Here is a 72089-nt window from a genome sequence, read left to right on the forward strand (position 1 = left end):
AGGAACTCATAAATAGCCAACACCACCGCCAACATCACAATACTATTGAACCCCTTATAATTATAATAGTATGACCCCGAGTTGAGTGGTGGGACGATGCGGACGTGTTTCCCATCAATTGCCCCTCCGCAGTTAAGAAAGTCCCACCGCTGGGCAAAGTGGGAGGCCACAGTCTGCCATTCCTGTGGGTTGGAAGGAACACAAACATTCTTGGCCAACATCAGTATAACATTTATTTTAGGGAGTATTTAAAGACAAAGGTATAAGGTCCACCTATCAGATTCCTTCCCCCCCATGGGCCATTTGTAAAATTTTATGGGGGGGAGATGTTTTGGACAGGTAACCAACTCCACTTTCCACTTCATTGAGAGATGAATGCCTAAATAATGTGTATTACTTTGGCCAGCCCCTCCTTACTTTACACTATTGGCAGCCCACTGGACAGGTAAGAAGTGTCATAATACAAAGAGATAAATACACACTGTACACATTTTAGCACATTTTTACATTCTGCTATTACCTATCAAGATAATAATAGGATACAAAAACTTTAAACAGTACCATTTGAAAGTATTCAGGCAGGCCCTTGCACTACATGCTTTGGGGAATTCATCCATAAATCTGACCACAAAAGAGGTGGGTATAGTGTGTATGGGTTTGGCAAAGTCAGCAGATAGAGGATTGTTATCAGCTGAGTTAGCAGTTGGGGGGGAGGGAGGGTTCCAAATGGTTTTGGGACACCAAAAAAAGCCTCTGCCACTATGCCTGAATTTAAAGCACAAATCACATTTTTACACATTTTAGGGGGTGTTTGGGGTAAAGCACTACTATGGAGCTGACAAAATACATTGTTAAGTGACTACACGAGGTGAATATAGGCCCAGGAGAGCATGCTGGGGAGGTAAGTGAAGGCAAATATGTATGAAGGACAAACATTTTTTTTTACAAAAACCAGTATGCATGAGGACAAAGGGGACATTCACAGCATATTACAATCATGGTAATTAGGGAATGAGGAAAGAAATACAATATATTATCAAACATTAAATACAATAAAATGTGATGTTAAAGGATAAAAATCTTACCTTAATATAGTCCTTCTGCAGGACCTGTATGATGGCAAAACAGGTCTCTGGGATAATGATCGCCAGAGCCTGGGGGGAGAGAACTTGAGGTCCTGCAGGCTTCTCCCCGTCGCCAAGTACCGCAGGGTGGCAACGAGCCTCTGCTCCGGAGTGATGGCTTGCCTCATGCAGGTATCCTGCCTGCTAATATAAGGGGTCAGCAAAGCCAACAAACAGTGAAATACGGGGTCCGTCTTCCGGAGAAAGTTCCTGAAATCATCAGGATTATTCTCACGGATCTCACGGAGCAAAGGCATGTGACAGAACTGGTCACGCTGGAGCAACCAATTCTTGGTCCATGAACTCCTCCCCACCCTGTTCATGGACTGGACTTGTGTCAAGGTAAGGACCCCAACACCAAGCCCTTGCACAGCACAAACTCTATGAAGAGTACGTATACGCAACATGGCTAGAAAACGGTCGGCTGCTCAGAACGAAGTAACAGAACGCACTGAAGAACAGCAAGGCCTGTGAAGAGCGACCTGAAAATCAGTAACAAACAAACACGAACACAACGACAAGTCAATTGTACTCGCTGCATGCACTGAAGACCAGATACAAACCCACAAGCACAAACTGAACAGCAGAAAACGATCTGAAAACCACGAGTCTGAAAAAGCACGAATCGTCTCTCACCAAACTTTTACTAACACAAGATTAGCAAAAGGAGCCCAAAGGGTGCCACGCTTGGTTCAGAACTGCCCTTTTCTAGTCTCGTCGTACGTGGTGTACGTCACCGCGTTCTTGGCGATCGGAAATTCCGACAACTTTGTGCGACCGTGTGTATGCAAAACAAGTTTGAGCCAACATCCGTCAGAAAAAATCCATGGATTTTGTTGTCGGAATGTCCGATCAATGTCCAATCGTGTGTACAGGGCATTAGTCTGCAGGGTTCAATATTGAGTTGGTCCACCTTTTGCAGCTATAACAGCTGCAACTCTTCTGGGAAGGCTGCCAAAAGGTTTAGGAGTGTGTCTATGGGAATGTTTGACCATTCTTCCAGAAAGCGCATTTGTGAGGTCAGGCACTGATGTTGGACGAGGAGACCTGGCTCGCAGTCAGGACTCTGTGCAGACTAGTCAAGTTCCTCCACCCCAAACTTGCATATCCATGTCTTTATGGCCCTTGCTTTATGCACTGGTGCACAGTCATGCTGGAACAGGACAGGGCCATCCCCAAACTGTTCCCACAAAGTTGGGAGCATAAAATTGTCCAAAATTTTTAGGTATGCTGACGCTTCAAGAGTTCTCTTCCCTGGAACTAAGGGGCCAAGCCCAACCCCTGAAAGACAACCTGGCACCTTAATCCCCCCCAACAAATGATTTGAACCAGTGCACAAAACAAGGTCTTTAAAGACATGGACCTCAACCCAATAGAACACCTTTGGGATAAATTAGAGCAGAGACTGTGAGCCAGGCCTTCTTGTCCACATCAGTGCCTGACCTCACAATGGTGCTTCTGGGAGAATGGTCAAACATTCCCACAGACACATTCCCAAACCATGTGGATAGCCTTCCCAGAAGAGTTAAAGTTGTTATAGCTGCAAAGGGTGGGCCAACTCAATATTGAACCCTACGGACTAAGACTAGGATGCCATTAAAGTTCATGTGCGTGTAAAGGCAGGTGTCCCAATACTTTTGATAATATAGTGTAAATTCACATCAGTCCCTGTCCTCAAGGAGCTTACAATCTAAGGTCCCTAACTCACATTCATACTAACATGTACTGAGGCTAATTCAGACAGGAGCCAAATAATGTCTTTGGACTGTCTTTGGAGTGTCTTTGGAGTGTGGGAGGAAGCTGGAGTACCCGGAGGAAACCCACACAGGCACAAGGAGAACATGCAAACTCCAGGCAGGTAGTGCCATGGTTGGGATTCGAGTTTATGTTATATTTCAGGTTGTCAGAAATAACTGCACTCTGTCAGTAAATTTTCCATGTTTTGTTAGTAAAAAAAAAGTGGTATAAGTATTGAGAGGGTGCAGCTGGACACATGAGGTATGTAAAATGTAAAAGCTGGAGGAAAATTGTGGCCCTGTATTTCCAACAACCTCTAACCATACTTCCTTTGTTCACAGCTTACCTAAATGCTTATTTACTGCACATACTCTGTCTGTTCTAAAAAAGCAAGCTCTGGAAGATATTTTTGCCTCTAATATATTCTGTTCTGTATAAAATATCTGCAAATGTACAACACTGCAAAACTACAGCAGAGAAATGCTAGATGTTTGAAAAATGTTTAGAATGAACTAGGGCTACACAGAAAGAAAAGGGAAAAAGAATGTCGCGGTGAAATACATTTTCCATTTTCTCAGCTGAATGGGTGCTTTATACCTTTTTGCTTCCACTACCAGTTCGGCTCTGACAAATAATTTAGATGAGGACAGAAAAGGTTTGTTTCCTATCACACTCTTCAAAGAATTATGTTCTTTCTCCGCGGGATAGAGTGTATAGAAAAAGTTCTTCTGGTACTTCGTCATATAGATCCCAAGTCTAGCGCTGGCCTCTTTCTTTTGCGTTTTTTAGCATTGCATTCTGTATTTATTAATGCTGTCACTATTGATGAGAGATACTAGGAGGTATTCTGCGATAGCACGTCGCCTTGTCCACCATCCTGTTCACTGTTTTTTTTTTTTTTCTTCTTGATCCTTTTATGTGTCTCTTTATAATGAATTAACCGCTTCCCTCCCACCGGCCGTTATATGACATCCTTGACTTTGAGCGGTGATATCTGAAAGATTCCTGCAGCTACAGGCATTATTCAGATATCGGCTGATTCCCTACACCATAAGAATGATCATAGCGACTGTTCCGCCGCTTGGTTGTTTTTATGGGTGACGAGAGGGGACGTCCCCACCTCCCGGCGCCCTCCGGTGCTTCTACGGACTCACCACTTCCATCGGTAAGTCGGAGACAGGATTTACCATAGAGATTTCCAGCGGACCAAATGGTCACTGGAGTCTCTATGATCGTTTGGAGGCCAGGCGCGATGTTATGACGTCACGCCCGGCCTCTGCATTCAAACAAACAGAGCCTCCTCGGCTGGGAAGCTGAGATCTTTTTTTTTTAGTTTTTTTTGTTTTTTAAGATTTCCCAGCCTAGAGGTGAGATGTGGGGTCTTATTGACCCCATATCTCACTGTAAAGAGGGCCGATCATGCCATATTCCTATTACAAGGGATGTTTACATAGGAATAAAAGTGATCAAAAAAAAAAAATTTTTTTTTTAAAAAGTGTTAAACTAAAAAAAAAAAGTCAAATTAACAATAGAAAAAAAAATGTAAAGCACCCCTGTCCCCGTGTGCTCGCACGCAGAAGCAAACGCATACGTAAGTCCCGCCCACATATGAAAATGGTGTTCAAACTACACGTGAGGTATTGCCCCGAATGTTAGAGCGAGAACAATTATTCTAGCCCTAGACCTCCTCTATAACTCAAAACATGTAACCAGTAAAAAAATTTAAAGTGTCACCTATGGGGATTTTAAAGTAGAGAAGTTTGGCGCCATTCCACGAGTGTGTGCAATGTTGCAAGCCTGACATATTAGGTATCTAATTACTCGGCGTAACTTCATCTTTCACATTATGCAAAAAAACTGGGCTAACTTTACTGTTTTGTTTTTTTTTTTAAAGCACAAAACTGTTTTTTTTTTCCAAAAAAAAGCGCTCGAAAAATTGCTGCGCAAACACCATGCGAGATAAAAAGTTGCAATGACCACCATTGTATTCTCTAGGGTCTTTGCTAAAAAAACATATATAATGTTTGTGGGTTCTCTGTAATTTTTTAATAAAAATAATGATGATTTTTACATGTAGGAGAGAAATGTCAGAATTGGCCTGGGTGGCAAGTGGAACATGAGAGCCGATATGCCAGTCTATCAGCAGGAATACAGACTGGCATACACTGTTAATCTTATGAGAGAGAGGGCTCATCAGTCTTTCCTGGGCTCCAATTGGGTAATTTTCTCATACACTAAATGAAGCATAAAACATTTGTTGCAAATAATGATTTTAAAAAGATGAACTCCAGGGAGATAGAAAGACACACCTTAACACAGCTCTGCTTTTATATTTATTACATCATTAAAGAGGAGTTCCACCGAAAAGTGGAAGGTCCGCTTATCTGTCTCCTTGCCCCCTCTGGTACCACATTTGGCACATTTCGGTGGGGGGGCCAGTAACTGTTTTTGACAGGTACCCGTCCCCACTTCCAAGAGATCTCGCCGCGGCGAGATCCCTTGGAAGTTTGGCCTCCCTCCTCCCAGCTGCCGGGCCATTCAGAAAGCGCGCATGCGCAGTAGGGAACTGGCTGTGAAGTGGCTTCACTGCCAGTTTCTCTTACAGGTAATGGTGGCAGCAGCGCCCGAGAGCCAATGGAGACATCAGCTGGGGTGCCGACATTGCTAGATTCTAGGACAGGTAAGTGTCCTAATATTAAAAGTCAGCAGCTACAGTAGCTGTTGTAGCTGCTGACTTTAATTTTTTGCTGGGTGGGCAAAACTCCGCTTTAAATTGCACTTTTTAATGCAGTTAGTGCAAGTACCTGAATTTGACATAGTATCTGCCCCTTGTAGTCCCCTATCCAGCAGAGCTCAGACTGGGAAAGAGAAAAGCAGTACAAAGAGCCAATCAATGGTGCTGCATGCACATTAGTTAAAGTGTTACTAAACCCATAACAGTAAAATCAGTCTGTATATGCAGTAAAGCATGCTTGTTATACTCACTGTGGAACCTAAGGAATTAATCCTCTGCATTGTGTAAAAAAAGGCTGTTTGATCTTTTCTTCTCTGGCCCTCCCCTTCTTCCACTGTCCCCAATCCATCTCCTGATAAGCCATAGCCTTTGGATTCACTCTGCACATGCTCAGTTTGATTTGTATTGCTAGATATTTTTTTTCTCTTGGGAGGGTGCATGTGATCAGCACAGGGCCAATCAGCACTGTCCAGACAGAGGGTCAGGTGTACTGCAGCCTCATAAGACAGTCAGAGGAGAATGAAACCACCTCCTACAAGCTTTAACCAGACACTGATAGAAGTCACAAGACTGCTTTATACTGCTGATGAGAAAAGGTATTTAGCAGTTTATATTTATTAAAATATTTGCATTTCCATGTTTTGTGTACTGTGGGAGACCAGATATAGTGAATGCAGGGTCCTGGGTTTAGTAACACTTTAATAAAAAACATGTTAATAGGGGAAGGGAACAGATTTGCAGAGACCTAAACTTATCAGTCTACTGCTTTTTCTTTCACTGTACAGTCACAGACTACAGGGGGCAATACCTGTGAGTTCTTCTTAACTGCAGCAGAAAAAGTTTTCTTTCCTGCCAGACAGATCTGTATACACCTAAAGACTGGGTGGACATACAGTACATAACTTTTTGACCACCCACCTATTATTGAGTAGTTCCCCTTTTTTCTACCAAAACAACCCTGATCTATGGATGCATGGACATCACCACACCTCTGAAGGTATGCTGTGGTATCTGGCCATCAGTAGCAGACCCTTTAAGCCCTGTAAGCTACGAGGTACGACCTCTATAGACTGGACTTGTTTTTCCAACACATTTCACAGACTGTATTGAGACCAGGAGAATTTTGAGGTCTAGTCAGCACCACAAACTCATTGCAGTGTTCCTAAAAGCATCTTGAACAAATTTTGCAGTGTGGCATCCTGCTGATAGAGGCCACTGCCATCAGGGATATCATTTCCATGAAGGGATGTACTTGGTCAGAAACAATGTTTAGGTAGGTGGTACGCGTCAAAGGAACACCTACATGATGGCAGATCCCAATGTTTCCCAGCAGAACATTGCCCAAAGCATCCCACTGCCTCTGCCGGCTTGGCTTCTTACCATACTGCATCCTGTTGCCATCTCTTCCCCAGGTAAGTGATGGACACGCATCCAGCCATCCAGATGATGTAAAAGAAAACATGATTCATCAGATCAGACCAAATTCTTCCATTGCTCTGTGGTCCAGTTCTGATGCTCATGTGCCCAATGTAGGCACATTTGGCTGTGAACACAGGTCAGCATGGGCACAATGACCAGTCTGCAGCCACACTGCCCCATATAAAACAAACTGAAAAGCCCATTTTTTCTACATTTAAAACATCAACTTCAGGGACAACATGTTTAATTGCTGCTTAAAGTGGAGGGCCACCCGAAAATAAAAAAATAGCATTAATATTCTTGAAAAAAAAAAAAAAAAACATTTGAAAAAAAAAAAATTTAACTTACCAGAAACCCCTGTTGCTAGGCAGTCTTCCTAATTTGCCTCTTACTACTCCGCGGCACTTCCTCCTCTTCGGCGAGTGGCCCCGTTGCCTTCTGGGACATGTGTGTGTCCCAGAAAACAATGGGGCCATTCACAAATCGCCACGCGACTTGCGCATGCGCAGTAGGAAACGAGCAGTGAAGCCGCAAGGCTCCACTGCCTGTTTCCCTTCGTTAAGATGGCGGCACCATCGGATCGGCCTCGGGGGGGGGGGTGTGACATCGCGGGCTCGCTGTACAGGTAAGTGTCCTTATTAAAAGTGTTTGTAGCTGCTGACTTTAAAGAAAAAAAAAACGCGGCCGGAGCGCCCCTTTAATATATTCCACCGACTTACAGATGCCATTTCAAAGTTAATCAATATTATTAACTTAATCTGTCAGTGGTCATAAAGTCATAGTGTAAATACTGTACAAATCTTTTGGCAGGTAAAGCAGCTCCCAGCTATTTCCCCTGTGCATTTAGCTGCTGTTCTAGATTTTAACTAGTCATTTTATCAGATTATCAGAAAACACTTGGTGTTTCGTTCATGCTGTAAATGTTAAAGTAGAATTCCACTTTTGTAGAATAATAAAAATATTAATATACCAAATAAAATTGTTACACAAACCATTTTTTGATCCAACGGTAAAAATGACCTTTCCATTTCAGTCTGAACTCAGTGTAATTTAAAAAAAAAAAAAAAAAAAATTGAAATGTCAATACAATATGGCAACCTGGAGGCATTCTGTGATTGCCTCACTCATTTTCTCAGATGTCTGTGTCAAGATACAAGTAAACTTTTAGGGATCACCTGCAATAGAAAACATCAGCACTGGAGTCCATACATAATCTGCAGAATGTATTTATTAGAAATCAAGTGCTCCAGTATAGAGCAGAAAGTGTTGCGGCTTACAAAGCCTTAATTATAGCTGATCTATGCTCGGTAAGGCTTTTTAAGCCAAAACACGTTAACCTTCTGCTGTATACTGGAATACTTGTTTTTTAATAAATAAACTCTGAGGATTTTGTATGGACACCAGTGCTGACTTTTTGAAGTATCAAGTGGATGGGGCTGACACAAGCCCAGCTGGAAGACCGACACTTGCTGCATGAAGCCAGAAGAATGGTCCCCATGATTAAGCTCCAAGGGGTGAAGCGAAATGTGTTAGGGGCGTGGCCTGGCTGGAGTCCGGGCTGTGGCTGCCATTCATCTCACTTCATATATATAGAAGAAACCCTCATGATGGGACTTTAATGGCACTAGGTTATTGTGTGAGAAAGTAAAAAAAGGTTGAAGAGGTTTTAAAAGTTTACAAATTCTTTATTATTACAAAACTGTGCAAAAAATGACAATACATATTAAAAATGGGTTGGATAATTTGTCTAGATACAGTGTACTCAAGAAGAGAATCACCAAACAGAGAGTGACGATGGAAGACATCCAACGCGTTTTGAAAATAGATTTTCTTCTTCAGGGGTGTATAAACATTAAAAAGAGCAGATTGCCTTCTATAACAGAGAGATCACATTTAGAATGATATACAAAGTATAATACTATGTTTTTACTCAACATGATTTTCCATGTATATCCATACCTTTAAAGTAGTGAGTACATCTAGAAATAATACCCAAAATTAAACATAGGCTTCATAATGTCCTCTGAGCATCACCAGATGGTGTCAACGTCAATGCCCAGCCAGTGATCCACTGGGGTCAGATGATTCAAAACGAGGAGAGTATTGATGCATATGCTGTTGGAAGGGAAGAGACAGGAATTCACAGTATTTGATCATGTGGATGGCACACTATCATGAAGTGAGATAAAAGAATAAGAGGATGGATACCTAGATCTGATGTGTCCATGCAGAGTTAGCAGCATTTAAGATCATTTGCACGGTCACCAGAGGTAAAGGGGTGCTGTATTGGATAACATTCAAATTTTTTGCATCATCTATAAATTATGCAGCCTATTTTACATTTTGGGTAGTATTTCTAGATGTACTCACCACTTTAAAGGTATGGATATACATAGAAAATCATGTTAAGTGAAAACACAATATTATACTTTGTATATAATTTTAAATGTGATATCTCTGTTATAAAAGTCATTCTGCTCTTTTTAATGTTTATGCACCCCTGAAAAAGAAAATCTATTTTCAAAAGGCGTTGGGTATCTTCCATCGTCACTCTCTGTTTGGTGATTCCCTTCTTGAGTACACTGTATCTAGACAAATTATCCAACCCATTTTTAATATTTATTGTAAGTTTTTGTACAGTTTTGTAATAAAGAATTTGTAAACTTTTAAAACCTTTTCAGCCTTTTTCTACTTACTCACACAATAACCTAGTTTCGTTAAAGTCCCACCATGAGGGTTTCATATATATACATAAATATATATATATATATATATATATATATATATATATATATATATCTTAGGGATGTTGGCACATTAGCAGCTACTTTCACTATTTTCAAGTTCATCTCACTTCATGCACATGGGTCTGCTTCATGATGTGCAAACTAATAAGAATGTATTAATTCCCCCAAGGGTTTATTACTTCTAAAGGGATGCAAACATTGCAGCTTTCTTCATTAAACACTAAAAGTACACCAGGTGGTTATAGTGAACACAGACTGACCCTTTCATTCAGAAGTCATTATGGAAAGGACTTGGTGAAACAAAGCTTTTTATTCAGATGAGGCAACAATATGGAACCTGACCTCAAGCCACAATGTCTCAATTCAGTATATAATTCTTCTTTGTAGGATAAATTATGCCACAGTTAATATAGTGTTATATAGGTTCTTACCCTCCTGGTTATATGATGTTATTGTAAAAGCACCCATTTCCTTTTTTGTTTTCTCTATCTTCTACTTTTCTCCCTCCCTTTGTCTCTCAATGTTTTGTCTATCTGCCAGTGTCTCTCTCCCTTGAGCATTGTTCATTCCCAGGTTACAAACTTTCTGCCTTCTATCTGGCCTACAGTAAAAATAACGGAAAACTCTAAAGCACTTTCTGGCCTACACTAAAGGGAGCACACAGAGATGTCTTTGTGTCTGTTAAACAAAAGGATACATATGGTTAGCACCCTCTGACCCTCTACAGCAGCGTTTCTTAACCGGGGTTTCTCCAGAGGTTGCTGGGTGTTCCTTGAGCAATGAGGAGTTTCTGCCTCTCAGAAGAGTAACCACTGACAACAATAAAGTATTTAAATAAAAATTTAAAGCAGCCAGATCAGAAATAACACCACATCCAATATATGTGCAACAAAAAGGAGGGAAGAAGGGGTAACAAGCCCCGAGACTTTATTGGTGTTCAGTATAAGGACAAGATAAGGATACAATAGCATCAATAAAAGTTGAATACTTTATTAAACAAGTAAAAGACATGAGGAAATTTAAACATCCATGACAAGGTTATGAATTCCACTTTGTGGCATAAATAACACCAGTACCACTCAACATGTTTCGCTTTTGAAGCTTCTTCAGCAGTTTCTGGTAGGAAGTAAATTATGCTAGGAATAACAAAAAGACAAGGATGAGTTCTCATGTTGATTTGTTTGGTTAAGATAAGCAAACAAAATTAATCAATTTGGGGTGGGTACATGACACAATTGCCAATCAATACATAGTCAATACAAATACATAATCATGTAAATAAAAAAACAGCACACATACAGACATATGGACGTGGGAAGAAAGCAAATCTCACCTAGGCTGCCAAAAAGTAGGATATGAACCTAGTTCAAAAATAGAAAAATTTTACGTCCCATATATATTCAGAGTACCCCATCTGTGTTTCTTATTCAAAGTGATCGCAGGAGGACAAGAATTATATGTCCCTAGAAAAGGGAAAGTAGTACATTAACCATTTCAGCCCCGGAAGGATTTACACCCTTCCTGACCAGAGCACTTTTTACAATTTGGCACTGCGTCGCTTTAACTGCTAATTGCGCGGTCATGCAATGCTGTACCCAAACGAAATTTGCGTCCTTTTCTTCCCACAAATAGAGCTTTCTTTTGATGGTATTTGATCACCTCATCGGTTTTTATTTTTTGCGCTATAAACAGAAAAAGACCGAAAATTTTGAAAAAAAATTATATTTTCTACTTTTTGTTATAAAAAAAATCCAATAAACTCAATTTTAGTCATACATTTAGGCCAAAATGTATTCGGCCACATGTCTTTGGTAAAAAAAATGGCAATAAGCGTATATTTATTGGTTTGCACAAAAGTTATAGCGTCTACAAACTAGGGTACATTTTCTGGAATTTACACAGCTTTTAGTTTATGACTGCCTATGTCATTTCTTGAGGTGCTAAAATGGCAGGGCAGTAAACCCCCCCCCCCCAAATGACCCCATTTTGGAAAGTAGACACCCCAAGGAAATTGCTGAGAGGCATGTTGAGCCCATTGAATATTCATTTTTTTTGTCCCAAGTGATTGAATAATGACAAAAAAAAAAAACATTACAAAAAGTTGTCACTAAATGATATATTGCTCACACAGGCCATGGGCATATGTGGAATTGCACCCCAAAATACATTCAGCTGCTTCTCCTGAGTATGGGGATACCACATGTGTGAGACTTTTTGGGAGCCTAGCCGCGTACGGGGCCCCGAAAACCAATCACCGCCTTCAGGATTTCTAAGGGCGTAAATTTTTGATTTCACTCCTCACTACCTATCACAGTTTTGAAGGCCATAAAATGCCCAGATGGCACAAACCCCCCAAAATGACCCCATTTTGGAAAGTAGACACCCCAAGCTATTTGCTGAGAGGCATGTTGAGTCCATGGAATATTTTATATTTTGACACAAGTTGTGGGAAAGTGACAATTTTTTTTTTTTTTTTTGCACAAAGTTGTCACTAAATGATATATTGCTCACACAGGCCATGGGCATATGTGGAATTGCACCCCAAAATACATTTAGCTGCTTCTCCTGAGTATGGGGATACTACATGTGTGGGACTTTTTGGGAGCCTAGCCGCGTATGGGGCCCCGAAAACCAATCACCGCCTTCAGGATTTCTAAGGGTGTAAATTTTTGATTCCACTCTTCACTGCTTATCACAGTTTCGGAGGCCATGGAATGCCCTGGTGGCACAAAACCCCCCCAAATGACCCCATTTTGGAAAGTAGACACCCCAAGCTATTTGCTGAGAGGCATGGTGAGTATTTTGCAGCTCTTATTTGTTTTTGAAAATGAAGAAAGACAAGAAAAAACATTTTTTTTTCTTTTTTCGATTTTCAAAACTTTGTGACAAAAAGTGAGGTCTACAAAATACTCACTATAGCTCTCAGCAAATAGCTTGGGGTGTCTACTTTCCACAATTGGGTCATTTGGGGGGGGTTTGTGCCACCTGGGCATTTCATGGCCTCTGAAACTGTGATAGGCAGTGAAGAGTGAAATCAAAAATTTACGCCCTTAGAAAGCCTGAAGGCAGTGCTTGGTTTTCGGGGTCCCGTACGCAGCTAGGCTCCCAAAAAATCCCACACATGTGGTATCCCCGTACTCAGGAGAAGAAACAGAATGTATTTTGGGGTGTAATTTCACATATTCCCATGGCATGTTTGAGCAATATATCATTTAGTGACAACTTTGTGCCAAAAAAAAAAAAAAATGTGTCTCTTTCCCGCAACTTGTGTCACAATATAAAATATTCCATGGACTCGAAATGCCTCTCAGCAAATAGCTTGGGGTGTCTACTTTCCAAAATGGGGTCATTTGGGGGGGTTTTGAACTGTCCTGGCATTTTATGCACAACATTTAGAAGCTTGTCACACATCACCCACTCTTCTAACCACTTGAAGACAAAGCCCTTTCTGACACTTTTTGTTTACATGAAAAAATTATTTTTTTTTGCAAGAAAATTACTTTGAACCCCCAAACATTATATATTTTTTAAAGCAAATGCCCTACAGATTAAAATGGTGGGTGTTTCATTTTTTTTTTTCACACAGTATTTGCGCAGCGATTTTTCAAACGCATTTTTTGTGGAAAAAACACACTTTTTAAGATTTTAATGCACTAAAACACACTATATTGCCCAAATGTTTGATGAAATAAAAAAGATGATCTAAAGGGCCGTACACACGATCAGACTTTTTGACAACAAAAATGCAAATTAGCTGTTTTGGAGCAACATCCAACCGTGTGTACGCTCCATCGGACAAACTTTTTCAGTTTCCATCGGACTTTTGTTGGCTGTGCGAACGGACAAACTTTCCGGCAACAAAAGTCCGATGGAGCAAAGTCCGATCGTGTGTACACAAAGCCATCGGACTTTTGTACAAACTACAGTACGCAGCCGCGAGAATGTTTCCCGGCGGCAGGGTACTGTACATCTCGCGCTAGCTGCAATAGGAAAAACACATTTTCCTACTGCGGCGAGCGCGAGAGGGAATTCCCCTCTGGGGAATACCAAGCCCTTCGGTCTGGTATGGATTTTAAGGGGAACCCCCTACGCCGAAAAAACGGCGTGTGGGTCCCCCCAAAATCCATACCAGACCCTTATCCGAGCACACAGCCTGGCCGGTCAGGAAAGGGAGAGCGTGATGAGCATGATGACATGACCACGCCCCCTTATGACCTCACAGTCCCAGCATGCCCCGGGACTGTGATGTCATAGGGGGCAGGGTCACCGCCTATATAAGTCTGTTGCGGAGCGCACAGAGACCATTCCGGCTGGAGAGAGCGTCGTATCAACATCTCTGGAAGAGAAGAGGGCAGAAGACGATCCAGAAGTCCAGACCACCGCTGGCAAAAGAGCGCCAGAAGATAGCGGTGGAGCCGGCAGAAGATGCGGACACCGGGAGAAGACAACGGAGAGACCCCCGATGTCGGAAGAGGACCCCCGAAGTCAGAAGAAGACCCCCGAAGTCGGAAAAAGACCCCGGAGCTGCCTAATAAATTACTTTAAAAACCTGTGTACTGTGTTTTTTATTGACGCTTTTCCCTAGATGAATGGGTAGGGGTACGATGTACCCCATGCTCATTCACATAGGGTGGGGGGCCGGGATCTGGTGGCCCCCTTATTAAAGGGGGCTCCCGGATTTCGATAAGCGCCCCGCCCGCAGACCCCGACAACCAACGACCAGGGTTGTCGGGAAGAGGCCCTTGTCCTCATCAACATGGGGAAAAGGTACTTTGGGGTGGGGGGCCCGCAGGGCGCCCCCTTCCCCCAAAGCACCCACCCCCCATGTTGAGGGCATGCGGCCTGGTACGGCTCAGGAGGGGGGGTCGCTCGCTCGTCCCCACCCCCTTTCCTGACCGGCCAGGCTGCGTGCTCGGATAAGGGTCTGGTATGAACTTGACGGGGACCCCCACGCCGTTTTTTCGGCGTAGGGGGTTCCTCTTAATATCCATACCAGACCTAAGGGCCTGGTATGCCCCTGGAGGGGAACCCATGCCAGTTTTTTATTTAAAATTTGGCGTGGAGTTCCCCCTCAAGATTCATACCAAACACAGTGCCTGGCATTGGCGGGGATCCAAGTCAGATCCCCGCACCAGTGTCAACTCGGCTCGCAAGGTGTCAATCTCGCCAAAAAAAAGTGGTGAGATTGACACAATATCAGACAACAATACACAAGTTGACCAAAGGGTGGTGGTAAAGAGCTGAAAAACCATGTGATATGGTGAAAGTTGGCTGGAAAAGTCCTGTCGTCTGTATGCAAGACAAACTTTTGGGCAACGCCCTTTGTACAAAAATCCAAGGGAAAGTTTGTACAAAGTCCTATCGTGTGTATGGGGCTTTAGGCCGAGTACATGGATACCAAACATGACATACTTTACAATTGCGCACAAACGTGCAGTGGCAAGAAAAAAATACATTTTTAAAAGCCTTTAAAAGCCTTTACAGGTTACCACTTTAGATTTACAGAGGAGGTCTACTGCTAAAATTACTGCCCTCGATCTGACCTTCGCGGTGATACCTCACATGCATGGTGCAATTGCTGTTTTTTGTTTTTTTTTTTTCTTTATTATTTTTTTGCTTTTTTATCTTATTTTTAAACTGTTCCTTTCATTTTTTTTTTTTAATCATTTTTATTGTTATCTCAGGGAATGTAAATATCCCCTATGATAGCAATAGGTAGTGACCGGTACTCTTTTTTGAAAAAATTGGGGTCTATTAGACCCTACATCTCTCCTCTGCACTCAAAGCATCTGACCACACCAAGATCGGTGTGATAAAATGCTTTCCCAATTTCCCAATGGCGCTGTTTACATCCAGCGAAATCTAAGCCATGAAATGCTCGTAGCTTCCGGTTTCTTAGGCCATAGAGATGTTTGGAGCCACTCTGGTCTCTGATCAGCTCTATGGTCAGCTGGCTGAATCACCGGCTGCATTCTCAGGTTCCCTGTTGAGACAGGAGAGCCAGAGAAAAACACAGAAGACGGTGGGGGGGGGGGGCATTCCCTCCCACTGCTTGTAAAAGCAGTCTAGAGGCTAATTAGCTTGATCGATCGATACTGCACTTGGGTGGGCTGGGCCGGGCGGAGGGGCAAAACGCAGGTGCTAGCAGGTATCTGGGCTGATTCCGCTAACACTGCATTTTTGGGAACCCTAAACTGCTGGGGACGCTAGTATAGATCTGATCAGATTAGATATTGATCCGATCAGATACTATACCACTAAGGGAGGTGTACGGTGCGTGCGTGGGTGTTAGCGGTACTGGCGCTAACCTGACGCTGCCTGGGGCTGGTGCTTGCCAGTTCACCAAAACGCTACCAAAAAAACTGTTAGCGATCGCAGGGATCAGGCCTGACTCTGCGAACACTGCAGTTATGCGTTTAGTGTTTTGTAAGTGACAGTGATCGATCAATACTGCACTTGGGTGGGCTGGGCTGGGCGGAGGGGCAAAACGCAGGTGCTAGCAGGTATCTGGGCTGATCCCGCTAACACTGCGTTTTTGGGAACCCTAAACTGCTGGGGACGCTAGTATAGATCTGATCGGATCAGATATTGATCCGTTCAGATACTATACCACTAAGGGAGGCGTATGCTGCGTGCGTGGGTGTTAGCGGTACTGGCGCTAATCTGACGCTGCCTGGGGCGACGCATATCACCGCCTTGCAATTAGGGGGCTAAACTTTTATTCGGTAATAAACGGCGGGTGCCCTGACACTATAAAAAATAAACGAACTAACCAGCGTCACCTGTAACATTTATACGGTGACCAGTGGTGCAAGGGTTAACTAGGGGGCAATCAAGGGGTTAAAACCTTTATTCGGTAGTATATGGGGGTCCCTGACGCTATAAAACGCTGACGGTGAACCTAAATATTTACCTCCCTAACTAGCGTCACCAGCGACACTAATACAGCGATCAGAAAAATGATCGCTTAGTGACACTGGCGACGGGGGGTGATCAAGGGGTTAAAACTTTATTAGGGGGGGTTAGTGGGGTACCCTAGACCTAAAGGGGGCTAACCCTAACTGCCCTAACACACTAACTGTCACAAACTGACACCATGCAGTAATCAGAAAAAAAAACTGCTTGGTGTCAGTGTGACAGGGGGGGAGGGGTGATTGGGGGGTGATCGGGGGGGGTTGGGGGTGTTTTGTGTGCCTGGCGTGTTCTACTGTGTGTGTGTGTTTTCACTCACATTACAGTCTTCTCTCCTCGGCGCCGGAACGTAAACTGCCGAGCCGAGGAGAGATGACATCATTTCCTTTGCTGCTGTTTACCATACAGCAGCATAGGAATGATTTCATTGGCCGGTGGCAATCGTGAGGGGGGGCCACGAATGGATGGCCTCCCCCTCACCTCCGATCGCCGCTGGACAAAAGCCGACCGCCCCGGGCACCGGAGGGGGGTCCGATAGGACCCCCCGCCCGTGGGAGGCAGATCAAGTACGGGTACGTGATTCTGCCTGCCCGTGCCATTCTGCCGACGTATATCGTCGTGAGGCGGTCGGCAAGTGGTTAAAGGGTACAAATAAATCCAGGCCGCCAGTATCAAATTGAGCAACCAGAGCCAAACACAACTAATGGAAGAGTAGCACGATTCTTACCTGGTAAATATCAAAAGGTGGAATCAATGAATATCCAGCTGGTTTTGAAAATAAATCCGGGAAGAGACTGGACACAGGGAAACATGATATCCCGCTTAAACGTGAGAAATTACATGCAGGGTAGAATTGGCTTTTCTGGCCAGTACCATCAGGTGCGTGACATCCTGCAAAAACATTGGTACCTCCTAATGAGAGATGACAATGTTTCCAAACATCTCAAAAAACATCCTGAAATTACCTTTAGGAGATCATGATCTTTGTTTCGTACATTGTTTAGTACATAGTCACTACATCCCGCAATCAGACGTTTCCAGGGACGCTAATGGCACTAGGCCCTGTGATAAATGTAATTTTTGTCAGTACATCTATGCCGCACATAGTATCACCCTTCCAAATGGGCTTATACACAAACCCAAGTTTGGGGTAATGTACCAGTCAATTGAAGTGGTTTATATAATGCTATATGAGTGCCACGCATTTTATGTGGGCAAAACTAAGCAACCGTTCTTTCACTGCATCAGGGACCATGTTTCCCTGGTTTCAAAAAAACTAATGGAAACACCCATAAGCTGCCAATATGGGTTTGTTCCATAACTTTGAATGCTCAAATATGCATTTTTTTGCCCTAGAGCATTTCCCTCCAGGAGACAGAGGTGGTGACTACGATAAACTGCTTTTACAGCGTGAGGCACGATGGATACACAAATTACCAGCCCTAAAGCACCCTGGTTTGAATGACACCTTTAGCTTTAAACCTTTTCTATAACAACTTAAATATTTGCACATAAATATTTGCACACAAAATCTCTCAGCCTCATTTTTATTTGTTTTTTTTTTTTTTAATTATTTTTCATTATTATCTTTTTTACTTTTTTCTTATGTAGTATTTTATTTTTTCATTCTTATTCTTTACATTATATTTATAATTTATTTTATTCTATTCCATTATCATTATTATTATTTTTCTTTTTATTCTTTCTTCTTTCATTCTATTTTTTCTGAATTCTGAACGATCAAACTTTATATTCTATTGCTGTTACTGTATTCAATTTTGGATCAATTTTTGTCATGATCTTTATTGTCATGTACACATGTAATGCTCTTATGTACTTTTTTCCTTTTTCCTTATTTATGTGGGTGGCTCGCTAGTCTCCCCTAGGCTGTAAATTCAAGTGCGTATTTATAATATGTTTTACCATCAATATATTCGTAGCCGTATGCTACAGATTTGACTATTCAAATCTTCCATAACGTTCCCGTTTAGGTAGCCCCTATCTGTTCAGTCTGTTTCTTTAGTGGCCGTACGGACGCCCCGGGCACAAATATAGCCTCATGTTGAATCAATCATTTGGCATATTTGAGCCCTAGAGCACTAAGTACCTGTTGCATCCAGTCTCTTTTTCAATTAATATACTACCTTATTCCTCTCATTATGCTGGATATTGATGTGTTCTGGCAGTTTCAGCTGCCATCACACTCAATATGTGCGGTGTTCAAATCCCAAATGGGATTAAATCTACTTCCAATAAGGGTTTCCCTTAATCAAAATGGTGCTGTAAGTTGTGACGTCACCCGGAATCCTGCCTATGCACGCCGCTCTCCATCTTGGCACCTGAGCACTGTTTGAGGTGACGCAATCGACGTCCCACAACACGCGCCCTGTTGTTTTCTTTGACTTTGCACATGCGCATGGGCATTCTCGCTATGCATCTGCTTCCCGTTAGTGACGTCAGACGCTTCCGGGATGGGAGGACTATTGGAAAGCGGTAATTTGCCGCGATCTTCTGTCAGAGGCCTCCACAGAGAGAGAGAGTGAACATCTCTCCAATCACTCTCTGCACTCCTGATGTGTTCCTCATTGTGGTGAGTCCCTTGTTCGCCTGTGTGCTGAACAGTGAGCAGTACCAATTTATGACCATATTGACCTAGACCATTTTTTGTTTGTTGCATTATTACAGATTTTACTCTCTGAGAGTGCACATTGTGAATTCAATATCACATAAATACTAAGCCAATTCTACCCTGCATGTAATTTCTCACATTTAAGTGGAATATCATGTTTCTCTGTGTCCAGTCTCTTCCCAGATTTATTTTCGAAATCAGCTGGATATTCATTGACTCCACCTTTTGATATTTACCAGGTAAAAATCGTGCTACTCTTCCATTAGTTGTGTTTGGCTCTGGTTGCTCAATTTGACACTGGTGGCCTGCATTTAATTGTATCCTTTACTATGTACTACTTTCCCTTTTCTAGGGACATATAATTCTTGTCCTCCTGCGATCACTTTGAATAAGACACACAGATGGGGTACTCTGAATATATGGGACGTAAAATTTTTCTATTTTTGAACCTGGTTCATATCCTACTTTTTGGCAGCCTAGGTGAGATTTGCTTTCTTCCCACGTCCATATGTCTGTATTTGTACTGTTTTTTTATTTACATGATTATGTATTTGTATAGACCATGTATTGATTGGCGATTGTGCCAACATGTACCCACCCCAAATTGATTAGTTTTGTTTGCTTATCTTAACCAAACAAATCAACATGAGAACTCATCCTTGTCTTTTTGTTATTCCTAGCATAATTTATCTCCTACCAGAAACTCCTAAAGAATCTTCAAAAGCGAAATATGTTGAGTGTTACTGGTGTTATTTATGCCACAAAGTGGAATTCATAACCTTGTCATGGATGGTTAAATTTCCTCATGTCTTTTATTTGTTTAATAAAATATTCAACTTTTATTGATGCTATTGTATCCTTATCTTGTCCTTATGCTGAACAATGTTAAAGGCCCGGGGCTTGTTACCCTTTCTTCCCTCCTTTTTGTTGCAACAATAAAGTATTTAGCTATCTGTAAGGAGAGACTCTTCACAATGATGACAAATGTAAGGAGCATTCTTCCCACTGATCATCACATTAATGTACCATGGGCTGTAGATATAATAATTATATATATAGCAGGGGTTCCTTGGTCTGGAGATTTGCAGTCTGAAAAGTTGGAGAGTTAGGACCAAAGTATATACAGAGGTTCCTTGGCGTGGGCACTGTGGCTTACGCATATATTTGCAAATGTGTGCAAATAAAACATTCTGGATGGCTGGTAAGTGTGTTGGGAAATCTTTTGTTTGTTTGTGATGTACATTGCACTTCCATGTGCACCTTGCTACAAAGGCCAGTAATAGGTTGGGGTGGTTGGCACTTTTTTATGCATGTAGGAAGCTGGGCTGAACAGAGGGTTGCAGGGAGACAAGCTGCTGCCTGGACCTTGGAAGTGGAATCCTACTACTTACAAAGTGACAGAAGTAAAATTTAGGCGCAAGGAAACACTGTTACTGCACTGAAAGGGTCACAGTTTTATCTGGTTGTCCTCTCTTCATCAGCATCTATTATAAAAGTCGCTCTAATAGGGTCTACTGCCAATTCAGTATACCTGCTCTCCTATTTTGAGCTTATTTAGGTAACCTGCACCCCTAGACCCTTCAGTTTTGAGTACTGCAATAAATGGAATAGAGACCAAAGGGACTGGGACCTGAGTTTTTTCAGTGAGTTGTTGAATCCAGATTCAGAGCAGGTAACTATGGGGCGGGTAGGAAAATCCAATTTCCACTCACTCCCTAAGAAGTCATTGCTACATTTATTTAAAAAAAAATGTAAAAGGGAGTAATGATTACAGATCAGGATACCCCAAAATTTCAGTAGACAATCTAGGCTCACCTACTGCTGAATATCAAAGGTCCCGCTGTATTCTTTTGCTTTAGGTCAATAGAACAATAAGCAGTGAAGGTTTAATTGTACTCCCAGGCCATTCATCCTCACAGATTCACAGGTAGACAGCTGGAAGTGCTTTTTTCCTCATATCTCTAGATCCAATCTTACACTCCTACCATGTAACTCTCCAATATCCCAGAGCCCCAAATATTTATCATCTGTACAGCCCAAACTACTGGGCAAACATTCAAATGATTGTTGGCCTAAAGATATTCAATAGCAGTATTCTTCTGAAACAATCTACTAAACCAACAAGTGAACAAATGTATTCTCATTAGTTCAGGGAATACATAACTTGGTTAGCTATAACTAAAGCAGATCAAAATACAAAATGTATCATGCATAAATTCTGGGATGAAACAATAGATGCCAGCATCAGCAGTGTGACACAGGGGTGTTTCATTGTGGAGGGATTCATCTTTGGCCAAGAGGATCTTGATACATGAGGGGTGAGTATGCAACCAGTGGGTTAATAGGCAACTGTATTTTTAGTACAGTTGTCCTTTAAGTAATCATCATAGATTGCTATAAATTAGTCATACTTGTTGCCTACAGCCAGCAGAGTTTCACTCACTTCCTATCTCTTAAAATTGTTGTTGCTGTGATAGAAAATCTCTCTAACAGAGCCCTGGGTAGCAGTAGAAATCTGACAGGTATTCTAATCCTTCCCCACTCTACCTAATACTAAAAAAAAAACATGTAGTTTGGCATTACCTGCATGTACTGCACCCAGCACTGAAACCTGCAGCATCCAAACACAAGCTCAGGTGTGCACAGTGACACATGCAGCATGGGCTTCAGCAACCAAACACCAACTCAGGTGCACAACATGAGCTTCTGACATCTCTAGTTAGAGAACTCCTCAGCCCCAAAAGACCCCTAGAAGGGGCTCCCCACCTTGTTAGTACATTTAGCAACCTAAGATGTGGGCCTGCGCCTGGGAGAGGCTGAACCCAGACGGACATTGACACAGTCGTCAGGTAGGGACTTATTGCAACATAACGGTTTTGCGGGTGTAGATCTTTAGAACAAAAATGAGAATTGGGAAGCTTGCTCTCAGTCAGACTTTTATAAATCTAAACAGGCCCTGTGGGTGGATATAGGGGCGGAGCTATATCATATGTATGCTGCCATGTTGGCGCCAGGAAAGAAGAATATCCGAGAAGGATAGATAAGTTGCAAGCCACCTTCCCCTGCATACTTGTTCTTCATCCTTGGCAATAGAAGAGAGGGGTGCCATTCAGAAGCATGCAGGTGCTTTAAGAGCAGAGGGCTCAAAATTTTTGTGCCTTTGTCCCCATTCAAAACACTTAAATGAGTCCGGCATTCGGCGGCTATGGACGCCAAATGGTGGACTTGGGAGCGCACCCGCAAGGTAACCCCCTCGGGGAAGCCCTTCCCCGAGGGGGTTATCTGATGTGGGGAGGAGCCGAGAGAGCCGAGAGGTGGACCCCAGAAGAGCAGGTTTGGGGCCACTCTGTGCAAAGCGAGCTGCACAGTGGAGGCAAGTATTATATGTTTTTTATTTTAAATTAAAAAAAAAAAACGAACCCTTACAATCACTTTAATGCTTTATAATTGGTAATACTATAGTAGATGGTTGCAATCTTGTTTTTACCTGTAAGGATAAAAGTCTTTATCCCTGGTGTGCCAGTCATGTACCTCTAGGGATGATGGGAAAAGATGCATTTTTTTTTGTTAAATAAGAAAAAGTTTGAAGAGTTGAATGCGCCTGGCAGATGATTGAGCATTTATAGTTACCTGCTTTGCAATAATTATCCTAATCTTGCTCCTTAATCCACAGGCACCAGTTCGCTCTTCTCTAGCTCCCAGCATAAAAACAGTGTTTGCCCTGGCACTTCAATAAAGAATATTTACCTGATTAGCTTACAATTGAACACAACATTGATCCAAGCCATCCTTCTGACAAACATAAATTCTACTTACTCGTAAGAATATAAAGCTTCTCTTCCTTCTGGCAATACTGTTATTAGTTGCTGTTCTAAAAAAAAAACTATTGACAATATTCATTTGCTAGGACAGTGAAGTATTGTGGTGAGAACAATGTATTGACTGGTCACCTTCATCTAAACTATTTTAAACTTTAGTTTCATAGTTCTGCTTGCTGCCTTGATTATTAAAAAGTCTCTCCACCCAAACCATACAAATACCCTGAAACTGCTTAAATCTGCTAGGGATCCAAAGAGGACCTCTGCACAGCTTACAAACCAACAGTTTGCCACTACTATTTCAAGTTTTTTTCATTTTCTTTACTTTAATACAGTTATACTTTAACATACAACCCCTCTCGTCCCCCTTCAGCTCCCACTGAAAACCTTATACTAACATGTCCATGCCACTGCAAGATCACCAGGGAGCCACATAGCCTCCAACATCAATGTGATGAGGTGCAGTGTGAGGGACGTCACACAGCATTGAAAATTTGAGCTGTACTGAACTGCCACTAAGTGGCAGTGTCTAATGAGGGGACGGGGTAATACATTCCCCACTTGCCCTCACCACTGGCTATGGGCAGCTGGCAGGTGAGGCAAACTAAAACTCCCACAGCATGCGCAGCGTTTGGGAACAAAAGCCTGTTATTTAAAAAAATCCAAACACCCAACAAGTGCCTAAGGATTTGGATTTTAACCACTTGAGCTCTGGAAGATTTTACCCCCATTGACCAGGCCATTTTTTGCTATTCAGCACTGCACTACCTTAACTGACAATTGCGCCGTCATGCAACACTGTACCCAAATTAAATTTATATAATTTTATTGACACATAGAGCTTTCTTTTGGTGGTATTTGGTCCCCACTGGATTTTTCTTTTTTTGCAATATAAATAAAAAATGACCCACATTTTCTGTTATGAAACATATCAAATAAAATCTGATTTTTTCATTAATTTAGGCCAAAATGTGTTCTGTTACATGTCTTTGGTAAAAAAAAAAAAATCACAATAAGTGTATATTAATTGGTTTATGTGAGAGTTGTAGAGTCTACAAACTATAGGAGATATACTGGAATTGTATTAATATTTTTTATACTAGGAATGGCGGCAATCAGTAACTTATAGTGGGACTGTGATAGTGCGGCGTGAAATCTGACACTAACTGACACTGAGTGAGAACTGACTGACTGATACTGATATCACCAGTGATACTAATAATACTAATAATATGCACTAACACTGTACTAATGACACTGGCTGGGAAGGGATTGATATCTAGGGCAATCAAAGAGTTAACTGTGTGCTTAGGAAGTGTTAATGTATGTACAGTGTGGTGATTTTACTAATGAATCCTGTTGTTTTTTCCCCTGCTTAGCAGGGAATGAAAAACAACAAGCTCACCTGTCACAATATAGAGCTCTGTGATATTTACTAGATACACCCCACTCTGCTCTGTGGGTATTTGGATGTAAACGGACCGCATGCTCATTTATACCTGAATGCCATCCGATCTGCCAGACGGATGGTCATGGGGAACAGATCTGTTTTTAGTGGATAGGATTGAATGTAGGTGGACGTCCAAACCACACCCCCTGAGGACTCTGATTTTACCGCCCCCTCATCTTGATGCCCTAAGGCGGTTGCTTGAGCTGCCTTATGCTTGTGCCAGCCCTCCATTGATGAGTGATCCACTGCATGGTGCACCAGGTGGAGATATTATCCTCACAAAATATATCTTAAAATGTTTAATTATAATGTATAGTTGTCCTTTGTATGATATGGGCAATTTTAACAAACCATGCCAAGCCACCTCTGTACACCACAGTTGAAGGACCTGACATGGAAATATTGATCCATTCATCTTTTCCTTAAATGAAAAAAAGTGGTTTAGGGTCAGTTTTACTTTAACTTTTTAAGCTTATAAGTATTTATACTAATATTTTAGATCTGTTTTACAATATATGTTTGTAAGCGGGTGTAGGGTGTAGCGACTTCACAGAGGGAATCACACGTACTGACTTTATAAACCAGGCAACGTTTATTAGCGGAGAGACGGTAGTAGAAAGAGTATTTACAGTAGTAATGCAAGTAGTTTCACTACAAGCAGGAGGCAAATATACACAGCACAGTCACTTCTGATGGAAGCGGTAGTTGTATTCATCAGCACTATAGGCACTTTCCACTGATTGACACAGTATAAACCCAAGCACACAATACGTATCTGTAGAGGCTGATATTCACACACATTACCCGGTAACAGCGGTATTCCTTCAGCAGATGGATATAGGCATCTGATACACTTGTCCCTCCCTCACAGCGAGGACACCAGATTTATTATCCACAACTGCCTACCCCCCCCCCCCCCCCCCCTTTAAGAATTGCAATACCTAGCATGCACCTAGGGAGAAGTAATTAACACCGTGCAATAATAGATCAAGCAAGAAAACAAGCAATGCATAACAGTTCAAGTCACATAGTCAGAATACTTGACAGGTTTCAGTCTCCAGGTAATACGCTTGGGCAAGCGAAGCTCCGGGTCTTCCAAATGTCTATCTCCATCTGAGGCAACAGGATCAGTAGGTGCTATTTCTTCCACAAGAGGCTCATCCTCCCCCAGAGTGGGGGCATTGTGCACATCTGGCGCCTTCACATATAAGTCCCATTCAATAGCAGCAGCCTGGTTCTCTGTATCTCCCCCAGCTAGGGATAAGGTCTCTACCGCCGGCAGAGGGGGCAGGTACCAGGTTGCACAGTCACTGTGGAGGGTATCCTGGCTGTTGTCCCATTTAGCAGATGGGGAAAGACAGGAATAGGATTATCCATTTGTGAATCAGCACTGAACACACAGGGACGAAGGAGATTACGATGCAGTCTCTTGTGAGGTCCATCCGGCTTCTCTGAAACCAGATCATACACAGGCCGCCCAGGGAAAGGTTGTTGCTTGACTCGATATGGACAGGGCTCCCACTTGAGCTCCAGCTTGCTGCCCTTACGTTTTTAGGATTTATCACCAAGACTCTCTCCCCCGGTGTAAGTGGCAACAATTGAACAGTACTTTCCTCGGCTAAATCCTGGTGCTTTCCCAGTACTATCTGTTTGGCTTGATCCAGGCGGTGCCAGTGATCTTGGACCCATCCCTCTGGGGTCCTTGACGTAATAGGCTCTGGAGTTTCCAAGAGTAAATCCACTGGTAAACGGCCACAACACCCAAACATCAGTAAATGGTGAGTATAACCAGTGGCTCGATGCACAGTCTGATTGCAAGCCCAAACAACATCTCCTACATACTGCGGCCAACGTTCTCGATGCTCTTGCTCTAATGTGCGAATCAATCCCAACAATGTGCGATTAAAGTGTTCACAGGCCCCATTTCCCTGGGGGTGGTAAGGAATAGTATGAGACTTCCAAATACCACTAAGACGGCAGAGTTCAGAAAACACCCTAAACTCAAAGTTCGGCCCTTTGTCGGACAGAATCCGTTTTGGGCACCCGTAGGGCTGGACTACATGGGTCCAGAACAGTTTAGCCGTGGTGGCGGCAGTCTGATCTTTAGTTGGCACCACGATGGCGAACTTAGAGAAGTGGTCCACAAACACCAAGGCGTAACGATACCATGAAGAGGTGTCAGCCACTGTCACAAAGTCCATGGTCAGTAATTCAAAGGGTTCTCCTGTGCTCACCACCAAAGGGGTAGTTTTCTCTGTTCTCCCTTTGTTGATGACACAACTCTTACACCCCTGACATGCCTTCTGCACCCACTTGGATAACTCTGGACAAAATATTTACTTACGAATAAAGGCCTCCGTCCGTAATGCACAGAAGTGTCCTCCAATATGGTGAAAGACTTGACAAACCTCTAAGGCCTCCGATTGAGGGATAATCAGTTGATGAATAACTCGCGGCTCCCCTGGAATCTGTGCCTTTCGGTATAAGAGTGCATTATATCTTTCCAGCCTATCCCACTGTTTTAGAAGCTGACACAACGTTGGCGAGAGCCTCCTTCGCTCCCGCGAATCTGGTTTCCGAATTCTTGTCCCAGTATCTCATGAGCTAATCAATGGGTCTTGCTGCTGGAGTTGCAGCCACTCTCAAGGAGTATGAATCTCTGGCCCTCTTAGCATAACTTGGTTGCTCTGCAGAGCCGTTGAAGCCAGTTGCTCTTGCCGGTGGATCCCGAAGGGAACAAATTCATTCTCTTCAAGTTGTTGATCTAGATCATCCTGAGGCCCATCGAGAGGAAATCAGGAGAGAGCATCAGCATTACCATTGGAGCGTCCTGGCTTGTAGTGAATGGTATAGTTGAAGTGGGCCAGTCGGGCCACCCAACGTTGCTCCAAGGCCCTCAGTTTAGCAATCTCTTTATCAGGATACTCACCGAAGCCGAAATGCTGGGAGTGGCTTCCCTTGCAGCTAAGTGCACTCTACCTCTGGAAGTGGTACAGAGGGTATAGGGCACAGGGAGGCACGGGTCGCCAGCAGGTAGATGGTTCTTGAGAAGAGGACTCCTGCAGCATGGAGATGTGGAGCAGCGGTGAATCCAAGACCCGGCTGGGGCTCTAACCCACAAGACCCAGTTGGGGCTGGACAGATTGCTGGAGGTCAGGCACGGAGAACTCAGTAAGAGAAAGTCTGTGGTGCAGGCCGGGGTCATACACTGGAAGCAGGTGGATGAGGAAGTCCTTAAAACAGGCTGGGGGTCAAACACAGCAGACAGTCATCAGAGAAATCCTAAAGGCGAACCAGGGATCGTGCACTGGAGGTGGATGGCAGAGGAGTCCGTTTAGACAAGCCGGGGTCATACACATGAAGGCAGGAGAATCCTTAAGCCGGGCCGAGGGTCAAACACAGCAGGCAGAAGATAGAGAAGTCGGGGTCAAACACTGGAGGGAAGCAGAGTAGGTCAAGACAATCCGGGTCACAACAGGTAAATACAGGTAGCAGAACTCAGGAACAGAACACAGGAAGCTGAAAGACAAACCAGCAGTTATACAAGGAACAGTTCAGTCTTTATATAGGCCAGCATGGGGGTGTAACGCTAACGTGTGTACGTTTGTTCACCATTACACCGTGTCATGAACCTGTGTGCGCCGTTCCGCTACATCACGGACCCGCATGCGCCGAAGCGTGATTCTGCCTCGCAGATGCACAGGAACATTCCGATACTGGCAAGTTCTGTTTCCATTATTTCTCTGACAGTGGAATTTTTTGTGGAATGTTTGTATTAAACGTGGGGCGTGTATATTGGAAGAAGGTTCCCAAGAGTTATCTTCTGGGGGGTACCCCTTCCATTTGACCAGGTACTGGACACGACCACCCCTCCTTCTACAGTCCATTATAGCCTCCACCTCAAATTCATCTTCGCCTTCAATATTGATCAGAGGAGGTGGCAATTCTTCCCTTCCTGAAAAGGGCTGGGAGTTACTGGTTTCAAAAGGGAAGTATGAAAAACAGGGTGAATCCTGTAAGAACTAGGCAGAGCAAGTTCAAAAGCCACGGGGTTCACTACTCTTTTCACCTTGAAGGGACCAGTGAATTTTGGGCCCAATTTACGTGAGGGGCAAGGAAGTTTGAGGTTCATTGCAGATAGCCAGACTTCATCTCCAATCTTAAAGGTTGGATTGCTCCTCCTTCCCCGTCATAGTATTTTTTGTAGCTGTCCTGAGCCTTCTTCATAGCTTCCTGAATTAGTTGCAAATTAGTTTGGATAAAACTTATTCGGTCTTGTACCGCAGGAACTGACACTTCTAGAAAAGAATTAGGCAAAAAGGAAGGGTGAAATCCATAACTGGCCCAGAAAGGAGTTAAGTTGGTGGCTGTGTGTATGGAATTATTGTAGGCAAATTCCACGCAGGGGAGGAGAGAAACCCAGTTGTCTTGGGAGCACGAGCAGAAGCAGCGGAGATACTGTTCCAGACTTTGGTTCGTCCTTTCTGTTTGGCCAATACTTTGGGGGTGATAGGCTGAGGACAGACATACCTTGATTTCTAGGGATTTGCAAAGGTTTTTCCCAAATTTTGAGGTAAACTGAACTCAGATACGATGTTATCGGGTACTCCATTTGGCCTAACCCTTTCTTTAATGAATATATCTGCGGTATCTGAGGCAGAGGGCGTGCCTTTCATAGGTAAGAAGTGAGCCATATTTGAAAGGCGATCAACTACTACCAGAATGGTGGAGAACCCCTCAGCGGGCGGTAGGTCAATGATAAAGTCCATAGACACTTCATTCCAGGGTTGCTCTGGTATGGGTAATGGTCTTAGCAGACCCCAGGCTTTCATGTTGGACCCATTGCTGCGTTGGCAGACAATACAAGATTTGACATATTTCTTACAATCCTGTCTCCACCTCGGCTACCAGAAGGAACGATGAATGAGTTCAGAGGTCTTTTGTACCCCAAAATGTCCTGCGAACTTGTTATCATGAAAAGTTTTTAATATCAAGGGCCTTACTTGTACTGGGACAAATATTTTGTTTTGAGCCCACAGCAGACCATCCTGTTTCCTCAACGAAGGTACTTCAAGGTCTAAACATTGGCTGGAGGCCTGTTCAATGGCAGTCCTTAGATCCGGCTGGATTAAACAAAGAAAATTTTGCGAAGACAGAATAGTACCAGGCTTTGCTGTTTGGGGGGGTCTCCGGGAACATCCGGGAGAGAGCGTCCGCTTTCCCATTTTTGGAGCCTGGCCGATAGGAAATGTGAAAGTTGAACCTGGACAAAAACAAAGCTCAGCGGGCTTGCCGGGGTCTGAGACATTTTGCTGCCTTGAGGTACTCCAGGTTCTTGTGATCTGTGAAGATCATAATGGGGTGAGATGCACCCTCCAAATGATATCTCCACTCTTCTAGAGCAAATTTGATGGCTAGTAGTTCACGCTCCCCAATGTCATAGTTCCTTTCTGGCGGGGTTAATTTCCGGGAGGTGAAAGCCACAGGGTGAAGAAGAGCTTTATGACCTTGCCTTTGAGACAGAATTGCTCCTGTAGCTGACTCTGAGGCGTCCACTTCCAACACATAGGGCAAAGCAGGGTCTGGGTGTAGGGTATAGTAGTACCGGGACAGAAGTGAATAGATCCTTCAGTTTATTGAAAGCTTCCTGAGCTTCTTGGGACCACTGGAATCGGCTTTGCTGGCGAGTCAATTGGGTGATGGGTGAAATGATTGATGAGAATCCTTTTTATGAACCTGCGGTAAAAGTTGGCAAAGCCCACAAATCATTGAACCCCCTTTTTATCTACAGGAGCTGGCCATTCCTGGATAGATTTCACCTTCTGAGGGTCCATTGCGACCCCTTCAGTGGAGTTGATGAACCCTAAGAATTGGACTACCGTTTTTTCAAACTCACATTTTTCCCCCTTTAGGTAAAGTCCGTGTCTCCTGAGAATCGTGAGTACCTTCTTTACATGAACTTGGTGCAGCTCAATGGTGGTAGAAAAGATCAAAATATCATCAAGGTAAACGATCACAAAGTTGTCCAAGTAGTCTCGAAAAATATCATTCACTAGATGTTGGAATGTAGCTGGAGCGTTACACAGCCCGAATGGCATCACTAGATACTGGAAATGTCCGAATCTAGACCTAAAAGCCGTCTTCCACTCATCCCCCGGGCGTATCCGAACAAGGTTATAAGCGCCCTATAGGTCAAGTTTAGAAAAGATTTGTGCGGTTCGGAACCGTTGGAACAGCTCTGGGGTAAGGGGGAGCGGATAGCGGTTTTTGATGGTGATCTTGTTGAGCTCCCTATAGTCCACACAGGGTCTTAGGGTGCCATCCTTTTTTTCAACAAAGAAAATTCCCGCTCCGGCTGGAGAGGAGGAAGGACAGATGAACCCTTTTTCAAGGTTTTCGTTGATGTAGGACCGAAGGGCCTCCAACTCATTTTCTGATAGCGGGAATATATGACTAAAGGGGATCTCAGAGCCAGGTAAAAGATCAATGGGACAGTCATATGGTCAGTGAGGAGGCAAACTGTCGGCTTTCTTTTAATCAAAAATGTCCATAAATCCATGGTAGGCTGAAAGGACGTGCTGTAGATGATCGGGTACTGGCTGGATGGTCAAGCAGGAGGCAGTGCTGATGGGACCAGAGGTAAAGCAATGCTGGGAGCAGTAGGCTGAGGAAAAGAAGATTTCCTTCTTACTCCAATTAATGTGGGGATCATGAGCTTGTAACCATGGAAGACCCAGCATGATAGGGTACATGGGGGAGCATATGATGTCAAAGCAAAGAAATTCTTGATGGCCTGAGTCTGTAATGGTAAGAATGGGTTTAGTCTCCTGGGTAACGGGTCCTGAACAAGGACGAAGATCCATCGGCCAGATGTATTTGGAGACTTTGTCTTTTGTTTTGCAGAGGGATATGCAGGCTTCGGGCCTGAAAGCAGCTGCAGGCGCCAGAATCAATAATGGCCAGGAGCCGGATCTCCTCGCCTGCCACCTGTAGGGAGACAGGAAGGACAAGGTGAGTTGAGGTTGGACCAGCTACCTGAAAGTTCATAATCCTTTGTGAGACTTACTGGGTCTTATAGGACAATTGCACAAGAAGTGGCCTGCCCCTCCACAGTATAGGCATAGGTTGGCTTCCCGCTGGCGTTGCTTTTCATCAGGCATAAGTGGAGCCCGGACTAGGCCCAGTTGCATTGGCTCACTTTTCGGAGTAGAGGAAGGAGGGACTGATGGAGAAGGGTGAGCTGGAGGGAGCCTGGGTAGGGGGACTGGAAACGTTCGGAGCGTTGTTCCCGTAAACGTCTGTCTAACTTTATGGCTAGCTGGATTAACTCCTCCAGGGTAGAAGGAGAATCAAGGCATGCCAGTTCATCCTTAAGAGTCTCTGAGAGCCCCTGGCGGTACTGATATTTGAGAGCCGCCTCATTCCATCCAGTGTCCCCGGACCATTTTCGGAATTCGACCATGTAATCCCCCACTGGTCTCTTTCTTTGGACTAAGGTATGCAAGATGGTTTCGGCCGTGGCTGTGCATTGGGGGTCGTCATATAATCTTCCCATGGATTCAAAGAAGGTTTCCACAGAGTTTATTAAGGGGCTCTTCTGTTCCAGCAAAGAAATAATGAACCCTACTTTTACTGTTTCAGAACTAAAAGTCTTAGGCTGAAGAGCCAAGTATAACAAGCAGGCGTTCTTAAAAGCTCAGAACCTCTTTCGATTTCCGGAAATTGCTCAGGTGTGGGAACCCTGGGCTCTGGAAGAGTCATAACAACTGCAGGAGCTGTGCTGTAGTGATCTTGCGAAGAACTTGCTCCACTGGAGGATGCGGAGGCTGCATCCCCAGGAGATAATGTTAGGTGCTGGAGACAACCTTCAAGTTGAAAATAGCCATCTTGTAACCTGTGGACTGCTTGTGTGAGAGCTGTTACCTGATGGCATAGTGCCTCAAGAGGGGAGCCTGCTCGTCGGCTTCAGACATGGCTGGTTTGTACTATCAGGATACTCACCGAAGCCGAAATGCTGGGAGTGGCTTCCCTTGCAGCCAAGCGCACTCTACCTCTGGATGTGATACAGAGGGTATAGGGCACAGAGAGGCACGGGTCACCAGCAGGTAGATGGTTCTTGAGAAGAGGACTCCTGCAGCATGGAGATGTGGAGCAGCGGTGAATCCAACACCTGGACTGAGGTGGAAGACCCGGCTGGGGCTCTAACCCACAAGACCCAGTTGGGGCTTGACAGAGTGCTGGAGGTCAGGCACAGAGAGCTCAGTAAGAGAAAGTCTGTGGTGCAGGCCAGGGTCATACACTGGAAGCAGGTGGGTGAGGAAGTCCTTAAAACTGGCCGGGGGTCAAACACAGCAGACAGTCATCAGAGAAATCCTGAAGGCGAACCAGGGATCATGCACTGGAGGCGGATGGCAGAGGAGTCCGTTTAGACAAGCCGGGGTCATACACAGGAAGGCAGGAGAATCCTTAAGACGGGCCGAGGGTCAAACACAGCAGGCAGAAGATAGAGAAGTCCTTTGAACAAGCCAGGGTCAAACACTGGAGAAAAGCAGAGTGGGTCAAGACAATCCGGGTCACAACAGGTAAATACAGGTAGCAGAACTCAAGAACGGAACACAGGAAGCTGAAAGACAAACCAGCAGTTATACAAGGAACAGATCAGTCTTTATATAGGCCAGCATGGGGGTGTAACGCTAACGCGTGTACATTTGTTCACCGTTACACCGTGTCATGAGCTACATCGTTAACTCGCATGCGCCAGAGCGCGATTCTGCCGCACAGACACACAGGAACATTCCGATACTGGCAAGTTCTGTTTCCATTATTTCTCTGACACCCTTACTAAGTACTCAGCAAACTTTTCGGTGATGGCCTAGAATACCGCTAACAACTCGAGTTTAAAAGAAACTGTAGTTGGTTGGGTTACGTTCGGTAGGGCGTAAACTACAACTTGCATAGGCGATCACATGCTCCGTCCCATTTTGTTCTTGAGCCAGCACAGCCCTCAATCCTTGGAGACTGGCATCGGTGTATACCCGGAAGAGTTTATGATAGACAGCATAAGCCAATATGGGAGCTGAAGTAGGCTCCACCTTGAGGGTCTCCAATGCCTCACTTTGTGCTGCCCACCAACTGTCAGTATTGCTGGGGGAAGATTTTCCTTTTCGATGGGCTGGTTGCCCGCACAACAACTGGGTCAAAGGGGCTGCGATAGTAGCAAAGTTCGGAATGAATCTGCGGTAGTAACCCACGAACCCCAAGAAAGAGCGAAGCTCTGTTACTGTTTTAGGGATTGTCCATGTCTGTACTGCCTGAATTTTGTCGGGATCGGGGGACACCCCTTTTGTCTTGACCACATGCCCCAAATACTGTATTTTTGTTTTCATGAGATGACATTTTTCCGGTTTGAGCCGAAGGCCATACTGGGCTAGCCACTGGAGGACTTGATCCAGATGTAGCAAATGGTCCTCGAACATTCTGGAAAAGATGATGATGTAAGTAAATCAGGGCAGATTCAAAGTTCAAGTCTCCCAAGCAACGTTCCATTAGCCTTTGGAACGTACTGGGGGCATTAGTCAGGCCAAAGAGCATCCAATTAAACTCGTATAGTCCCAGAGGGGTGATAAAGACCGTTTTTTCATGATCTTCCTCTTTTACCAGGACCTGCCAATATCCGCTGGACAAATCTAGCGTGGAGAAGTACTGGGCCTGTCCCAAGGCCATTAGGGATTCTTCGACCCGGGGCAAAGAGGTAAGCATCCCGATGGGTACAGGCATTCAATCTGCGATAGTCCACACTAAAAAGTAAGTTGCCATCCTTTTTACGCACAACAACTATGGGCGCAGCCCAGGGACTACGACTCCCTCGAATCACCACCTCTGGCAGCATGCCGCGTAATAAATCTTTGACCTCTTGGCAAAGAGCCGGGGGTATATTACAATACCTTTCCCGAATAGGAGCCGTGTCTCCAGTGTGGATAGAATGATCCAAAACATTAGTACAACCATAGTCTTCAGGGCCTTGAGAGAATGCCATCAAACATCTGCGAACTAGTTGCTGAAGCTTGTTGCTTTGTTCCGGGGTCATCTCCTGCACCAGAAGTGCCAGTTGTGTTAAAAATTTCGGGAGCTGTGTCTCTGCTGAATCAGGTAGAGCCGTCTGCAAAGCAGCACAGGCAGCCTCCACCCCAGGGCAAGGATCAGTAATGCAGCTTTTGGGTACTGTATACAAATCTGCAATGGCCACGTCTGTGGGCACTTGTATCGGGGTGGACCCCAAGTTAACCAGTTGCAGCAACACTTGTCCCTGCTGGACAACAGACAGAGTTCTGGCTACCAACCATTCACCTTTGGTTTCCAGGTTGCGTTGTGGTTCGAACATCACAGTGGCCCCTCTTACGTGTCTTCTAGCTACCACAGGAAGGGGGCACACCAACTCTTGATGTGGGGGTATAATAACCCGATGACGGGCAGGGAGACGGATGACTCCCACCTTCTCTGTGTATTTATGACTCTGCGTCTGAACAGTCTAACAAGTGTTGATCAGATTCTGCAGTTGTGGTTCTGACTGCCCGGATGCTCGCGTTGACGCCTCCCACAGAAGGCGAGTTAAGTCCAGTTGTTTTAGTGCGTTCATACACAACACCACTGGAATTTCTGGGAAGAAGGACTTTCGGGTCACCAGGACCCCAACCCTAGGGAGGGTTTGCTCATAAACTTTCATGGACATCCAAGTGACCCCTACTACTGGAATTGGTAGGTTGTTAGCAGCTTTCAGCCCCAACTAGGAGGGGTCTAGAGATGGGGTCGCCCCAAAATGTTGCTGGTAGAACGAATAGGCCATAGTGGTGACTTCTGATCCAGTGTCCACCAGACATCTGGCCGGCTGTCCGTTGAACATCACTGTCGGCACTGGCCACCCAGAAATCACTGTAGGATCACGTTGAGGCAGTGAACAAACATTTTCCGTGGTGTTGCCCCTCTGCCACAGGAATCTCTAGTTGGTTTTGTACACCTCGCACAATTCCTTGCGATGTGGCCTAACCGTCCATACTGCTCGCATTTTCGGTCAATATCGGGGTCCCTCCGGAGGGGGTTGTTCACACCCGCTCCGCAGAGCTGCCACCTCTTGCCTGAGGGAGGCAACCATATCAACTAGGTCTCGTACAACCTTTTCCATCGAGGGCATCCCCGCATTCGAGGTGGTGGCAGGGCATGGGGCAGTCACTTCCTCCCACTCCACTGGCCACCTGGCTCCATGAGTGAGGGTAACCTGGCTTCTGGCACCAACCCGTTCATGGTCCGGCTCTTCCTGTTCCCTCTCAATGGCCTCTTGTAGGATAGCAGCGAATTTCACCATACCATCAGCCCTCACTCGATCCCTTAAGGCTCTCTTTAATGAAGAGGAGCATACACCAGAGAGGAACTGGTCTCGGATAAGCTGATCAGGGTTAGGGACCCCAGTTCCGGTGGAGGCCATTTTCTCCTCCAACCGGCACCAGATTTCCTGTAAGGCCATTGCAAATTGAGGGATAGTCTCTCGGTCGTGCTGCTCCCGACAATAGAAACTGTTCCGGAATTCGGCTATGGAGGTACTCTCGCCATACAGGCTTTCTAGGCGGCCCACAATAGCTGTTCTGCTATACCTTTCCATCTCGGGCAGAACCATCACAGCCCGGCGGGCTTCTCCTTCTAGCGCATTAACCGTCAAATCTGCAAAGTGGTATTTCGAACAAGTGGACTGAACTGTCCAATCTCTCCACCCAGTCTGTCAGGGGAATATTTGTGCCATTAAATTGGAGAATCAGGGCCAAAGCCGCTTCGTATGGTGCCATGATTGACCCTCTAGCCACTCCCCCACTTGAGGATAATGGTTCAGACATCCTGCCAACTACGCCAAAATTTAAGCATATGTAGGGTGTAGCGACTTCACAGAGGGAATCACACATACTGACTTTATAAACCAGGCAACATTTATTAGCGGAGAGACGGTAGTAGAAAGAGTATTTACAGCAGTAATGCAAGTAGTTTCACTCCAAGAATGAGGCACAGATACACAGCACAGTCACATCTGACGTAAGCGGTAGTTGTATTCGTCAGCACTATAGGCACTTTCCACTGACTGACACAGTATAAACCCAAACACACAATGCGTATCTGTAGAGGCTGATATTCACACACATTACCCAGTAACAACAGTATTCCTTCAGCAGATGGATATAGGCATCTGATACACTTGTCCCTCCCTCACAGCGAGGACATTGGATTTATTATCCACAATGGGGAGTCTTTCATCTGACCAGGATTGTTGATACAGTACTCTGTAGGAACCCTGAGCTATCCCTCACAGGCCGGAACACTCTCCCTATCTTCTCCTAACTCTCCCTGACAAGCGGGTTCTCTCTCCCTGTCTGTGCACACACGTGAACTGCACTAAAACACGGCTGGGCTTTCTTATAAAGCATCCACCCAAAAATGGCTGACCACTACCTCTTGCAGCCAACTAGGCTGCCCTGCACCACAGCTGCCTACATGTTGCATATACAATTTAATACATAAGTTCACAGAGCACTATGGGTTATCTAAAGAGACAGCATAGCTGCATCTTTTTGAGATGCGTGATAATGGCAGTGGGGATTTCATGACTTTGAGGGGGAATCAGTAACGTTTTCCATTACCCCTTTACCAAGTTTTCCCCCTTTATTTTCACCTGGTGATTCTGCAAATAACATGCATCCTGTCCTTTCTTGTCTACACACACTTCTCCACTATAGGTATAAAGGGAGCCATGGTGTCACACAGGCTGGACTTCAAACATGCCTGTCTTTGTCTATTAACGATAAATGGTAGTTGATGGAATTAATAGTTTACACAAGTAAGATAATATTATTTTTCTGTTTTTTCAGCTCACAGAAAGAGACAAGGACACTGAATTTCTGGCAAGACCAACATGTATTTTCTGTACTTGCTGAAATGTTCTTAGCCTAAAAAAAAAAATATTGCAGCCACCCCTTAGGAAAGGTAAGTGGCAAAATATTTGTTGTTTTTGGTTTTAAATATGCTTTAAATCTGTGGCATCACTAATGCTGGGTACCTGGGGCACATGCTCTTTATCTCGCCAGTTGTCTTCTTCACCTCCCCCTTCCATCACATTCCATGAGCATCCAAGATTTTCTTGTCCTTACATGTGGACTCAACCCCCAGGATTGAAAAAGTATTCCTGACCAAAAAGAAACAAGCACCATTGGAAGAAGTGTGCAAGAATGGGGAGTGTTTCAGTGATTTAATGGTGTGCGGGCACAGTAGTGACTACAGAATCCACATGTACAGATCTGTCTGTGTGAGCAGGAGACAGAGCCAGAGGTTGAGAGTGAGGTTGTCGGAGATCCATCAACATTGTCAGCCTTATTAACCCTGTGGGATTGCTGCTGAGAGACCGGAGCATCCTCCAGATTCTTCACTTTAGCCATTTGAGTTGCAGCCACACCAGAACGGAACTGAAGGGGCCCCTACACCGAATACACCACCTCTGTGAGTCAATAAGAGGGCCACTGGTCCACTTTGTACTGTTAGCAGTAGTTAAGCCACTGAGAGCAGGATAATTAGAGCACCCAATCCTTACCTCTTATAGCAATTCTGTATCTTAGTACCTTCAAGTTCCCACCGCATCATTACCAACTCTAAGCAGCTGTTGTGTCGCATCATTACTATCTCTGGCCCGTTTCTATTCCACCTTGCACTGAACAGTATGGCACCCTTTATCATCTTACGGCATGCCTTGCAGGTTTAAAGGACTATCATAAGTACACCAACGCGCATTTAAATGGCCCTAACATTAGCCGGCAGAAGAACAAATTTAAGGACTGCTCCTATTATACATCTTGCAGGTTTTCCTCATTTCCCTTCACTGTTTACGTCACTCAATTCAGACAAAAAACAAACAAAATATCCTGCGCTAAAAAGTGATGTGATGGCAGTAAATATCGCCCAGAATATTTATGACTCCTGGCAGATGCACAGACCTTGCTGCCCTCCAAGGGTCAGGGGACACCCAATAGAAACACTGTGGAAAAAACTAAAAGAAAGCGCACCAACCCTGCGCATTACCCAAGTGATGTTTATTGGTGTATAAAAAAAAGAAAATATAGGTTATAAAAGCATATCAAAGTCTATAATGGACACAAAGTGACCAGGTCACCATGTCCAGCATGCCGGAGAACCTTCCAGATGGCTGACGCGTTTCGAGGGGTGATCCTCTCTTCCTCAGGGGCTCTTAGTTGCTGGTCGGTTTGTGTCCATTGTGGGCTTTGATATGCTTTTATTGGAAAGGAAGTTTTCCCCACTGAGTTTTTTAGCAGCTAAATGATCAGTTCAAAATGTATAAAAAGGATCTTTATTTGAAAAATTGACATGTATTCAATAGTGGTTGCTATGTCACAGTCCCCAGTGGTGGGTTTCTGTAGTGTAGTGGTTATCACATTTGCCTAACCCGTGAAAGGTCCCCGGTTCAAAACCAGGTAGAAACACTGTGCGCATGCTAGTGCTTTAAAAAAGGGGTCTGTGACATAGCAACCACTATAACAGAATGCTGTGTATTTACATGTTTCCAATTCTGTATTTTTTGGAAATGTTTTATGCCCCATGACCAGAGCTCATATTTTACTATTGAATACGTGTCTATTTTTGAAATAAAGATCCTTTTTATACATTTTGAACTGATCAGTTAGCTGCTAAAAAAACCCTTGGGAACTGACAAACTGCTGGAACTTGAAAAAGCATACACTTTAGACCCCAACCCTGAAAATCTCCAAAAAGTAAAATTACAAAATAGAGTAGTTAATCACATACATATAGAGAAAGCCAGACAATAAGTGTTCTTCTGCAAACAGTGAGTGTTTGAGCATGGCGAACGGGCAGGAAAACTTTTGGCGTATCTGGCGCATTTGAATGATAAACCCCCAGTGGTGGTGTCCCTGATTACACCGCAGGGGGATATCGTTACGGATCCCCCTCAGGTGGCGGCCAGGTTTCAGTCATTTTATGGTGAACTCTATAAATCACAGAGCACCTTCTCTCAACAGGATATCCAAAACTACCTGCACAGAATACAGTTCCCCAGACTCAACACAGAGCAAGTTGAGATGCTTGAAGCCCCTATAACACAGGATGACATTGCAGAGGCTATCTCCCACCTGTCTAAATCCAAGGCACCAGGATTAGATGGCCTACCTCTAGAATTTTATGATACCTTTTCGGAGATACTTATCCCAAAGCTTAAACAACTATATCAAAATATATTTGAAACAGGAGTGCCCAAACCCCCCCCCCTCCATGCAAGAAGCACAAATAATAGTCCTACCCAAGTCAGGGAAAGACCCCCGTTATCCCGAGTCGTACCGACCTATATCCCTACTTCAAGTGGATATTAAACTGCTAGCTAAGATACTTGCATCATGCCTCAACAAGGTCATTTTGTCATTAATACACCCTGATCAAACTGGCTTCATGCCAGGGAAAAATACGGCCATGAATATCAGGAGGTTATTTATGAATCTCCAAGCCAAACATGAAAATCAAGGAACTAGAGTGGTGGTGGCCTTGGATACAAGGCCTTTGATTTGGTAGAATGGTTGTTTTTATGGGAGTGTCTAAGGGGATTTGGATTTGGACCCAACTTCATTAAATGGGTGCAAATTCTATACCAAACACCAAAAGCAAGAGTGTTCGTGAATGGGTGGTTGTCGGATCAGTTCCCCCTCGAGAGAGGCACACGTCAGGGGTGCCCCCTTTCCCCTCTTCTGTATGCATTGGCAGCTGAACCGCTGGCAATTGCCATCTGGTCGGAGCCAGGGATAGCTGGACTACGTATAGATACATACACTGAAAAAATAGGTCTATACGCGGATGACACTATCCTTTACCTGGCAGATAAGGGCACGTCGCTTCAGACAGCGTTAGGGATCATTGATAAGATGGGAAGCTTCTCAGGGCTGCGCATAAATTGGGATAAATCTCAGATACTCCCTATAGATCACTTTCCTCCTCCTTACACATACCCGGAACTTCCCTTAACCAGAGTTAATATGATTAAATATCTAGGGGTGTTGGTCATGCGGGAGTTGGGGGACTACGTTACTAACAATATGGAACCGCTATTCTCCCTGATAAAAACCAAAATGCAAGCCTGGTCCAGATTGCCTCTGGGGGTAATGGGACGGATAAACATCATCAAGATGATTTTACTGCCTAAAATCTTATATATGGTATGGCATGCACCCCTATACATTCCCCTCAAGATCTTTAAAAAGATGGAAGCTATCCTTAATTCGTTCGTCTGGGGTCACGGAAGGCACAAACTGGCCTGGCATATTCTTAAAAGTCCGACATCTATGGGGGGCACGGCACTACCTAACTTGCAGGAATATTACATTGCTGCACAATTATCCCATATGTACTATTTTAATAAGACTGAAATGCAGCGCTATAGAATGTTAGTTTGGGAAGATCCAAGGAGTCCATTGTCAACTCCCCTACAAGCTATTTTTAGAGGGGGACAGGCGCGTTAAGGGCTTCCCCGATTCAATACAGGAATACTCTTACATCACCAAAAACTATGGGAAATAACTCTGAAAAGGCTTAAACTGGAGCACTTACACTCCCATTCCCCCCTATGGCTTAATAACCACATGCCGGAACTTAAAAATGTACCGGACCCAGCTATATGAGCCAAATACGGGATAATTTACCTCCACCAGGTCATGACGGATACGCGGCCCAAGTCATTCCAATCCCTCAAAGACGAATACTCAGTTCCGCATCACCTATTGTTCAAATACCTGCAGCTCCGCCATGCTCTACGTTTCCAATTCAGGGACACAGCTGGTACTATTGTTCACCCTCAGGTCCTGGACATAATTCCAGGCTCTGAATCCCAAAAACGAATCTCAAGTTTATAATATCCCATTCGAATCCCCGGGATGATGACAGTAGTTCAAAAGGCTAAATCTGGATGGAAAAGGGACGTGGGTGCTATTGACGACTCAGACTGGGATGAAATACTAGAAAATGTCAAAGTGACCTCACCTAAACTGTCAGACAGATTGACGCAGCTATATATTGTCCACCAAGCATACTTGACACCGCAGAGGCTGGCTAAATTCCAACCTTCACATAGATCAACATGCCCCCTGTGTACTTATGGGCCAGGCACCTTCTACCACTTGGTGTGGGAATGCCCCATATTACAAGCATACTGGGTACAAGTGATAACATTTCTGCATGACAAACTGGGCTCCCTAGTTGTACTAGACTCAAGGCTATGTGGCTTGGGTCTATTACCTGATACAGATCTAGACAAGTTCCATGCTACTTTCATTTGAAAATATGAAACTTTATTTACAGCCAGGAAAGCTATAGCTCGAGCCTGGATGCAAACCATACCTCCTACTGTATCGAGTCGGAAAAGGGAAGTAAACAATACCCTTCCATACAAAAAACTTTATTTATAGCCAGGAAAGCTATAGCTCGAGCCTGGATGCAAACCATACCTCCTACTGTATCGAGTTGGAAAAGGGAAGTAAACAATACCCTTCCGTACAAAAAACTGATTTATATACACAGAGGATGCACACAAAAATATTCGAAGGTGTGGGATAGATGGTTGGAAGACGGAGAGACCTGTACTTAGGGAGCTAAAAACAAAATACTACCCACTCCACTTTTAATGTACTGATGGGGGTATAGACTGCAGAATCTGAGAAACTTAGGATGTACGAATACTTATGGTTTAGAAATGCTATGCTACTTTTGCCAAAGGTCTTTTATTAACTGTTGCTAACTGTAAGCAGCGGAATGCGGTGACATCACTATGTACTGTATATCTTTGTATTCATACTATGGTGTATGTCAAATGCTTAATGTATACATGTAAGTTTACATTCAATAAAGTTGGATTTCCCAATTAAAAAAAAAAAAAACCCTTGGGGGAACACTTCCTTTCAGTCGGGGTGTGCAGCCCTATACCTCTTCAATATGTATCTTTCCCATAATATATGATATGCTTTTATAACCTTTGTTTGTGAGTATATTTCCTTTTTTTTATATATATAATAAACACCACTTGTGTAATGCGCAAAGGTTGGTGCGCCCTCTTTTAGTTTTGATCCACAGTCAATTCTGACAATGCCTACTCAGTCAGTTTAGGCCTAGCACAGTCCCCATTAGTGCACACTAGCAGTATAGCTACTGCATTGTTAGAACAAGTCATATTACTGCTCACAGTTGCATTTTAGGTGGCACTGCTACTGTTTATGTTGATCTGGCTGTTCCATGCCAGTTATGCTTAGCCCTCACTGTTAGACATTCTTTATCCTGAACAATTGCCACCTTGTTTGTACTTGTTTGGTTATCAAATTAACTGAGTAATATCTGTTGGTGGGGGCAAGGATTGACCTCCTGCACATCGGCGTCATGCACTGACACCCAGCTCATGGCGTCAATTGACGCCTCGATGTCGGGGACGTCCCCTTCCATCTTGCTCTGCAGACAAGGTGGATGTGGATCAACTGCTGACGCCAATGACATGTGCAGATGAGACATGCTTCCTCGCCTCCCTCGTGCTGCATTTGCCTATTTAGCATGACGTTGGCGGGGCCCCGCCTTGGACTGGGGGTATTTATCAACCTGGGATGGCTGGTGGCTCACTCTGCATGATCCTATCACTTGGAAGGTTATTCAGACATGAGTTGGTCCATACACCATATTCACAGGTAATTAATGGGGCTATTTTATCACCCCATTCACACTTATCTTGGGTGGTCTGCACTATTTTTGGGACAGTATTAAATTGTTTAGCGGGCACATTCACACCTACTATCACCCCCATATGTAGTTCCCTTGAGGGAACACTTAGATGACCCTTCACATTCACCCATCTCCACTCATTCATTCATTTCACTTATACATTCTTTGTAGGACACTATGCATGATAGGTGCACACATATCACAACTGGACTGTGCTGTGGCCATCTAGCCTTCCTTTGGCTGTTCTCCTTGGTCCTTGGAGGGTGTTCCCACCTCAACCACGGGGGAGACACTTACCCGAGATCCCCACAAGTTCTCATGCAAAGGCTGGACCCAGCCTTGGGCACAGTTGTAAGTCACTGACCTGTCGCCATTTTTTTGGGAAAATAATTTTTCTCCCCTTTTTTAGAGAGCACTATTAATAATTGATATTTATCTATATTTACAGAACATTGTCGTATTACACTCCTGATGAGTGGCTGTAACGCCATGAAACGTGCCAAGTGCTATTAGATGCCAAGATACATTTGGTTTAACTATGTATAATTTTCATATATTCAATTTATTATCTATGTCTATCATGTCAACTCATCAATTGTATTGCATGCTATGAGCATTATATTTCAAGTGTAAGTCACTTGACTACCAATTTATTCAATACAAATGTTTTTCCAAGAGTCTGGTATCAATTTTAGATAATAATAAACTATTTAATTACGCATACATTTATGTATCTATTCTGTTCTTCTTATTATTTTTATGGCGGGCCTCATTCAAAGTCCCAATTTCTTCTTCTTTCCTGTAACTTACAACAGGGATGGAGGTCTGCCATTTGGCTGTGCCAGGTCACACCTGTTTCAATTGTCCTACCAATTGGGTGGAAGATACCCGCTTTAGTGACCTGTCACACCTAACACGCTTCAATCACTGAGTATCTCTATATACTCATACATTCTAGTCCCTTGCTTTAGCTCCCTTTTATGTCCAGTAGACCATATTGGGTTTGATTCCAGTGCCTTTCTTTAACATACATTATTCCTATTAGGCCGCCCCAGCCCAGGATTGATGGGGATCGATTTGTGCTTTGCTTCCGGGGTTCTTTCCTCCTCCTCATCCATTGGTGGGGCGGGGCATGAACTCCTGCACATCGGCATCATGCACTGACGCCCCGCTCAAGTGATCAATTGATGCCTTGATGTCGGGGAGTTGGGGACATCCCCTTCCATCTTGTGCTGCAGACGAGGTGGGCTGGACAGGGATGGAGATCTCCCATTTGGCTGTGCCAGGTCACACCTATTTCAATTGTAATATTACATTAAGTTTACCCTTGATAACTGCTTTGGTGCCTGCTTTCAAGCTAGTACTATCACTCGGTGATAGGAATTATTTGTTGTGTTTCACTGCATTTACTTGCTTTTACACTCAACCTGATGTGTTAGTGAAGCTGAGGCTTTTGAGGAGGTCGAGGTAGTGAACAGAAGACCCATCTTAACAAGTTGCTCCTTGGGGGGTAGCATTACATTTACATTCAGCTATCGGCCAGGGAATCTACTTGCTGGCAACTGATTGGGGCTGAGGATGCATCATTGATTGCTAGGATGCTGGAGATTTTCAGTGTCCTAGCAACCAATGAGCCCTGTGTGGGTTGCATTGACTGTGGTTGGCAAGATGCAGACCTTCTGTTAATCGAACCCATGCATGTTCCCCCATCACTATTTACAAGAGCTGTGGCATATGTGTGCTATGTACAGCAAGTACGCTTAGGTTATATTTACCTTCCACTGTAAGCATAGTGTTATGTATCATATCATCTTCCCCCATGGAGTGCTGAATTCCAGGAATAGATTTTATTACATAGTTACATTAGTTGGGCTTGTACCAATGTAAGTATGCATACGAAAACAAAAATAGCGCTGGGGAAGATTTTAACACATAAAAGCAGCCTATACCAAAATCTGTGATACTAAATTTTTGCATAAATAAATCAAATAGTGTGGCACTGAATCAATACAACATAATTAAAAAATATACAATACTTAATGTGCATGAAACTAAAATATATCAATAAATAAATCTCAATTCATAAAGTGAAAAAATATAATAAATTCTAATTGAATTTCCTTCAATCTTAATTTTATTGGAAAATCATTGTACAAATAGACAAATATACATACACTAATGGCATAATCATACCATCAAACATCTTACAAATACATTATATAAACTAACATAACCATAACAAAAAATAACAACAACAAAAAAAAATGGGAAAAAAAAAGACAAAAAGGGGGAAAGATGGCAACACATAGACATCATATATTGAAAACTTACTAGGTTGCATTTAGGTTCTACTCTAATTCCCATAAAACCTAAAAATCTAGTTTCCTGTTGATTCCCTAAAAGTCCTCCAGGGAGCCCATATCTGATGGCATTTTTCATATGTATCCAATTCATGTGCTAAGAGGGTCTCCATCTTCTCAATATAGTCCATTTCCATTACCCATTTCTTCACCAATGGGGATTGCATCGATCGCCAATGTTGCGGAATAATGAATCTTGCCACTGTCAACCAGTGTCTGAACAGACCCTTTTTAATATTTTTATGGGGGCCTGGTAAAATGGATTACAGAGTAATTTGAGGTGTATTGGGGACTAGCTCCCCTGTAACTGTAGTATACATTTGCATGATCCTGTCCCAAAAATTATGAATTTGGGGGCATTCCCACCATATGTGTATCAACGAGCCCTTGGCAGCATGACACGCCAACATATGTCAGATGCGTCTGGGTATATACGCTGTAGGGATGTTGGACATTGATACCAACGAGAAACGAGCTTATAGCTTGTCTCTTGGGCCTTAGTTGCCAATGACAAGCTATGTGTGAGGGTAAATTACTTCTCCCACTCTGCTGCTCCAATTTGAACATTAGGATCACGTGCCCATTTATTTGTAAATTCTGGGAGCTCGGGATGGTTTTTAATTTCATAAATAATCATCAACATAATAAAATTAGTGAAATGAAGTACCAATAATCAAATTCTAAAAACAAATAAAAAGTCCCAATTCATGAACTAAATAATCGAAAAAGTTGATTATTCATGTGCAATATCCCAAAAATATAGGATGTGTAGTCCCATATCCAAGTGCAAATATATGCCGCTTCTATCCAATAAGTATAAGCAATCCAAGAAATAAATTGTTGATACATCCAGTGCTGATCACCACAGTAATATCACCAGTGATACAAGATAAACTAGGCTCCTTACCAGATAGCATGGACCATGATAAATGGTCAACAGCGCATTTAAAATAACCAGGATGTCTTCCTGTCACTCCTCATCCTTTGCTTCGAGCTCTCTTAGCAATGTAATGCAAAGCAAGAAAATGCCATTTCATAGTGCGGTATGTTTAAAAGGTCTGTATCTTTAAGGCCCCTTTCACACTGTCGGACCGCTCAGGTCCGCCTGTCAGTATTGTCAGCAGACCTAAACGGGCGCTCCATGTTAGTCTATGGAGCGACGGATGTCAGCGGTGACATGTCCACTGACATCCGACCCGGTCTGATCCAATAAAATCAGACGAATGGCCCTACGTTCGCATCCGTCCCTGGCGGATCAGATCGGATGAGATCTGAGGAAAATGGACATGCTGTCCGTTTTCGTCCAATCTCTCCATTGCAAGCAGCGGCGCTCGACAAGCCCCTCCCCGTTCAGTGAGCAGAGAGGGACCTGTCATCCGCCGTCTCAGCGAAGATCAACGGAGAAATCTCCAGCTGAGCTGGCGGATTCTGGCGGACTTCGTGGCAGCGGATCCGCCTGGTGTGAATGAGGCCTAATAATAGAAGTGCACTTACATATTTTCCACAATAAAATTGCATTAAAAGATGCACAGAGCAGTTTCCTGAGAAGGCGACTTCCAAACACCGGTGTTCCGGCAATCAGATAGTGTAATGGCGTCACATGTAGGCCCCACCTGTGACCCACCCATAAATTACCAACTTTTTATATTGTTTAGTTCATGAATTGGGACTTTTTATTTGTTTTTAGGATTTGATTATTGTTTTTTCATTTCACTAATTGTATTATGTTGGTGTCTATGAAATAAAATTTGCATTTATTTCATATTGTTTCACTTTATGAATTGAGATTTTTTACATTTATATATTTTAGGTTCATGCACAGTAAGTATGCATATGCCAAACCTGTGAGCCTTGTGGAGAATCCCTGTAGTAGTTGCCACTACTAGAGTGATTGTCACTGTCTTTTGGGTCCCGTGCCACAAGTGATGGCTCCCTGGCACAATTGCATTTCAATGAACACCTTGAGTTCCATGACTGAATGAAGTGACAGATCTGAGAGCGCTTTGCATTCATTGTGAAAAATACAAGACATTCTGTGACTGGTGCTTAAATGGGACCTGGAAGACTGCAATGATCACTGTAGTAGCTGCAACTACTACAGTGATTTTCTGCTTCCACAGCGGTCCCACATGTGTGTCACATGCATATTTACATGGGTCCAAGCTGGACCCATGTAACTATGCACTAAAATCTATACCTGGAATTCAGCTTTAAACTGAGGATGTTATACACACTGTCCTGTACTTTTCAAGGCATCAAGTTGTGACCTTCAGCACATTTGTTTCCTGTATGAATGAACACTTTCCCCCTGTACCTGTAGATGCCTGAACAAGCATCAACATATATCAATGCTTATTATATTCAGAGCTTGGAGAACTTTACTGCAGCATCATACCTCTAAAAATAAATGTACAGCAGCTTCAATACTAAACAGAAGATTGCCTGTATGGTATCGCACTGTAGAAGGTGTTACAGTGTAAGTAACATTACTCACAAAATCCTGATAGTTTCCATTTAATTTGTTGCTCCCAATTTCAGATATCTGTCGCTATCAGACAGCAAAGCAACGCGTTAACAGATCCTGAAAAATAATCCAGCTCTTCTTCGGCGATAGACTTTCAGATACAACCACTTTGTGCCAAGCATTTTTACAGAGGATCCTGAACTGATTCTACTTTGTGACTCCCGGGCTGTCCTGTCACACGTCAGGGAGGCGGTGAGTGACAAGCATGCCGAGATGAGAGATCTTTAAGGAGAAAACGCCAGGGACAGAAAATGCAACCATATTTCAAGAGTTCTATCTCCACTGTCCTCTTCTTATAAATTGGTTTGCCGTGTTCAGATGATTACACTGCTTCTGTCTGATCCAGGGGAGAAAAACGCATCTTTTATCTACCTCATAGCAGATAGGGAGCTGGGAACATTAAGGAGAGAGGATGCAGAATTGGAGAACCCAGGGGGAAGTACAGAAAGGGCAGCTAGCAACAGAGGAAGACTAGGAGGACGAGGGGTGATGGAGAGATCGGAGAGGCCGATAGAAGGGTAGCAGCAGACACAAAGGGAGGGTGAGGGAAAGTTATATCAAAAGCTATACCAGACCTCAAATAGATTTATTATCACACGATTGGCTTATTTAAAGTGGCCCTAGCGTCAATTGTATTTTTTTATGCTAAATTCATGAATGCTTAGTAATTCATAAGTGTAACATATACAGGTATTTATTACCTTACTGTTCTCCCCCTGGCAATGCCTTCATCTGCTTTCCCTTCAGAAGGTTGGCACCATCTTTGTTCAGGCTTCATACAGGGTCAAAATTTCCCTAGACTGGGATATTGGTTTAGAGATGACACCATCATGTAAATCCTGGTACCTGTGCAGTTCTTGGCTGTGCTTGCAAATGTCTGAAGCCCCCTGCTCTCTCCTGGTGACTTTCTACAAAGTAAGGCCACATTCACGCCTGTGATTAGGGTCAGACAGCGGATACATGCTGCAACAATCAGCACATTCTTGTGGCTAGAATAATGGGTGTATACGAACAGCTGCAGCCAGGAAGCCTGTACAAATGAATGACAGGCTGGCAGGAGTCACATTTGCATGTATTCGCACATCCAGTGGTTACCCACAGTTAGGAATGGATGATCAGCACTGCACACAGACCAGGGCCTGTCCATGGCCCATCATCTGTCCCTAAAATAGGTTACCACTGCCTGTGTGGATACCTGTGAAGGCCATGGCTGCTGCCTGCCTGTCATTGCGTTTAACACAACTGATATTTGGTTTCATCTACAGCTATTTGCAGATTCTTGACATAAGAATTCCCTGTCTGGCCCTAATAGCAGGTTTGAATATGGATTTACAATATTGCAGTCTGATCATTGGCAGAGATGTAGCGCTCACCCCCAAAAATGCCCACTGTTTTGGCCCAGGTTTGTTTCCCAAACTCTTAGTTGCCAACAATCCTGATTTTCCCGGGACATTCACAGGATTCAGACCCATGTCCCGGTCTGACCGTGTCCTGGGAAGAATTCTGTCCCGACTCCCGGACGCTCCTTGTGCCGCTCTAATTCCCCATAACAACAAGGCTGCAGCTTCCACCCCTTAAAACATGGCCACGGGCTGACTTTACAACTGCCCATGCCTGCGCTGCTTTGGCTCACGCAAGCTCGACCCAGCTGCTCGGCCGTTCAGGCTCGGGCGGGGGCGTATACACAATGACATTATGGTGCCGCCCTTTGGCACGCCCCCCTCCCCCCCTGGAGGCACCTGTGAATCAGCAGCCGGGCTGTGAGTTAAGGAGTCCAGGAACTGACCGGGACACACACGATAGGACTGAAGATACTGCAAACAGCTGTGTCACATACTTCTTATGCCCGCCGGGGTGGAGGGAAGTGTTAGCGTTTCCCAACAAACATCAGGAGAAAGAGGTCCCCAGGGGGGCTGATACAAGATGCATTTCCAAGGCCTGATCCTTCACCGCCGCCCAGTATATGTCTATGTGTATGGACAGAAATATTGGGGTTATGGCTCTGGGGTTCCTGGGGATGGGAGTCACAAGATTTCTGTTTTTATTTTCTGCATTACTGTGTTAGAAAATGATCTTATTTATGTGAGAGATGGTGTCCTCTCCATACCCACAGAGGAGGCAACATGGCCAGGCTTTGGCATCTTCTCTGTACACAAGTCTTCCTCATCTCTCTGTGCTGTCAGCTGTCCTTAGTCTCTGACCCTATCTCTTGTAGTAGGTCTGCAGTCTCTTGTAGCATGTCCGCACACTCTCTGACCCTCTCTTGTATCATGTTGGCACAGTCTCTGACCATCTCCTTTAGCATGTCCGCACAGTCTCTGACCATCTCCCGTAGCATTTCCCTACAGTCTTTGACCACCTCTTGTATCATGTCTTCACAGTCTCTGACCATCTCCTGTATCATGACCGCACATTTTATGACCATCTCTTGTATCATGTGCGCACACTCTCTGACCATCTCCTGTAGCATGTCTGCACATTCCCTGACCATCTCCTGTATCATGTCCGCACACTCACTGACCATCTCCTGTATCATGTCTGCACACTCACTGACCAGCTCCTGTATCATGTCCGCACACTCCCTGACCATCTCCTGTATCATGTTCGCACACTCCCTGACCATCTCCTGTATCATGTCCGCACACTCACTAACCATATCCTGTATCACGTCCTTACACTCCCTGACAATCTCCTGTATCATGTCCGCACATTCTCTGACCATCTCTTTTATCATGTCCGCACACTCTCTGACCATCTCCTGTATCATGTCTGCACATTCCCTGGCCATCTCCTGTACCATGTTTGCAAACTTTCTAACCATCTCTTGAATCTAAAATCGATCTAATGTCACTCCGCATGTATGGACCATGTCCAATAAGTGTGGGCAGTAAATTGCTAGTGGAAAAAACACCACTCTCTCCAACCTTGCTTCACCAACCTCAAGGCTATGAACACACCAATGACTTGCAACAAAGTACAGAGGATTTCATTGTGTTTGAATTCATCTGTTTTTTTAGCAGCATGGATTGCATTTGCAGAGAGTTAGATGGAAGTAAAAAGCTACCCGGAGGCTTTCACCACTCCCCAGCACTTAATCGTGTCATCTTCTTTTTTCTCAGTTTGCGTGCCAATAAGGTGCAATTACAGTGAGCCGTGATGGCTGTGTCCCATACACGAAGGTTCAAGTCAGGCTGCTCAACTCGTGGTTCACGCCGTGCATTAATTGAGCTCACTCATTCGCCTCTGCACGTTGCCCATTAGGTCTGTAGAGACAGTGGGCATGACCTCGCTGATTGGATGGAATGCATGATGACGTGCAGGACCCTGCTGCACTACCTACATCAAAGCACAGCATAGCTGGGACCTCCATGAGAATATGTAGAGAAATACAGCTGGAATGCCCAGAAGTGCAGCAGCCCTTCAGGTTGGGAACTTCTGGACAAGAACAGGACTGACCCAGGTCTGACTATTCATGCATTACTCAACCACCTACTGGAAACTTTCCGAAGGGATTGGCTGAGCCCACATGAATATTCAGGTTATTGATTTGCCATTTCCAGCCCACTATATTCCAGAACTCTCCAAAAGGTGGGGGGAGCTGTCAAACCTGCATCCAGTGAAACCTAGAACAGTCCAAAGTAATCATAAATTGCTCCACTGATTACTAAAGAACTACCTAGTCAACTTACCTAGTCAATCTAGCAGCCTACCTAGAGGGTGCTACAGAGAGAAGAATGAAGAAATGCTTCCTCCTGTGTGCAGAAGACTCATGACATCAACTCAGCCTAGGCAAAGTCATTGGACTGAAGCTCAATGGCTAATTTGTATTGATAACCATTTCTGGAAAAATGTTAACGTTGCTGTAAGTTGTGAAGAGTCAACACAGGAGCAGAAACAAAGGCAGCCTTGAGACTCTCAAAGGCCTTAGTGGACTCCGGAGACCAACTTTGTGGATTACCATCCTTTCTGGTCATATCAGACAGGGGCTTAAGAATAAATGTCCGATAATAGTTGGCAAAGCCAAGAAAATGCTGCAGAGGATGTAAACCCACAGGTCAGGGCCACTGTAGCACTGCTGAAAGTTTCTCTGGGTCCATCGAAAAACCAGCAGTGGAAATTACATAACCCAGGAATTTAACCTGTTCACGATGGAATTTACAATAGAGATTGTTCTCGCTTAGTTTCTGAAGCACACAACAGACATCTGTGTGGTGGCTCTCCAGGGACTTCGAAAATATGAGGATATCGTCGAGATAAACCACCACACATAACTAACAAATCTCGGAGGACATCGTTAATAAATTCCTGGAAAACTGCCAGGGTGTTACAAAGGCCAAAAGGCATTACGAGGTACTCATAATGGCCTGTTCTGGTATTAAACGCAGTTTTCCACTCATCGACCTTCTTAATCCTCACGAGATTGTATGCCCCTCTCAAATCAAGCTTCGTGAAAACCGTTGCTCCCTTGAGATGGCCAAATAACTCTGTAATCAATGGAATTGGATAGGGATTCTTAATTGTGAAACGATTGAGACCCCTATAATCAATACAAGGTCTCAGTTCATCACTCTTCTTCACAAAGAAGAAACCAGCACCAGCAGGAGATGAGGATTTGTGCATGAAACCTTTGAGAAAGTGCGTCTGCAACATACTCCTCCATGGACTTATCCTCCAAGACCTTCAAAGGGTAAACCCGGCCACAAGGGGGTATGGCACCAGGTTAAAATATAATTTTGCGCAATGATACGACCGATGTGGAGGCAACCTTTGTCAAAGAAATCGTTAAAATCTCGGTACTCCTCCGGCAGGGAGGAGAGTGAAGAGTTGCACAGGACCTTGACTACCTTCTGGAAGCATGTCTTGCTGCAATGTGGCGACCAAGAGAGAACCTCAGCATGGAGCCAATCAAAAGAGGGGTTGTGGCTCTGTAACCAAGGATAACCAATAACCAGCGAAAACTTAGGTGAAATAACTTGGAATTGGATTATCTCATGGTGAAGAGCCCCTACGGCCATGGACAAGAGAACCGTCTCATGAGTCACATGGGCAGGCTGTAGAGGTCTCCTGTCAAGAGCCTCAATGCCAAGTGGAGTGTCACGCAGCTGCAGTGGAATCGAGTGCTTCCATACAAAGGCAGCTTCAATGAACAGGCCTGCAGCCCCAGAGTCAATTAGAGCCTGTAAAGGGTGACCAAAACCAGGGGCTTACCTTCTGGATAACTGGGGATGAAACAATGGCACCTAAGGTTCGTCCATGACAGGACCTCAAGGTTCAGGCATTCACTGGATGGGTAGGACAAGACTTCAAAAAGTGACCTGCCTGGCCACAATAAAGGCACATCAAATACCCTTTTAAAAGAAGCCACAAACTCAGGGTAACTCAACTAACTTTACCCAGGCCAAGTCTCTCTCAGAAAGCAAAGATATCACGAAACCTACTTTGCTGGGCAGCATCTCAAAGTATATCTCAGCCTGGTTGAGAAACCCTCTGCATTGGACTGGATTGCCCCCAAATCGCTGGGGAAGTGGAGCGGAACCAGATATAGACCTTATAGAGGTAATACTCGAGGCGGGTGCCAGCACAGAGACTGGAGCAGAGGCAGGGATGGCCTGCAACATAGGTTGTACCGGGGTGGCCACAGTGGGAGATTCCAGGTGTGACTCAGGAGCGTTTGTAACGCCATGGCAAACTAATCCATACAGTGATCCAGTTCATCCAATCTGGAAAAAATATTACCAACAAGTAGATTGACTGTATCTTCTGAATTCATGGCCTTCGCCTACTGTCAGAAACCATGAAATCAAACCAAGACAGAAGTACAGTTAAATCACACTTTTTTAATAATAAAAGTAAAAAGAACAAACGTAGTCAAACGTAGTCAGTCAGCCAAGCCAGAAGTCAGGGATCAATGTAGTGGAACAGCAAGCAGAATCTGGAGCCAGAAGGGATGTCAGCAAAGAAAGTCTTTAAACAGGAACGCAGGAGATAGTCACTGTGATGTTGACCAAGGCAAAGCCAGAGATCCACTGGGCTGAACGGCTTAAGTAGGCAGGACTGACGAGCAGGATATCATCAACAGCTGGGTAACTGTGGAGAGATAGGAGCTGGCAATTAGCTGAGCGGCCAGCCCTGAGAAGGAAGGGCTGAGCCCAGCCCTGACATCCTCCTAATACACTTGTCATACAATGGTCTCTATATTCACCTATTTATGTAGAAGTCATCCACTAACTATATCTGATTTGGGTGCATCGCACTGTTTACAATTTCATTAGAGCTTTATTGAAATATATATATATATATATATATATATATATATATATATATATATATATATATATAATATATATATATTGTTCATGGTGCATAGGGAATAGGAATGTATTGTTGCTGTTGCAGTATAATATGGGGGTCTCATTTTTGCTGCTGGGGTATCTATTCTTGCTGATGGGTAACTATTGTTGCTAGGGTAACTTCTGTTGCTGGAAGGGGTCTAATATTGCAGCTGGGGGGTCTAGTTTTGCTGGGGTCAGTGGGGGTTATTGTTGCTGCTGCTGCAAAGATGCACTCTAATGGCTCAAGCACACTGGCGCTTAGAGCTGTGTGTAAAAACTGGGACTGTTTCTGTGTTAGCAAATTGTAGGTCTTGCTAGTAGAAATCAACAGAAAGCTGAATTACACAGCAGCAGTACCCATATATTATTGCACCTCCACAGTGGTACTTGTGATCAGTGATTTATGTGTATAGGGACATATGCTCTGAGCACAGCCTACATTCAGGGCATTTGTCCCTGTATGCAGTTATCGCTGGGATGTGTAAATATGCATACAGCTCCTGCGTATTTCAGCCCCCCTCAGCACCCCTATTACTTATCTGAGCCAATCTCGATCCAGCGATGTTTTTTTTTTTTTTGTCAAATGTTTTTATTGTGCACAAAGTCAAAGTTTATACAATACATTCGATATTGAAGTGACGTACAAGTCAGGATAGAGGTGTACAATGAACAATTAAGCAGCATTAATAAAACACACATATCTCAATGCTCGTACATGTAGGTTCCTGAGTTCTCCGTCTTTATCACTCATTTAGTATATGTGCTTTTTTTTTAAACCAGAAGAAGAACAAAAACCAGTATATTACAACCAGTAACTTTTCCCACCCCACCCTCGCCCCCCCCAAAGTCTATCTTAGGTAGAACGGTCCATAAAATAAAAAAACTGAAAAAAACAGAAAATAAAGGGGAAGGGGGAGGTGGGAAAGGAAAAAAATATGGAGGGGGCAACTGATGGGGAAAAGGAGAGATATACCACAGGATACAGTCAAATAGGCAGTCAGTATCATTTCAGTTTGGTATTCTCTCACCCAGAGAAACAATTGCTCCACATGTTTTCATCTGCATCAAGGCGATCTAGGTGAGGCTCTATTCCTCCGACTACCACGAGAGTCCAGCCATTCAGACGCCTCAGTAGGATTTGTGAAAAAATGCGTTATCCCATTCTCCACAATGCGCAGCTTAGCAGGATATAGCATGCTGTAAATCAGGTTGAGATCCCTCAACCTTTTCTTTATGGGTTGGAATGAAGCTCTCTGTTTCTGGGTGACAGCAGAGAAATCAGGGTATATTGATATGCGATTTCCATCAGAAGTCATCTCCGGGCCCACTCTGGCTCCCCTTAGGATATTCTCCCGGTCCCGGAAGTGAAGCACTTTTGCTATCATAGACCCGGGGGGGCTCCCTTTGGAAGGGCCCGGCCTGGAACTCGATGGGCCCTTTCAATAGCAAACATTTTTGTAAAGGTATCAGGTGCCATATTAGCAATCAGCCATTTCTCTAGATATTCCTCTGGGTGCTTTCCCTCCACTCCTTCTGGGAACCCCACCAGCCTTATATTGTTTCTCCGCATGCGGTCTTCCATGTCGGCCATCTTTAAAGTATGTTCAGATAAAGTCTTTCTGGTCACCTGTGCTGCAGTATCTAAGGGTCTCACAGTATCTTCCAGGGCAGTGACACGGCAGTCTGTAAACTGTGCCTTCTCCCTCAGCTTTTGCATATCATGCTTCATAAATGAAAACTCCATTCTTAGCTCCTCAAAGTGATCCAATAACTTTGTCTGGCATCCCTGTATGGCTGCCATTATCTGTGACAGGGACGATTCCTCTTCCCCCACCACCTCCCTTTCAGCTCTCACCCAACGATCCTTTAACCTGTCCAGCGATCTTCCCCTGTGGATCACTGCCTCTCTTTGGGGCTTAGGACTCACCCTGTCCACTGCTGAAGATGAGGATGCCTGAAGCGGTGCCTCTGTGGATCTCTGCAGCGGCGGCCATTCCTCCTCCTCCTCCTGTGATCCAGCGCCATTTTGAGAGCCCCAGGCGAATTGCGGGGCACGGAGGACCGTATTTTACCATCCCCGAGGGTGCCCGAGGTGTCCCAGCACACATCCCCAGCAGATTGGCTAAAAAAACAAGCGCCGCTGTCCCAGGATTTTAGCAGGATAGTTCGTCTGCAGACGGAGCTCCGGTCAGACGCTCCTTACATGCTGCGCGCTAGCTCCGCACCCCCGATCCAGCGATGTTACACAGGAGTCTCGGCTCTCCCTTCTCAATGGCTGAGACAGCAGCAGGGCACCATTGGCTCCCGCAGGTCATTTATGAACTTTCCTCATAGAAAGTTAATAGATTGGTTTGGCAAAAACGATTCTCCATGAATCTATGCTGATTACTGAGTTCATGAGCGTGTAAAGTTTGTATATTGAATGCTTATCCGTTTGGTTAACCAGATATCTCTCATAAGCAATAGTTACCACTGAAACCCATGATCAATCTGACATTAGTCTTCATATTCCCGTTTAGCCAACTATTTCTAATATAGAAACCCTTGCTAAAGCTTACAACCACCCCTGAAGAAGGAGGCTAAAACAACTCCAAAACGCGTCGGGTGCAAGCACATTGGTATCAATAGCTACATGTGTATATATGCATGAATCGCATTCCTTTCATTTTGTGTTATGTTTTTGATGTTTTTATGATGTTTTTGTAATGAATAAATTATTGTCTACCTATTACACATTCTCCTATACGTCTTTTCATATGTGCCTTTAAAGTCCACTAGGGGAATTGTCTTTGTTTAAATTCTTATTTTAGGATGTGGCACAACTCGCAGACAATTAGCCGGTCAATAACCCCTGTTTAGCCAACTGTTTGGTTAACCAGATATCTCTCATAAGAACTTTTAACAATTGCCTCTAGGTACCCCTTTGGCTGAATTTGTCCATAAGGACTGCACTCTGTTTAAAATTCTCAATTCTGGTGAAATGTTTCCTAAGTCTATGAAATTGGCTTATGGGAATATTATTATGCCAGAATGGGTAGTGGCATCTGATGTGTGAGGTATGGTCCTTATATATACTATAATCATATAAGACTGTTTTTTCTTCACCTTATTGGGACTGGCATTTGATTGGCTGTTATAGTGAGCATACTTCTGGCTGCATCCAATATAGCTGGTACTAGTGTGTTTAGCATTTTTGATGCATTATAGGCAAGTTTTTAACCTCTTCCTCCCAAGGACTCTTTGTGCTTGGTTTGCGTTTTGTATTCTTCAGCTTTAACTCACCTGGTTGTTTTTCCTGCAGCAGTAAGAGTCAGGAGTGATGTCATACAATTATGTTGGCACACGTTAAGCAGCAACTTTCCCAGGACAGGGCCAAATTTTGTCTTATCGATATTTTGATTTTAATTGTTCTTAATTGCGACCTTTCTCTTTTAAGGGTATATATTATAAGTGCTTGTATAATGTAAAGTTCAGGGGTATAGCACCTCGGTTGCAAAGCCGGTTATCTTAAACATTAAGGTGTTTATGTTTCTTTCAAAGAAAACAAAACTTAATTTTAAGCAGAAACACGGATCAGACTTAATTCAAGAAAACATAACACACAAGTCTACTTATCTTCAACACAAATACAAGAAACATAAAGTTTATATACAGGATTTACCCCAAGGTTAGCACAGTCCATCCACTCCCACTATTATTAGACACAGCAGGAGCTCATCTGCGGGTACCACAGACTCAATATCCACCGATCATTAGGCAGAGGGCCAGAATGGTGGTCTGCCTATGTAAACAATGCAGATCACCGTTCTGCTTGTAGGGAAAGCATTGATCCGGAGTTCCTGATAAGCAGGAACGTGGATCAGTGCCTTCCCCTAGTAAAAGCACCTCCCACACAATGAGCAAACACTGGTTAGGTATACAGTTAACCCTTTGATTGCCCCTGATGTCATTAATACAGTGGCAGTGCATATTTTTAGCAGTGATCACGGTATTAGTGTCACTGGTCCCCAAAAAGTGTCAGCTATTGTCTCGACTGCCCGCTGCAATATCGCAGTCCCACTAGAAGTCACTGATCACCACCATTGCTAGTAAAAAATAAATAAATAACAATATCCTATAGTTTGCAGACACTATAACTTTTGCGCAAACCAATCAATATACGCTTACTGGGATTTTTTTTATCAAGAATATGTAGCAGAATACATATTGGTCTCAATTGATGAATACATTTGATTTTTTTCACTTTTTTTTTTGGATATGTTTTATAGCAAAAAGTAAAAAATACTTTTCGATTTTTTTAAATTGTCGGCCTTATTTTGTTTATAGCGCAAAAAATAAAAACTGCACTGGTGAGCATATACCACCAAAAGAAAGCTCTATTTGTGGGAAAAAAGGACATCAATTTTGTTTGAGGACAACGTTGCACGATTGTGCAATTGTCAAATTTAAAAGTTGTCGAAGTTAAATTTAAAAATCCATATCGCAAAAATATGGCCTGGTCAGGGGGTTAAATCTTCCGGAGATCAAGTGGTTAAAGGGACCAGAACCAAATATTGGTGAAACATAGCAGCCATCCAGGACCTATGCTTGGTGTCCTGCACAATAAACTGATATACACGTAATTGCCCCGGCTAACCGACACCGGTTGGTGTACCTGTCGGTTCCTCGGTCGGGGTCGCGGAGGATGTCGGGATTGATGGAGGGCAAGGCTTTGGTCGATGACGTGACTTCTTGTCCAGGTTGGAATGCATGCTGGCTCCGGACTATTAGCGGAGCAGTGGAGCCCCTTAAAGTTTATTCAGGCTTTCCATTTCGGGTGCCGGAACAGGCACAGGGCAATGTGAGTAATAATGTTTATGTTTTTACATGTGTTTTAAAAATAATAAAAAGTTTGAAAAGTATGAGGATTCTTCCTGGTGTGGAGTGAAAGTTTGGTGGCCTGTTCTGGGTGTCTAATGGATAAAGGAAAGGAGAAAACCCCTTGGTGGTACAGATTTTTTTACCTTCCGAGAATGGAGGAGCAAGGTTGAGTAAAATATCAGGAGTGTCAGGAGATTATTTTCAAAGTGCATTCAGATCTAATTATTATTATTAAAGTGGTTCTAAAGGCTGAGGGTTTATTACCTTCATTCTATACATAGAGGTAAAAAACCCTCTGTGTGCAGCTCCACCCCCAGCCCCCTATTTTCAATCCAGCAATGTTCACGGGAACAGTGGCTCTCCTGGCTCTCTCCCTCCTCATTGGCTCAGAGGCAGCAGCAGAAGCCACTGGCGCCCACTGCTGTCAATTATAGCCAGTGAGAAGGGGGTGGGGCTGAGCCACGCTCTGTGTGTCTATGGACACATAGAGCCAGCTCAGAAGCACCTTCAAAGAAGAGGAGGATTGGGGCTGCTCTGTGCAAAACCATTGTACAAAGCAGGTAATATTGTTAATTTAAAAAAAACACCTATAGTATCACATTAAGGGGTCAAAACAGTATGGTGAGTGAGCATTTTAAAGTGTTTGTAACCTTAAAAAATAAAAAAATGGATCCTGTTCCCTTACAGCAGATTAAACATCACAGTGCTTGCCTAATCTGCCCCTCTGGAAGCTGTAAAAAACCTGGCTGATCCTGCCAGTTTCTGCCCTCCCCCTGAAAACTGACTATGGTTCATCATGGCTGCTGAGCCCTGACACCATGGACAGTTTTCGTGCCTCTGTCATATGCAGCTCTCCTCTGTCCTCTCCCTCCTCCCTCCCTGTCAGCTCCGTGTGTCTGTGTGAGCCCTCTCCACCCCCCCTGCCCCTATTCATGATACATAAAATGTAACAAATGTCACTGCCGGCCCCTCCCCTTTATCCGGTAATTCACAGTGCAAATGCTTACTAAAAACAAAGCCTCTAAATAAATTTTTCAGATTTTTTCAGGCCGGTCACGTGACTCCTGGCCACTCTGCTATTCTGATCCAGGGCTACAACAGGAGGGGCTGAGCAGCCAGCACGGCGGTCACGTGACCCTCCGGCTGGCGTCAGAGGGAGAGCTTGGCCTCTCCCACTGTAGCCCAGGGATTGGAGTAGCAGAGTGGCCGGGTGTCACGTGACCGGCCTGAAAATTTCTAAAAAAAGGTATTTAGAGGCATCTATTTCAGTAAACACTTGCACTGTACATTAATGCTGGATAAAGAAAGAGGGGCTGACAGTGAATTGTTTTGTTAAGGTTACAAACACTTTAATGGGTAATAAGCACCACAGTGGGAGTATCCTCACTGCAGGAAGTGGTGATCTGATAGAGCGGCCAGGCATCGAGGAGTAGGTGAGAGGAGGTCTCGGACGCCTGCATACCTCGGGTCCGCCGTGACCGCAGCCCTTACTGTGTTATCCAAGTCATGAAAAATTATTAAAAATAGGGGATTGGCGCTGTCCAACTGTGATAATGATTATAAATAAAAGTGTAGACTCAACATATATATCCCAAATAATATTAAATGTTATTGTGCATTTAACAAAGTGTTTACAAAGACTGAAGTGTAACAAGTGTACATAATCCACCTATACAGTACGATAACGGTAAAGTGCAACGTGCTCCTAAAGTGCGTGCAAAAAATCTTATATTCAATGGTTATATGTGTATAAAAAAGGTACCTATATCTTATAAAATGGCAGAAGAAACAAGATCCAATATATAAACGCAATAATGTTATTCAAAGCGAACAATTATGTGAAGAATAAAAAGTGAAAAGATTAAAAAATATAAAAATACCCCAGCATGTGTGCATGAAAAAACAATTATGGCAATCAAAGCAAACAATTAATTGGAGAGAAAATGTGAAAAAATATATATATATAAAATATAAATTCCCAACATATGTGCATAAAAAATCCTACCAGAAAAATTGGTGTGTAAAAAACAAAATTTATGAAAAGTAAATGTCCGCAAAAAAGTCCTAAAAAATGTCCTTTTGGTGAAGAAAAGCGTGGTCACAGCATTCAACCGTTAATATCCCGTCCTTCCCTGCACCCCCACTTGTGTTTGCACTCACCGGACTCCCTAACCCCTGCAGGGGTAAAGGGCATATGCAGACAATCCTGCAATATCGGAACCAGGAAGTGATCCTCCGTCCAGGGGTGCTTTATCCTGCTCTGGCGTAATGTGGTCCCCAATAAAAGGCATCCATATGAAGTGGAAAAAGAAAGCACTTCATAGCGTGAATCTGTAGAGATTAAAGTTTATTGATAAGAATCCATAGAAATAACTGTTTAAAAACAATCCATAAAAACACTGGAGCTGACAGTGCTCCTATAGTGATCCAAAAGCCGGCTCACAGCTGTGGGGCAGCGCGGTACAGCGTGCGTTCCACCACCCGACAGCGAGAACCGGAACTGACACAGGCTTGAACAGAGAGGTGCTGACGTGTGCGTATCACGAGGCCACGCCACGCAGTGTTTGCTGTGCTGTGCTTTGGAATTTCATTCTGCTTTGGAGTTTTATTCTGTTTATTTGGATTTGAAAAAATGTGAGTTTAAGTCCTCATGCACATGGACGTTTTTACAGCCACGTTTTTGAGCGTTTTTTACAGCTTAAAAACGCCTGTCTATGTTAGTCTATGGATTCATGCCCACCTAGACGTTTTTGAGCTGCAAATGGCCTAGGCGTTTTTAAGCTGTAAAAAAAACCCCAGGACCAGTACGTTCCGAGGCACGGCGCTAGAGCTGTAAAAACGTGAAATGCTGAAAAATGCACAAAAACGCGACCGCGGCGTTTTTCCGCGTTTTTTAGCTCCGGCGTTTTTTTGCTCAAAAAAGATGATTGGACACTGTAATCTCTGTAAAAACAGGAAATTCCTGTCTGGACATTAGATTACCCAAGAGTCCTTTGCACAGCCGTGTGACTGTGCTTAGTGATTTCAAGATGGCAAGTTCTGTGTCACAAGTGGAGCTGATAAGCACTGTACAGGCCCATCCTGAACTGTGGGATGTGGTACATCCACTTCATGGAGACCACATCCGCAAAGTCAAAGCCTGGGAGGACATCAGTGCTGCCATTACCCCTGGCTGGGAAGAATTGCGAAATGCAGAAAAAAAGGAAATAAGTAAGTCTATTTTCCTTGAATGCATGATCTGTTTGTGTGTAATGTAAATGAAGATTGCATATTTAACCCTTTGTTTTCCATGTTATTTTAGGCAAAATTATACAGCGCCGGTGGAAGTCCCTACGTGACCGTGTCAGAAGGGACCTCACGGACGAGGACAAGGAGGCACGTAGTGGAGCACCAGCGCCAACTAAGAGACCACACGTCTACCACACCAATCTGCTCTTCTTACGGCAAAATATGCTGAGCCATACCAGACCGTAAGTTTTTGTTTTTTTTTATATATTTGCCTATGTACATTGCTTTTCAGGCAGTATGTTCCATGGCTATTGTAACCACTTTCCGAACGCCACATGTACATATACGTCGGCAGAATGGCACGGCTGCACAAATGGGCGTACCTGTACGTCCCTTTTAAGTTGCCGCCTTGGCGGTGCGCTTTCCCATTGCGAGCACACCGGCGATCGTCTCAGGGAGAGGAAGAGGTTAACACATTCAATGCCAGTGTAATTTTTACAGTAATCATTGCAATTTTAATCGCACTGATCGCTGTAAAAATGACAATTTTCCCAAAAATGTGTCAAAATTGTCCAATGTGTCCGCCATATTGTCGCAGTCAGGCTAAAAATCGCTGATCGCCCTCATTACTAATAAAATAAAAATGAAAAATGCCATAAAACTCTCCCCTATTTCATAGACGCTATAACTTTTGATAAAAAAAAATTTTTTTACTGAAATCTGTAGAAGAATACATATTGGCCTAAACCAAAAAAAAGTTTAGATTTATTTATTTTTTGGGGGTATTTGTTACTTAAAAAAATTTAAATTCAATATTTAAAAAAAAAATTTACACTCTTTTTTATAGCTCCGAAAAAAAAAAAACAAAAAAAAAAACCCAGAGGTGATCAAATACCACCTAAAAAAAGGTCTGTTTGAGGGGGAAAAAAAGGACGTAAATTTTTTGGGGAGCCACGTTGCACGACCACCATTGTTAAAGCGAGGCTGTGACAAATCGCAAAAAGTGCTCGGGTCTTTGGCCAGCTAAATGGTCCGGGCTGAAGTAGTTACGTTTATACATTTTGTATTGTCTGCAGGACAACTTCTAACATTAGACTGAGAGAGGTGGATGCAGAAGAGGCAGAGGTTGAGAGACCAAGCAGTCCCATGACAAGCACTGGATCTCCACGTCCAATCAGCGAGGGAGGTGTTGAATGCACAGATGAGGTAACTGCTTAGGTCTGCCTGTCTATCTCATTGTGTGTCTGTCCATGTACATGTCAATGTAAACATTTTTGTTCTTTTGCAGGAATTGAGGGCTTTGGAATCCGCGTCTCCTGCCAGTCAGCAAGGTGGAGAGCAGCGTGGTCGTGGCGGTGTTCGTGGCCGTGGGCGTGGACGTCAGAGGAGGGGCGGGTTCAATCCAGAGGCTGATGACAGAGTGCTAGCACTGCTGCAGGAAGTGCGGCAGCAGAGGCGCAGTATGGATGCCTTTTTAGACACCAACAACCCACGCGCCTGCTTCTGCCGCAGCCTTTACCACATCCTGGAGGACATTGGGGGAGACCAAGAAAAGCTTTGTATGGATCGCATGTACGCTATTGCAATGCAATACCGACATGCAAAATTAAGTGGCGGGCCACCTCCATGCGATCCATATAATGTTTCTCATGATCCCCCAATGGCCCCTGGGACCTCAGCAGTGCTGGCACCCCCCTCTCACTATCAGCCCCCTCCTCAACTCCAACCACCACCTATCCCGTCCCAGACCTCGTTCTATACCCCGCACCCTATGCTAAATTCCCACCTTCCACCTCCCATTTTCAGCGCTCATACCCTGTACCCCGCTACCAGCAGGATTTTGGGAGTGATCGCCAGGCCCAACCATTACCCCGTCCCCAATCCCCACATCCCCAAAGCGATCAAGCATCCACCACCACCTATTACCAGTTGTGATCCCAAAATAATTTTTTTTTTTGCTTGAAATACCAGTTGTGATCCCAATCCTTTAATAAATATGTTTTTTGCTTAAAAAATAAAATGTGTTCAATTTGTCTTTTATATGATGCACAACAGCACTCCTTTGCACTCTGCTTGCCCTGAAGGCAGAGTGCAAAGGACTCTATCGTACTCTGCCTTCGGACAAGCGTAAGCTAGCTCTTTTTTGGGTTTAGCCTAGGCTTACCCCGAAGGCAGAGTCAAATTGACTTGTTGAACAATCGTTGATAAATGGACATAAAAATAACAAAATTCAATTTTGAAATACTTTATTTAAAAAAACACAAGAAAGCAAAGGTAGATGTATTCCAAATATTTTTTAGACATAATCATTTTGCCATGATACCTCTCCATCAGGGGATTCAAAAAATTCTGCAAATTGGTTTCAAATGCTCATGACACGTGCAGTTGAACGCAAGTCCATAAATTGAACCCTCTGAAGTTGGTTAATGGGCTCCTGTTCAACATTATTTCTGTCTCTGTCCCGCAGAAAATTGTGCAGAACGCAGCATGCCAGGACGACTTTAATGGCGTTGTCAACATCCAATTGCATACTTGTCAGCAAAACTCGCCATTTGGCCGTGCACACCCCGAATGCACATTCAACAACACGGCGTGCACGGCTGAGCCGATAATTGTAGATTTTTTGTCATCAGCTGAGACCATTGCCACTGTATGGCCTCATAAGATTTTCAGCCAGTCCAAAGGCCTCATCTGCCACCATGACTAATGGCAAGCTGGGTTCTCCAGTGCAGGGTAGAGGCCTGCTTTCAGGAATATTGAGTCGTCCCTCATGTAGACGACGTCCGAAGGCCGACTCGCGGAATATGCGGGCGTCACCTTGGCTTCCATATGCTCCCACATCAACAAAAAGAAATTTAAGGTGTGCATCAGACAATGCCAGGAGGACAACCGAAAAATATTTTTTATAATTAAAATATGACGATCCAGAGTGGGGAGGCTTCTTCACCCTGTGTCAGAGAGCGTACCTCGGCGGGCAGGGTGCTCGCGGCGGTGTGCGTCGGGGCGCGTCGGCGCGCGCGTTCCTGTGGACTCCGCTGTGCACGTTCCTCGTGGTGCTGGCGTGTGTGTCCGGGGTCGGCCTGTTGTGCACGCCGGTGTGCGGGGGCGCGCGCGCGGGCGTTGGCGGGTGCGCGCGCCTGTGTGTGCTGGTGCGCGCGCGTGCACGTCGTTTGGCGCCAAACGGCCCATTTAAGCCGGCGTCCCTCTGTGATCAGTGCTGCCTGACCAACAGCTTGCCGTCCTAGTGCCTGACCCTTGTATCTGAACTGTTCCTGATTACCTGACGACCCGGCCTTGTCTCCTGGACCTCCCCTTGAACTCTGCCTGTACCTGACCTCTGCCTGTTCGACCATCCGTTTGCCTGCTCCACTGTACCTCTGCTGCCTGTCTGTTACCGAACCCGGCCTGCCTCCTGACCATCCGTTTGCCTGCTCCACTGTACCTCTGCTGCCTGTCTGTTGCCGAACCCAGCCTGTCTCCTGACAATCCTGCTCAGTCTTGTTGCCTGTGTTCCAGCCAGTTCCAGCCATCTCACCTATTCATCCTGCAGTATCTGGACTGTTGCATACAGGCTCTCATACCACGTACTCCTGAGCCTCCTGTTTGCTTTACCAGGGGCCGCGAGTCGGACGCGTAAGGGAGCCTACCTTCTGCCCAAGCGGACTCACCGGTCTGGTAAGTAGGAGCCTGACAGTATCAGGCAGCCATGACCGAGTCCGGGCAGGGGGCTTCCCCTATGGATGGCGGGATTGACCCAAGCAGTGAAAAGCTTACAAGAGGGATATTCAAGTCTGGAAGAGTGTGTACAGGCCCTATCTGTACCCTCCGGTCCACAAGGGACCGCAGCCGCAGCCGCAGCCTCAGCACCCTCCGTAGTCATGCTACCTCCAGAGCCCAAAGTACCAGTACCAGAAAGATTTTTTGGAGACCGAAGTAGGTATCGTGCTTTCCGGAATGCATGTAATCTCTATTTCGCCCTTCAGCCACGCACCTTCTCTCTAGAGGTTACTAAGGTGGGCTTCGTTATCTCCTTGTTATCTGGTGAACCTCAAACTTGGGCCCACCGATTTTTGGAGCAAAAATCTGACGTCTTGGAAAGTCTGGATGCCTTCTTTGGGGCAATGTCTCAACTTTACGAAGACCCCCAGCTAACTGCCACTGCAGAAGCCACCCTACACTCCCTCCGTCAAGGCCGTCGAGCGGCAGAGGATTACACTGTCGAATTCAGGCGCTGGAGCTCTGATACGGCGTGGAACGACGCAGCCCTGCGCCATCAGTTTAGGATGGGCTTGTCAGATCCTCTCAAGGATGAGCTAGCACGGGTTGGGGTGCCTCAGACTCTGGAAGAATTAATCAACCTGTCCATTCAAATTGATCGTAGGTTGAGAGAACGACGCACCGAAAGATCCACCAGTACCTATCGTCCCACCTGGATGCTCCCACAAGTTCCCAATCCTCCCAGTAGGCCTCCCGCTCCACCACCAGTTCTGGCTAGTGATGCACCAGAACCCATGCAGCTTGGTCTGCTTCGTCCCTCTTTGACTCCTGAAGAGAAGTTACGTAGACGGGCTCATAACCTTTGTCTCTACTGTGGAGAACCTGGGCACTACGCCAGCCTTTGCCCTAACAAGACGCGTAAGTGTCGTTCCGCTGTTCGTACCTGTGCCACTATTTTGCCAACACCTGGTACACATCTAACTATCTCTGTCACTTTACAGCTTCCCGGAAAGGCTATCCAAGTTCCAGTCATCATTGACTCCGGAGCCTGCAGTTGTTTTATCGACCTGACCTTTGCTACTCAACATGACATACCTCTCCAACCCAAGACTCAAAGCCTGGCTGTTCATCTTGCAGACGGTTCTGCCCTCCGTTCCGGCCCGGACACTCAGGAAACCGTCCCCTTAGAAGCTATTATGGGCCCTCAGCACCGGGAATATCTCTGTTTGGATGCTATCTCCTCACCTCTCTTCCCAGTCATTCTTGGAATGCCATGGCTGCAGGTTCACAACCCCCAAATCAACTGGGCTGCTGGAAGTATTGAGTTTCTCTCAGAGTACTGTCAACAACATTGTCTGCAAAAAGCCGACCTTGAGGTTTCCCAACTTCTCTGTTTACATCCTGATGCCAACCTGCTCCAAGCTATTCCAGAGCCCTACCGAGATTTCTCGGATATATTCAGCAAGAAAGGTGCAGAGATACTACCTCCACACAGGCCCTACGATTGTCCTATAGAGTTGCTACCTGGAACCGAGGTACCCTTCGGCCGGATCTTTCCGTTGACTGAGCAGGAGCTGGGCACCCTGAAGCAGTACTTAGACAAAAATTTGAAGAAGAAGTTTATCCGCCCGTCCACTTCCCCGGCCGGTGCTGGCTTATTCTTTGTAGAGAAGAAGGATCATTCTCTTCGACCATGCATCGATTATCGAGAATTAAACAAGATAACGATTAAAAATCGCTACCCGCTACCCCTGGTGCCTGAGTTATTCCAAAGGCTGGGAACTGCCAGAATTTTCACGAAATTGGATCTTCGCGGAGCCTATAACCTAATCCGCATCCGAGAGGGAGACGAGTGGAAGACCGCTTTTCGCACTCGTTTTGGGCATTTCGAGTATCTCGTTATGCCCTTCGGTCTTTGTAATGCCCCAGCCACTTTCCAACACTTTGTAAACGACATTTTTAGGGAATTTTTGGACCTCTACGTCATCGTTTACCTGGATGACATTCTTATCTTTTCCTCTTCCTTGGCTGATCATCGCAGGCACGTCCGGAATGTCCTTGCTCGGCTCAGGCAACACGGTTTGTACGCTAAACTTGACAAATGTGAGTTCGAACTCCAATGTATCCAATTTCTGGGACTCATTATTTCTGTTGAAGGTATTAAGATGGACCCACAGAAGGTGTCCGCCATCCTGGATTGGCCTGCACCTACAGACAGGAAAGGGGTCCAACGCTTTGTAGGATTTTCCAATTTTTATAGGAAATTCATTAAAGACTTTTCTAAAATCATTGCCCCCATTACGGAACTTACAAAACAGGGAACCCGATTCTGTTGGACGTCCAGGGCACAATCAGCCTTCGAAAAATTAAAGAGTCTGTTCACATCTGCCTCTATCCTCAAGCACCCTAACCCTGCCCTACCGTTTGTGCTGGAGGTTGATGCTTCGGAGATCGCAGTAGGGGCAGTACTCTCTCAGCGCCAGGGTCCCAAGGCTCTTCTGTTCCCAATAGCGTTCTTTTCTCGCAAACTCTCTATGTGTGAAAGGAATTATGATGTGGGAGATCGGGAGCTCTTGGCCATCAAGACGGCTCTGGAGGAGTGGCGCTATCTTCTGGAGGGTGCTGTACATCCTATTCTCATCTATACTGATCACAAAAACTTGGAATACTTAAGATCTGCCAAGAGACTTAAACCACGACAGGCTAGATGGGCGCTCTTCTTCTCCCGCTTCTTATTTCACATCACTTACAGACCTGGCTCTAAAAATGTGAAACCAGATGCATTGTCACGAATGTTTCATGATCCCAAAGAAACCGCTCCTCCAGACACTATCCTGCCGGCGGGAAATTTTTTACTTCTTCAGGGAGATTTAATTTCCAGAATTAGGCAAGCCTCCTCAGAAATTCCCCAACCTACTGGGACCAGCTTAAGCGACGGGTTGCTTTGGCACGATGGCAAGATCATGATTACTGAGAAACTTAGAGTGCCGGTACTGGAATTGTGCCACGACCACAAGCTGGCAGGTCATTTCGGGGCCCGGAAGACAACTGAACTGGTGCAACGCACCTTTTGGTGGCCACAATTGATTGAGGATTGTAGGAATTATGTCAGTTCTTGCCACACTTGTGCCCGGAGCAATAGTAATCGCACAAGGGCCTGGGGTTTGTTGAAACCCTTACCAATTCCTGACAGGCCCTGGAGAATGATTTTGATGGATTTCATCGTAGAACTACCCCCATCTGAAGGTTTCTCGACTATCTTTGTTGTGATTGATAGACTGTCCAAAATGGCACACTTTCTCCCCATGAAGGGTACACCCACGGCCGTAGAAACGGCGAAGATCTTTGTCAAAGAAATAGTGAGACTACATGGGGTACCCGCTAATATTGTATCAGATCGTGGTGTCCAGTTCACCTCCCGGTTCTGGAAGGCACTGTGTGGTGCTCTTGAAATTGAGCTGGCATTCTCTTTGGCCTATCACCCCCAGACAAACGGCCAGACGGAGAGAACTAACCAGACGCTGGAGCAATACCTCCGTTGCTTTTCTGCATTTTCGCAAGATGACTGGGTGTCCCTGTTACCAGTCGCTGAATTTTCATACAATAACTCTCTGCATTCAGCCATCAACCAAACGCCATTCTTTGCCAATTATGGATTCAATCCCTCCTTCCTTCCCAGCTCTATCCCGGAATGTGCCCTTCCAGCAGTGACTGAAACAATGGAGTTCTTCTCTACTAATTGTAAGATTCTGCAGGAGACCATGGCCCAGTCCCAGGCATCTTTTAAGAGGATGTTTGACAAGAAAAGACGTGGGGAACTTAACCTAGAGCCTGGTAACCAAGTGTGGCTATCCACAAGTAATTTAAAGATGGCTTGTCCTTCCAGAAAATTGGGACCTAAGTTTATGGGTCCCTTCCAGGTAAAAAGAAGAGTAAATGATGTTGCGTATGAACTCAACCTGCCGGATTCTTTTAGAATACACCTGGTTTTTCATGTATCACTTCTGAAACCAGTTGTTCCTGACTCCTTCTCTGACCGTAATGCCAAGCCACCTGAGCCTATTATGATCAATAATGAGGAGGAATTTGAAATCGAGGCAATCCTGGATTGTAGAAAAAGACAGAATCAGATCCAGTATCTCATTAAGTGGAGGGGGTATGGACCCGAGGACAATTCTTGGGAGCCTGAAAGTAATCTCCATGCTGAGGAATTGCTACAAGCGTTCAAAGACTCTCACGCAACCAGGTTGGCCCAGCTGGGCATCCGGAGGCTGCCCTTGAGAGGGGGGCACTGTCAGAGAGCGTACCTCGGCGGGCAGGGTGCTCGCGGCGGTGTGCGTCGGCGCGCGTTGGCGCGCGTTGGCGCACGCGTTCCTCGTGGTGCTGGCGTGTGTGTCCGGGGTCGGCCTGTTGTGCACGCTGGTGTGCGGGGGCGCGCGCGCGGGCGTTGGCGGGTGCACGCGCCTGTGTGTGCTGGTGCACGCACGTGCACGTCGTTTGGCGCCAAACGGCCCATTTAAGCCGGCGTCCCTCTGTGATCAGTGCTCCCTGACCAACAGCTTGCCGTCCTAGTGCCTGACCCTTGTATCTGAACTGTTCCTGATTACCTGACGACCCGGCCTTGTCTCCTGGACCTCCCCTTGAACTCTGCCTGTACCTGACCTCTGCCTGTTCGACCATCCGTTTGCCTGCTCCACTGTACCTCTGCTGCCTGTCTGTTACCGAACCCGGCCTGCCTCCTGACCATCCGTTTGCCTGCTCCACTGTACCTCTGCTGCCTGTCTGTTGCCGAACCCAGCCTGTCTCCTGACAATCCTGCTCAGTCTTGTTGCCTGTGTTCCAGCCAGTTCCAGCCATCTCACCTATTCATCCTGCAGTATCTGGACTGTTGCATACAGGCTCTCATACCACTCCGTACTCCTGAGCCTCCTGTTTGCTTTACCAGGGGCAGCGAGTCGGACGCGTAAGGGAGCCTACCTTCTGCCCAAGCGGACTCACCGGTCTGGTAAGTAGGAGCCTGACACCCTGATGTGTTTCCCATCAAGGGCTCCTATACAATTTGGGAACTGAGTTTTTTCCCAAAAAGTGTCCACAACTGATTCCCAGATGTCTTCTGTTGGCTCTGGCATTACAATGTTATGCAATTCCTCCCATATTGCCGCACATGTTTCCTTTATTATTTTTGACACCGTTGAGAGGCCAAGGAGGAAGTAATGATGCAAGGAAGTATAACTTTGTTCCGTGGCAAGGAACCTAAGATAACATAATAAATTTAGTTATTGAAAGAGAAAAATATAAACATAAGTCCTAACCCTACCCTTAAACCTAACCCTATCTCCTAACCCTATCTCCTAACCCTATCTCCTAACCCTAACCCTATCCCCTAACCCTATCTCCTAACCCTAACCCTATCTCCTAACCCTAACCCCTAACCCTATCCCCTAACCCTATCTCCTAACCCTAACCCTATCTCCTAACCCTAACCCCTAACCCTAACCCTATCCCCTAACCCTATCTCCTAACCCTAACCCCTAACCCTATCCCCTAACCCTATCTCCTAACCCTAACCCTATCTCCTAACCCTAACCCTAACCCTATCTCCTAACCCTAACCCCTAACCCTATCCCCTAACCCTATCCCCTAACCCTATCTCCTAACCCTAACCCTATCTCCTAACCCTAACCCCTAACCCTATCC

General features: G+C 44.6%; 1 long non-coding RNA gene across 1 annotated transcript; it reads left to right on the forward strand.

Annotated features, from left to right (window-relative positions):
* The first annotated feature begins 19125 nt into the window (after positions 1-19125).
* LOC141147674 (uncharacterized) lies at positions 19126-49755 on the forward strand. The gene is made up of 3 exons (XR_012245098.1): positions 19126-19263; positions 37476-37590; positions 48270-49755. It is a non-coding gene; the product is annotated as an uncharacterized lncRNA (long non-coding RNA).
* Positions 49756-72089: the final 22334 nt, after the last annotated feature.

Source organism: Aquarana catesbeiana, linkage group LG06 (genome assembly GCF_042186555.1).
Source record: "Aquarana catesbeiana isolate 2022-GZ linkage group LG06, ASM4218655v1, whole genome shotgun sequence".
NCBI classification, from domain to species: domain Eukaryota; kingdom Metazoa; phylum Chordata; class Amphibia; order Anura; family Ranidae; genus Aquarana; species Aquarana catesbeiana.